This window comes from Cynocephalus volans, chromosome 15, assembly GCF_027409185.1.
Source record: "Cynocephalus volans isolate mCynVol1 chromosome 15, mCynVol1.pri, whole genome shotgun sequence".
Classification (NCBI taxonomy): Eukaryota; Metazoa; Chordata; class Mammalia; order Dermoptera; family Cynocephalidae; genus Cynocephalus; species Cynocephalus volans.
Window position 1 is genome coordinate 69,186,700 of NC_084474.1, and position 72,089 is coordinate 69,258,788.

Here is a 72,089-nt window from a genome sequence, read left to right on the forward strand (position 1 = left end):
AAGAGTAATAATCTATACTTCTAAATCACTCAGAAGCTTCCTAATAATTTTAATCTCCTTAAGAGGTTTCAAAGTACTATTTTTAAACATTTTGGATTTCCAGTTACCTATAACACTACACAATACATACATTGTGTAACAAAACATAATCATCTTAAAACTTTCAAATCACACATGCTGGTCAAGTATTTAGAACACTAATGGAGTTTCTAGTCAATAAACAGTTAATGTAACTGTAGAGCTAGGGCTAGGGTCTGGTGCTCACGGACCCCTCGAGCCCATTCACGAACCCTTCAGACGCAGGTCTATGAGCTAGGTAACCAGACAAAATGGTCCTTGGAGCCTTGGTTGAAGAAGGAATAGTCTTTATTCAGCACACACAACACTATGAGCTAGGCAGTACCAAGAGAAACTCAGAAACTCCACTGCTACTGGCAAAGTCCAAAGAAAAACTGAAACCGAGCAGCTGACAGCAGCGTAAACATTCTCTATTGTTAGACTTAAGCTCCTTGCCACCAGCCTGCTTCACAAACTGCAGAACACACAAAAGCAGTAACTAGAAAGATACATGGATGCACATGCACATTAACTCCACCCACACACAACTTGTTTACAAGAAATGTCCAGGGAGCCTGACTAAATTATCCTATTTTCCCCACAGTAACTTTTCCATAATTTAAATTTTCTTTTTTATTTACTTTTGTTGATTATATATATTTGTGGGGTGCAGAATCAAATATCAATACATGTGTACAATATGTGGTGATCAAATAAGGATAATTATATATTCATGTTTTCAAAACATAATCAATCTTTGTGACTCTTAACTAGTTTCTCACCAACCCTCTCCCCCTCACCCTTTCACACCTCTAATAACCACAGTTCTTTTTTTTTTTTTTTTTGAAAGTTTAATGTACTATTGTGATTGTTTCTTTCTTTTCTTTCTCTCTTTATTTTGCTCCCACTTATGAGTGAGAACATGCAGTATTTCTCTTTCAGTGCCTGGCTTATTTCACTGACTGACTAGTAGTATCTGGACATTATTTGTAATCTCTTCATTTCTACTCTAAGGTCTATACTCAATCTTCTATACTACACTTTCCTGTCTCTTTCTCCACTTTCTTTCTCTTGGATTTCTCATCCACTATTAATTTTAATTATTACATATGAGGGTACTGCAAAGTTTGTAGAAAAATAAAATTAAAAGATAATACGAATCGTTACATGAATTATTTGAAGACCCCCTTGTCTATGTTGGTGGGTTCCAGAGCTACATCTCCTATCCTTATCAGCAGCCCCAAGTTTAAGTCATATTTTTCTGCTGAAAATATGCATGACATACTTAAATGTCTAAGTTAAACTCATATTCTCACTTCTCTTCATTGAGGCCACACTCCTCTTTTCCACTTTTCCCTTTTCCTGCTTTTTCTTCCCTTATCCTCCAGGTCAAGTGTATAAGCCCTCGGTGCTGTCTTCCCATTTACTCCTCCTACATGCTTCTCAACACTACAGCACTGAAACTGCTCTTTTCAACATCACCAACAGGTGCACTTCTTGGTACATAGTAGATATTAAACAATACCTGTTGCATGATTGTGAGGAGAGTGGAGTTAATTTAGTCAGGCCATCTTGCCTCATGGGTATGATTCAGCACATCTGTTGTAAACAAGTCACATAAGAAGTGTCAATGCGCATGTGCGCCCATGTATGCCTTGGCTCGTTGCCACTAGTGTTGACTTTCATAAATAAGACAGAGGCTCTGAACAGCTGGTGGCAGAGCTCACATCTGGAATAAAGCCTGTTCACTTTGCCGGTGGCTACTCGTTTTTTTTCAGCTACCTGGCTCATGACCTGCACAGGACAGGGCAGAGGGGTCTGTGAGCCCTAGCCCAACAATGATCAATTATTTGACCTATTTATATATTAGAAAACCACAGAGCAAGTACCTCTTTTATTTTAGATTATTGAAAAACCACTTCACTGAGGTATAATTGGCATGTAAAATGCTGTACATATTTAATGTACACAGTTCGATGGATTTATTGATAAATATATACCCATAAACCATCAATAACATGAAGGCCATAGATGTAGTCATCTTCTCTCAACCTTCCAAAGTTTTCTTCCACCTTCTTTATTATTGCTATTATCATATTTTTGTTTTGTGATAAGAACACTTTTTATAAGATCTACCCTCTTAGAATATTTTGGATATACAACACAGTGTTGTTAATTATAGACATTGTGCTGGTATAGTAGAAAAAAACTCATTTACCTTGCAAAACTGAAACTTTGCACCCTTTGACCATCAGCTCCTCATTTCGCTCTACCGAAGACCCTGGCAACCATCATTCTACCCTCTGATCCTATGAGTTTGACTACTGAAGATTCCACATATAAGGGAGATCATGCAGTATTTTGTCCTTCTGTGCCTGGTTTATTTAACTTACTGTAACATCCTCCAGGTTCATCCACGTTGTCACAAATGGTAGGATTTCATTATTTTTAAAGCCTGAATAATACTCCATTGTGTATGTATATACCACATATATACTGCATTGAATTTCTTTGATTATACCCTTCAGTGAGATTGCTGAATCTTATGGCAGCTCTGTATTTTAATATTTGAAGAACCTCCAAATTGTTTTCCATAATAGCGATATTAGTTTATATTGCCACCAACAATTTTCAAATGTTCCCTTTACTCCACATCCTTGCTGACACATTTTTTTTTTTTTTTAGGTTTTGATTTGGATTTCTCTGATGATTACTGATGTTGAGTATCTTTTTGTATGCTTGATGGCCATTTCTATGTCTTCTTTGGAGAAAGTACTTCTTAAATATGAATGACTTCTTAGGCTTTTGTAACTCTTTATTATTTTTCTGTATTTTGCTCACAAATTTTCCTCCCCCTCCCTTTATTTGTTTTTTGTTTTATTTATCAATATACTGTGTAGTTGATTTTCATGTACCTTTACCAATTCTTTTCTTTCCCCCTCCCACCACTATTAACATCTTATCTGTCCACTTATTTTAAAATTTCAAGGAATTATTGTGATTGTTGTGTCTTTTTTTCCCATTCATTTGTGTGTTTATTTATTTATTTTTATTAGTTCCCACATATAAGTGAGAACAAACTGGTATTTCTCTTTCTGTGCCTGGCTTATTTCACTTAACATAATTTTCTCTAAATTCATCCATGTTGCTTCAAATGGCAGAATATCATTCTTTTTATGAAAGAGCAGTATTCCATTGAGTATGTATACCACATTTTCCTTATCCAGTTATCTGTCAATGGACATTCAGGTTGATTCCACCTCTTGGCTATTGTAAATCATGCTGCAGTAAACATAGGACTGCAGGTATCCCTTCAACATGATGATTTCCGTTCCTTGGGGTGTACACCCAGCAATGGGATTGAAATATTTACGTGAAATCGAATCAAGAACATCTTACCCTGATTCCTAATAAAAGTATATGTAAAATAATAGCAAAAAAAAGTAAAAATATATAGTAAAAATAATAATAAAAATATATATAGAAAATAATTCACCTAATATATCTAGAATTTAATCTTCTAGCTAATCTTTCCATATATTTTTACTTTTGCATAAATTAATTTACAAATATTTCAACCTTGGCAGACAGATTTTAGAATTTTCCTTTAAAATTCTCTAGAATAAATACTTTTCAAAGCTTGAGGGAAAGCTAGGGAATACGTTTAATAATTTTAGATTTTTTTTCTTACTTTCAACAAATTTTTGTGCAGCATGTCAAAGATGCATCATGTAGGTGATTCTTATGCCCTCTTAATTCACTAGTGATTTTCTTCAAACCTCAAGTATTGATCAAAGGTAAATAACATCACTGTGATTTTTCCCTTCATTTAGAAAATAATGTTTTTGCAAATAAATCATCAATTTTGAAACAAAAGCTGCTATTAACTTCAATTAGTATTTGACAAGCTGTCTTTCAGACTGAAAATTCTTGATATTTTACAGTTCATATTCCAAGATACAATTGCTAGCAGTAGTAAGTTAATGTTTTTCTCCTAAGTATACCCATGAAAAACAGAACCTAAGATGAAAGAGGATAGAAAGTATCATGTTTTGGTATAATTGTCATACAAATGTGCTTTATTTAAAATAAAAGATGGTAGAATTTACGGTCAGAGAGATCTTAATTCTCCAGAAAATTTTCATATTATAAATAAGGCAAATGAAACCCTGAGAAAAGAAACTCTTCTAGTAATCAAAGGCTAGAAAGCAATGAATTGAGATCCTCTGATCTCCTAATAACATGTATTTCATGAGAGGGCAAAAGGAAACCTTCCCTTCTCTTCTCAAATTCAACCAATTAAGAAATCAGACATGGGTGATGACAAGTAGCAGTCAAACTATGGCACAATAGATGTAACCCACTTACCCAATGACCAGCTCTTCTTCCATGAGGAAGTGAGAATAAGGGGCAGGAAGAGTTACTAGCATTGTCACTCTAAGGCACTGGTTCTCAAACATCTGGTCTCAGGACTCCTTTAGATACTTAAAATTATCAGGTATCCAAAGAGCTTTTATTTATGTTGATTAAATCCATTTATACCATACTTGAAATTTGAAACAAATATTTAAAATTGTTATTAATTCATTTAAGATAATAAACTCATAACATGTTAAAATAGAGAATATATTTTTATGAAAATAGCTACATTTTACAAAACAAAACAAAATAATGTTAGGAGTGGAACTGTTTTAGATTTCCCCAAGTCTCTTTAATGTCTTAATAATAACAGACAGCTAGATTCGTATGTCTGCTTCAGCATTCAATCTGTTGCAATACCATATGTCCGATACTCCCTGGAAATCTCTACTGTATTTTTATTAGAGAATGGGAGTTTAGAAAAAGGCAAATAACAGCTTAACATTTTGAAAATAATTGTGATCTTACTGACCCTGTGGAAGAGGCTCAGGTATCTGCAGGGGTGTCTGGGCTGAACTTTGAGAGCCAATACCTTTGTGGAAATTTATCCCTATAGAAACTGGAGTCTAGAGAAACGCAAAGCTCCATAAACACAACAGTACTACTGCAGGAAAAGCTTGCGCTTTGGACTAAAAGAAATAAAACCCATAAGCTGATATTTGTGCATTAATTCCATAAACTTTTGAGTGTTAGCTTCCTCAAAAGGCTGATAATATGAATATACAAAAGGCTTATTTTAGGAGGGGTTAGTGAGAAATTGGTAAAAGGACACAAAAAATGATTATGTTGTGTAATGAAAAATATAGTAATAATTCTGAAATTTTTTAATTAAATATAAATAAATAAGTAAAATTCAAATGATATAAAATAAAACTCTTGATAAACTACAAATTTCTTATAAACATATTTTTAGTCATTACTCACTTTTTCAACCTATCATTGGCCTTGTAGATTTACTGCAACAAATATTTTATACATTTATCTTTAGAAACCTGTTTCCTGTTATTTCTACACCTGCGTTATATGCTTAACAAATTATAAGTAAATGTTTCTTTCTATGTTCATGTTATATTTTCAATAAATATTTATTAACTAGACGAGAAGATTATATTAAAGATTATATGGTTTACATTGGCATATTATTTATATGCATATTATATTTGCATGCTATTTACATATAAAGATTATATTTTTTACATTTGCTTTAAAGTAAGGTTGTTAGCCCAGATTTCTTTTCCCTTGAAATCTTCAAGTGTATTTCATAATCAAGAAATATACCCTGAAAACTCCTCCTGCTTTGAAAGCCAAAGAATTTGAAGTAAGAGTGAATCTGGCCACATAGAACTCATCTAATTCCTATCTACTTCAGTAATCACAAAAGAAATTTCCCAAACAGAATGGTCCCCATCTCAAAATATTATCCAAAGATAAATAATCTATGTACTGAAAACAAACCATTGGATTGATGATGATGAAAATAGGCTAAAAATGACAGCCATTTAAGTAATGTCAGGAGAGTTAGAAAACAAAGAACAAAGTGTAAATGGGAAGAGCTATGGTAAAAGTGCTGAATATAAACTACTGTACAAGCAGGTGAAGAGCTGGAACAAATCTGAATATTTCATGAGATAAGCGATGGTAAAGACTTGAAGGGAAAGGGTATGTGAAATTAATGGGCATATGTTGCAAAGAATCTATAGCACAGACAAAAGGGTTAGTCTTGGAAAGGCATTATTTCACTATCCAATAGTGAAAGAAGAAAATGGTTAATTCATTTCTTTAATCAAAATTTATTTAGAATCTTCCTATAGCTGTAGCTTTGTCTAGATTTGGAAAACAGCAGTTATCACAACCACCAAAGCTCCTTGCCCTTGGATTTACATTCTAGTTGGCAAAATCAATCATTTTATCATTCAAAGTAATCATTGATAGCAACTGGATGATTAAAAAAAGAGAGACACAGTGACAGAGAATGCAAGAGAAGGAGGGAGAAAAAAAGAGAAGATATTGTAAGAAAGCAAGGACAAGCTGGGAGACCAGTTAGGAGGTTATTACAATAATGCAGGTGAGAGAAAGTTGTGGCTTGGACCCCAATGGTAGCCATGGGAATGGCCAGAAGTGGTAAGACTCTGGATATATTTTTATTGAAAGCTCACAAAATTTGCTGGAAGTTTTGATGTGGGGTGTGAAAGAAATAAAGGAATCAGAAATGAATAAGGAGTCTGAGGAAACATGCAACGGAGAGGAAGAAAAAAATAGAGTGAGTTCAAGCAAAATGGACTTATATTTAACAGTAAAATATCTTTGAGGTCATATTCCAAAACAGAAGGTGTCAGGCAATTTTAAGACAGTAGAATGTTTTGAGACAGCTGCTGTACAGAACTCAAAATGGAAATGTGATAAGAAATTTTTCCCACTACTTTCTGAACTCTCTCAACCTCCTCACCACTATAGGGAGCATGAGTTCATTGATTAGTCCCCTGACCGAAACCTCAAAATTACTTCTCACACCACAATTCTGTGTTAACTGCATCCAATGCATCTAATCCTTCAACAGTTCCTGCCATCCACTACTTCATGAAACTCATGGGGGACTCCTATTCATGGACACAAACTGAACTCAATCCCTGTATTTCTCACTTCTGCCTTCTGCTCCAAAGCAGAAACCAGTTTCTCATGGAGATGATGAGGAGGATATTGATGATGATTTTAGTGACATCAGTCCTCTTCCAGAAATTCCTTAAGGAGTCTAGGGAATAAAAATGCTTGAGAAAGCACATTGGCTTGCATAAAATAATTAAAATGGTCAACCATTTTTGGTCAAATAAATCATTAGTGTTAATTTATCTGAGTGATCTTTAATAAAAATTCATAGTTTGACTATGTCATACAAGATTTTCAGCATCCCAGAGTGTAAGATTGATGTATGGTCATAATGTGTGAATTTTATTGGAAATTTGGCTATAGTTACTACTGTTCATGTAGCTGTGTTATGTTACTTCTATCATGGGATATAAGGCACAACATGTCAAATTGTGTGAAAGGAACAAAGTAGACCTATTAAGAGGAAAGAACAAGTTTTTCTCTTAGAGAGCCACCAGCAGTTTTATTCATTGCTCAGCATATGTGACACCTTTTTGTTTTCTAATTTGTAGACTGGGAGAAGAACAGACAGAAAATAACATTATACATTTGAATTGAAACACAATGTGAAGAGACAAAGAAATTAGATCTTCCAGTTTGGGGCTAATTTGATATTTCTCAACAGAGCTATTTTGTGTTTACCTTTTCTGGGAGACTAATGGGTTTCACTGGTCTTGTATCTGTTTTCATGTCAGTGTCTTAGTATGTATTCTATTCCCATGCCCATGAATGACTAATTTCATGAAAAATTTGACATTGCAAAATTTTTATAAGTGATGCTTTTTCTACCGCAGATATCAATAAGCATCAGGTCTGTTTGTAGTATACAGGGTCATATTTTTTAATTCTTATTTTATGAATAGAACATTAGTTTGAACTGTTATCTACAGTAATGAAGCCCAGTTGTAGTTCCCTGCCGCACACAAATTTGAGGCCTCACTTTCTATCTCTAAAAGAATCTTAAATACCTAAATACTGTGCCTATATTAATTTTCCTAATCTTGTTATCCACTCAACTTCAGCAATCTTTCAAAATTATCTTTGAGCTCACTTTTTATTTATGGTATTTAGTAATTTATCATTTCTGCTTTTGAACTTAGGTATGCATTCTAAATTATTTTATTACATTGCATTTGAATATAGAATTTCTAAGTTTTTTGATTCTGGTGTGAATTAGAGACTCTGCCAATCAGCACAGTCTTCAATACCAACATGACCAAGTGGGAAGACAGAAACCCTGTTTGGAATGTTGCTCAAATCTTTTACATATGTGTGTGTGTGTGTGTGTGTGTGTGTGTGTGTGTGTGTATACTCATATATATGGTATTGGCAACAAATTAGGAGAGAAATTATCAGCTGGTTGACTGGATTTTTGAGAAAGAAGAAGAGAGGATGTCTATGATTATGTTAATATTTTTGTAAGTAGGATAACTGAGGTGTCATTAACTGAAAAGAGAAAAATGTGAGATAACTTAGGTTGAGGAGATTAGACTATAACTTTCATTTGGATGTATTTATCTTGATACCTCTGGGGACATCTATTTAGAAGCACAGATTGACATATGTTCTTATGCCTAGGAAAAAATGTGAACTGTGTATTTTTAAAACTGGGAATAATACGTATCTTTTGTTTTAATTAAAACAAGTTAAGGAGGTTAAATGACCCAGCATCAATGAGGGGTATTGTATAAGTTCATGGAAAACAAGTATTATGAAAAAGTTAAGCATGAATTGCAAACATTTTTTGCACTAATATGAACTCATACAGCTTGTTTTAAAATGTCTGAACAGAATCTAGTTTGAAGCACTTAAGGAGTATAAGACATCAGTTTGAAAAGAGCCCCCATTAGAGCAACATGAATTCTGCTAAAATTGAAACAAGAACAAACATCAAATTTATGGTGAAGCTTGGACCAAAGAATGGTGAAATCACTGATGCTTTACAAAAAGTTTATGGTGGCAATCCCCCAAAGAAATCAGCAATTTACAAGGGGATAACTCCTTTTAAGAAGGGACAAGATGATGTTAAAGATCAAGCCCATACCAGCAGACTATCCACATCAGTTTGGGAGGAAACATCAATCTTGTTCATGCACTAATTGAAGAGGACCTATGATTAACAGCAGAAAAAAATAGCCAACACCATAGACATCTCACTTAGCTCAGGTTACACAATTCTGATTAAAACATTAAAGCTGAGCTAACTTTCTACTTGATGAGTGCCAAAACGTTGTGCCCACATTAGCTGCAGACAAAAGCAGAGCTTTCCATGGAAGTTTTGAACAAGTGGAATCAAGATCATGCAGCATTTCTTTAAGAATTATAACAAGAGATGAAACATGGCTTTCCCAGTGTTATCCTGAAGACAAAGCCCAATCACAACCATACTTGCCAAGAGGTGGAAGTGGTCCAGTCAAAGCAAAAGCAGACCTATCAAAAACAAAGGTCACAGCAATAGTTTTTTGGGATGCTCAAAGCATTTTGCTTGTTGACTTTCTGGAGGGCTAAAGAATGTTGACATTTGATTATTGTGAGAGTGTTTTGAGCAAGTTAGCCAAAGCTTTAGTGGAAAGGCACCTGGGAAAGCTTCACCAGAGAGTTCTCCACCATGAAAATATTCCTGCTCATTCCTCTCATCAAATAAGGGCAATTTTGCAAGAGTTTCTATAGGAAATAATTAAGCATCCACCTTTCAGTCCTGACTTGGCTCCTTCTCACTTCTTTTTGTTTTATAATCTTAAAAAACCTTTAAAGGGTACCCATTTTCTTCAGTTAATAATGTAATAAGAACTGTATTGACATTAAATTCCCAGAATCCTCAGTTCTTTAGGGAGGGACTAAATGACTGATATCACTTACAAAAGTGTCTTAAACTTGATGGAACTTAAGTGGAGAAATGTTTATATTTTTATTTTTATCTTTTAATTCCATTTTACCACAAAGATGTTGAAATCTCCTCATCTATCTATCTATCTATCTATCTATCTATCTATCTATCTATCTATTTATCTATCTATCTATCTATAGAGCTATATATTCAATACAATCAGAACAAAAAGAAATTCCATTAGGTTTTGTTTTCTGGGTAGAAATTAGGCAATTCAATGTACAATTTATACATAAATGCAAAGGACCCAAAAGAAAAAGATGAACTTGAAGAAACTGATGAACTTATGCTATTACATATTTAGACTTAATAAGCTATAAGAATTAAGACAGAGTAATAATTCAGCCATCAAATAATGGAGAAAAATAGGATCTCAACACATATTCAGATTTTTTATTTATACTAAAAGTGGTGTAGAGAATAAGAAACTTTTCAGTAAATGATGCTGGGTCAATTGAATATCCATGTGAAATAAGAAAAACAAAATTACCCCTACTTTATACTATTCACAGGAAATCAATTCCAGATATGTTTTAGATCTAAATACAAAATGTAAAACAATAGAGCTTTTAGTAAATATGTAAGAGAATATCTTTTTGATCTTGGAATACACAGGATTTCTTAACTAGTACTCAAAGTATGCAAATTATAATGTAAGAAACTGATAAACTAAATCATGCTAAAATTAAAATTTTCTGATCTTCCAAAACCACAATAAAAGAGTAACAGAGAGCCACAATATGGGAGAAAATATTTTCAAAATATGTATTTGATAAAGGTTTTATATCCTACACATAAATAAATCCCTAAAATTAATTTTTTTTAAAAAAGATAGCTAGTTTTTAAAAAGGGAAGAAGGCTTATACAAGAATTTTACAAATGGTAATATCTAAATTGTTGATTAGCATATTCAAATGTACTTCACTTCCTTAGTCATAAGAAAAATGAAATTAAAACACCACTACCATATTATCACTTACTCACCAAAACATATGAAATAAAATAGATAAAGCTGAACAGTAAATTCTTTTATGAAGAAAGATCTGAGCAGCACATCTTTTTGTTTATTGAAGTTCATGCCTGGCTGTTCTCAAAGAATTCTTGTAGAACTCCATTGCCTATAGATTTAGAATAAGGAGGCTAGTAAAACAAATCATAATCCCTGCTTCTGCAGTTATTCTTCAGAAGGCAATTGATATTGATAGTTAACCTTCTCCATTGTAAATTCTGTATTTATTTTACCCTAAACTACCAAATCAGCCATCATCAATGCCTAGTATAATCTCCAAATGACCTGATAACCATACCCTGGCCACCACCATATCCTTTTTTGCTGTATCTCATCATTTAAATTCATAATTCAGCAAACGGGTAGCAAAAGACACCCAAGTGGATCACCTGTGGTCTGCATTTATTATTCCCCTCTACGTGCTACTAATGATCAAATGCATTACCTTGCAAAGATTGTTGCAACTCTTTTGCCGAGCTCAAAGTTGTGAGGTGGGAATATTCAAAAGTACCAACAGATCATCAAAAGTTATGGTAGGGGGAGCAATTTGTGCATTTATTTCTTGGCTCCTGGATCATTGTATTCTTCCTTTTGGTTATAGAAGAAGTGTCTGATTCTACTATTTTATAAATTTTTTAAAACGTATTTATTTTGTATGTGAAGATAGTGATCCTGGATTTGGTATTCTGTTATTGCTGAGTAATGCCTTTCAACTGGTGGTTCAGCTGTGTGTGTTCAGTAGATCTTTCTAACACTGCATCAGGTCAGCAACTTCTGGGCAGTGTAGTATGTGATATAAACAGTGGATCCCACAATCAGGGAACCTGTTCCTGTGCCTCTTTTGCTATAAAGTGTCTTATTGACTACAGAAATATTTGAGATATCCCATGCATGTGGATCAACAACTTCGAATGTGCTTGAACAGTAGAGCTGACTATTTCTGTGACAATGAATTGCTGACCCTTATAAGATGGAAGGACCAAAATAGTAAACTTGCAGGGCCAAGCCCGTGGTGCACTGGGGAGAGTGTGGTGCTGGGAGCGCGGTGATGCTCCCGCTGCGGGTTCGGATCCTATATAGGAATGGCCGGTGCACTCACTGGCTGAGTGCCGGTCACGAAAAAGACAAAAAAAAAAACAACAACAAAAAATAGTAAACTCGCAGCCATCTAGTCAGTTAGCCCCTTCATGGAATAATGACGTATTTGTAACTTAGTGCTGGTTTCTATTTCTGTCAGATTGGGTATCTGATGGTAACGGTGACCAGATCAGCTTTGGAAAGTAGAAGCCCAAGTTACAGAATGTAGGCAGGGTTCCATTTCTGCCTTTGTGGACACTTCCATCATGTGCCCATTATATTAGCACTGAAGTGGTAAATGCAAAGGCTGGCTGATGGTCAACTGGCTGGTTTTCTCAGTCTACATAGTTTCTAGTTCTTGTTGTTTGGTTTATTTTAGAAGGCATTTATATGCTACACAAGTCCTTCACACTTTGTAATCACTCTCCTATGTCCATATGAGTGTCTTTACCTCACTTCCTCATCTTTAATTCTCATCTTTAATTTTTTTTTTTTTTTTTTTTTTTGCTTTCTTTCAGGTTTCTTATAAGTCCAGAAGTTTATCTGTCACTTCCCATGAACCTACACGTATTATAACCTTGGGACACTGCTTACTCTACACAAAATGAATGGTAAGGTACATTACCAGACTACCAAGTGCGAGGATTATTCCTCACTAATCTTTTTTATGGCCACCCTTGAGTAAGGCTGTACTGCAGTTACCAAAATTCAGAACACTTACTACACCAAATCCTGCTGAGGATGTGGAGCTACAGAAACACTTGTTCATTGTTGTTGGGACTGCAAAATGGTACAGCTACTTTGAGAGACAGTTTGGCAGTTTCAGAAAAAAACATAACTTTACTCCTACCATGTGATCCAGGAGTCATACTCCTTGATTTAGCCATGTCCACACAAAAACCTGCACATAGATGTTTATAGTAACTTTATTCATTTATTCAGTAGGTGAATGCATAAATGTACAGTGCTACACCCAGACAATGGGATGTTATTATTCAGCACTGTAAGGAAATGAGCTGCCAAGCCATGATAAGACATAGAGGAAGCTTAAATGCATGTTACTAAGTGCAAGAAGGCAGTCTGAAAAGGCTAATACTGTATGGTCCCAGCTGTATGACATTCTGGAAAAGGCAAAACTATGAAGACAGTAAATTGATCAGTGGTTTCCAAGGATTAGGGAGAAGGGAGAGGTCAACAGGCAAGGACAGAACAGCTATTGGGTTCAGCCATCAATCTCTATCACCCAGGGGAAATGGGAACAATTTCTATGTACCAGCTTTGAAAATAACAATATTAAGCTTTAAAGTATCACATTTACCATAAGGAACTTTAGGGAAGAGTTAGTATGAATTATTCTCACATCACTTAGAAAAAAACCACCGAAGTGAAAATGAGGTTAGACAACATATAACTAACACAAAGCAGTATATCACTAATGGGTTTTTATTAATTTTTCTAAAAATAGTCTGTCACCAGAGTATTGTAAACACTTTTGAGGAGAGTCAAAATTTCAGGAAACACAAAGTAATAGGTCCAGGAAAGTAGATGTTCTCACAGATATTGCATTTCATTATCTTAATCATATTGGATGCTATCCAAGAAAGTACATTTCCTTTATAATCTGTTAAGGTGAAAAAGTCCTGTTCACTGAAAATTGCTCCTTATTTAATTCATCCTGAGATAAATATTCTAAAAAGCAGGGAAATTTTTACATTCCTCAGTGTTAAATTATAGCCATATGCTTTGTACACATATAAGAAATATAAATATGATGTCATGAAACGTATTTCAAAAATTTAAGAAATTATTTTTCATTTCTATAAAATTATGGTTAAATATCCTCACCAATGCTATGCCCTCCTCTAGCTACAACTTAATCTTTATTTCTTCAGACCTAAGCGTTTTGCAAAAGGTGGTTTTCATTACTATTTTCATATTCTCATCTATCATTCATTATTCTCAACTTTGCCGTCTTGTATCTTTCCTACCAATGCACTGAATCTGCTCTCACAAAGTGACCGTTAGTAACCAAAATCTGATACTATTTTAGTTTTTATTATACAGGAAAACTATCTAGCATTTGATAATATTGACCATTCCATATGATCATTTGTTCTTGAAATCCTGATCTTCCCCCTAAGAATGGCTTGTTATAATCTGCATTTCATTTGATGGCAACTTCATAAATTCGGTTGCTCAGAATGAAATCATTGGGTCACCCCAGATTGCTTTCTCTGACAGCCTACTTATAAGCCATCAGGCAGAAAATCCCATTGGGATTTCATATTTCACTACCTTCATATTTCACTACCTCCACTGTCATTACCCTGGTCCGTGTCACACCTCTCACCTGATTTATTGAAAGGATCTACAATCTGGTTTCTTTTCTTCTTTCCTTTGATTCTGATATTCAACTTAGCAGTCTAAGTGATTCTTCAAAACAGGAGTCAGATCATGCCACTCCTCTTCTTGAAATCCTGGAATAGCTCCCAAATTTACTCTGAGTATAAGCCAGAATCTGTACAATGGGCTACAAGGCCTTGAAACACCTGCCTCCTGCTGCCATTACCTCTCTAACCTTACCTGCAGCACCTTTATCCCTCTTTCAGAAGGCCAACAAGCTTACTTATATTGCTTTAGATGAGTGTATTAGCAAACCTATTTTGATGCCTTAAGGAGAAGAAAAACTTACTTCCAGCCAAACCACAAGATATATAGGTGGTTTCAGGGATGACCAGAATAAATTTTCAACGCTACCAGTATTCTTTCTTCAACTAGTCTTTCTTTTCCCATGTTGGCTTCATTTTCTCACCCTGTTTTTCTCCATCAGGTAGAAAATGTAATCTTCCAGCAGGTCCTTTACTGGGACATTCGCAAGATGAGCTCTCATTTGAAAAATTCAAGCTGAACTCAAGAAACAGACTTTCGTTCAAATCCCAACTCTGACACTTGTTACCCATGCGACTTTGCAAAGTTACTTAATTCTTCTGAGTTTTATTATTCACAGCAGTAAAGTAGGGATAATAATAGTGCCTATTCAATATGATTGTCATGGGGATAAATGAGCTAATATGTGTAAAATGCTTAGAAACCCCATCAATCAGTTGTGCTCAGGACAAGTATGATTTTCTTGCACCTACCTGAACTATGTTTGGAGGGAGAGAGGGGTAGCTCTCCTAAATTAAGAGGGTTTTTATGCCACCAAATTGGAAGGCGTACAACTTAGAGGAAACATATTGACCACTATTACAAGAAAAGTATTAGTTATGATGTGTTTATACTATATCAGCATCGATGTCTTATATAACTATGGTCTAACGTGAATCATGTATTGGTGACTTTTTTTCAATTTTTTTAATGCTTAACAGTACATAGTACTGGTTTAATTGTTATATTGTTAATAAAAACAATTGTTGCAGAATCTTGACTTTATATGGGAACCATCTGAAAACACTAAAGGCTAAGTAAGTGTCTGTTCAAAGGAAAACATTACTCAAGTAAGCACATTTTGGGATATCACTCCAGTGTCATGGAAGTCTGGATCCATGGAGTGAGATTAGTTAACAAATGTCAGTTCAAATGCTTAAATATGTCAGCATAGCACAAAGAAAGAAGGGGATTAATGATTCTTTCCTTGTCAGAATTTACAGTTAGCTTATTGAAATGATTCACAAGCTTTTGTTTTCCCAGCAGTACAAGAATATTTATACTATGCCAAAGTAAGGTGCAATGCTAAGAATAATGTTTGGGCTTATGAAGCTCTGTCAACTGCCAAAAATATATCATTCTAGTTTTAGAATTCAAATATTTATTGCTATTATGTAGTGTCTGTTATGTAATAGTGTATTTAAATATGTAATAGCATGTTTAAATGTGGGATTGGTTGAATTTGATTCTTTTTGTGGTTCCAAGATAAAAGGCTTATCACCAAGGGACTATACATGGTTAGAATTTGAGGTAGCCAGATACCACCAAGAGATTTAATCCAAATATTTTACATGGAATTGTGGTTTCACAGCATACACCAAGACATGTGATTTAATATTGTTTGAAAAGAACATATAGATTTTAGATTGCTATAAAGTTCATAAAGAAGTTTATTATTGTTTTACTAGACTCCCTTAAGTTGAATACAAAAAATAAACACAGGAAAAGTAGAGTTATGAGTTAACTAGAAATATGTACTAGCTAAAAACTAAGCTATTTTCTGACATGACAAAAAAGTGTTTTGCATATTGTCAGTAACAGTATTGTGCATGTGTGTGTGGTGTACATGTGTGAAAGTGTTTTTATGCCTCTTGAATATATGTTTAAAACCTCAGAGGTGCTGATGGTTTCCACTGAGTTAGCCATAAATGTCAGTGTGTCAAGTCCTTTGGTCTCACTGCCCACATTTTCAAGATGGTTGCAATTACATATTCATTGTGTGTAGAATAGATTTCAGTGTAAAATTTAAAAGTTTAATAATTATAGCAGAAACCTTGTATTGATTATTTCACTGGATATTTTACATACGTCTAATGCAAATAATCGTGCCAAGTATTAAACAGGTCATTATTATATTTTTATTTCTGTAGAAGCTTGACTCATATCTATTTCCTCTGCTGGACTGTAAGCTCCACAAAGATGAAGGATAAAAAAGTTGATATTATAGAGGTAGACAACAGAACAGTGGTTACCAGACGCTGGGGAGGTATGGGATGAGAGGTCGGAGGAGGCCAAACAGGAAAAGGATGCCCATCAGTACAAAATTACAATTAGATAGGAGGAATAAGTTCTGGTGTTCTACTGCACAGTAGGGTGACTATGGTTAACACTTAAGTTTTGTATGTTACATAATAAGGGAGAGGATTTTGAATGTTTTTACCAGAATGAAATGATAAATGTATGAGGTAATTGATACATTAAGTACTCTGACCCAATTATTATACAACATATATATGTATCAAAACATCGGATTATACTCCATAAGTGTATAATTACTACGTGTAAGCTAAAATTTAAAAATAATAAAATTAAATATATATATATATTAGTTTTGTTTCCTATTTTGCCCTAGATCCCAGAGCAAAATTTGACTCAATAAATATCTGGTTTTTGAATTATTCTCCATAATATAGTTCATTAATGTATGATTCAAAGAAAAATTAACTTTCTCATGGACCCATGGTTAGTAAGTGATGGATCTGGGATTGAAATTCAGATAAAACTGAATCTATAATTAATGCCCCTTCTTACTCTACATAAAAATTTTTAAAAGATTTATTGCAGTAAATATGTATAAGCATATTTGTGTGTGTGTACATATATATAGAGAGAGATACGATTTCACCTTTTTAAAGTGTATAATTCAGTGTGGTTTAGTACAATTGCGATGTTGTCTAAGTATCACCATTATCTAATTTCAGAAAATTTTCATCACATAAAGAGAAAACCCTGTCCCAATTAAGCAGTTACTCCCAATTTCTCCCTCCTCCAAGCCTCTGACAACCACTACCCCGGACTGGGTATCCCCTCAAAACTTGACTGTCACTGCGACAGTGTTAAGTGGTTGGGAAATCCTAGTAAGATGGATCCTTGAAGAGGTGATTAGATTGTAGGACCATGCCATAGTGAATTGATTAATAATGGTGGTCAGGGGCTTGGTTCTGAGGGTTTTTAAAGGTGAGCACCCTATTCACCATGTGATACCCTGAGTTGTTGTAGTTGTTACCAAGACCCCCAAAGTTCCATTTGCTGGCCACTCAATAGCCAATAATTGAGGGATAATTTGGTGTAAGGAAAGGTAACCTCTTATTAGGAAGCTGACAGTTTAGGGAAATGTGGACTTACGTCTCAAAGACCATCTCTGCCTTTCCTAGGTTTGCCAAGGGGTTTTATAGGGGTCTGTGGTGGAAAGCTGACACATGGTGACCAAGCAGGGGGCATACAGACATGCTCGAGTGTTTCAGATAATTATCAAGGAACTTCCCCAGTGGGAGTTGACCAGCGTCATGCTTCATTCTCTGAGGGTTCAGTTCCTGTTATTCTCAAATAACATCAAGTTAGTAAGCTAGTAAAGAATGGCCATCTGGGTTAATAATTTTTCCTCTAATTATTTATATACAATGTGAGAGCAAGAGTCATTGTGTTCTGGCAATTAGCTGCAGGCTATGTGGTTCGGGTTACAGGAGAGAACAAGTTTTTAAATTCAAAGGCTTAACAAAATGGAGTCACTTTTTCACCACCAGGACAAGACCCTCACTAGATGTATTCCCTGAACTTTGGACTTCCCAGCCTCTGAAACTATAAGCAGTAAATTTTATTTCTTATAATACACCCAGCTCCAGGTATTTTTCATTATAAGCAACAGAAACATACTAATACAACCACTAATCTGCTTTTTGTTTCCATGAATTTTTCTATTCTGGCTTTTGCCACTCAGCATAATACATATAAAGTTCATCCATTTTGCAGGATTTATCTGTATTTCCCTCATTTTAAAAGTTAAATAATACATATCTCATTGTGAAGAGACACCACATTTTATTTGTCCACTTTTTAGTTGATGGATGTTTGGTTTGTTTCCACCTTTAAGTTATTGTAGTGCTGTTACAGACATTCATGTGTACTCATTGGAGCACTTTGTTTTTCAGTTCTTTTGGGTATATGCCCATAAGTAGAATTACTGGGTCATATGATAATTCTACATTTAATGTATTGAGGAACCACCAATCTGTTTTCAACAGTGGCTGCACAAGTTTTTATTCCCCTCAGTAATGTGCAAGTGTTTCAATTTCTCCACATCTTCATCAACATTTATTCCCCTTTTTAAATTATTATACCTACATAATGGTTATAAAGTGATATCTCATTGTGGGTTTGGTTTGCATTTTCCTAATAACTGATAACATTGAGCATCATTTTATGTGTTTGCTGGACATTTGTATATCTTTTTTGGAGAAATGTCTATCTAAGTCTTTTGACCATTGTTGAATTGGCTGCCTTTATTTTTTAGGTGTAAGAGTTCTCTATGTAATCCAGATATGAGTCTCTTATTAGATTTATGATTTGCAAATATATTTTCCTATTCTGTGTGTTGGCTTTTCACTCTCTTGATAATGTCCTTTGAGGCACAAACATTTTTAATTTTGATAAGTCCAATTTGTCTGTTTTTTTTTTTTTTTTGTTACTTCTGCTTTTGTGTCATATCTAACAACCTATTGTTAAAGTCATGAAGATTTACCATATGTTTTATTCTAAGTTTTTAAAAATCAATTGCATTTGGATTGTTTATCCATTCTGAGTTATTTTGTATATGATAAGAGACAAGGACTAACTTCATTCTTTTGCATGTGTAACTATTCAGTTGTCTCAGCACCATTTGTTTAAGACTTCTTTCTCCCATTGACTGGTCTTGGCACCCTGGTCAAAATCAATTGGCAATAGAAGTATGGGCTTATGTTTGGATTCTCAGTACTCTTCCATGTCTATTCTTATGTCAGTAACAGACTCTTGATTACTGAAGACAGTAAGTTTTGGAATCAGGAAGTATGAGTCATCCACCCTTGTTTTTCCTTTTCAAGATGACTTTTGATTCTTAGGACCTCCTTAAAATTCCACAAGAATGTTAGGATCAGCTTTTCCTTTTCTCTCCCTGACCCGAAAGGCCATTGAAACATTAATATGGAATGCACTGAATCTGTAGATCACTTTGGAGAGCATCTTCATCTTAACTGTACTAAGTTTTCCATTCTACAAGTGTGGGATGTCTTTTTATTTATTTAAAGTCTTTACTATCTTTCAGCAGTGTTTTGTTGTTTTCAGTGTGAAAGTCTTGCCCCTTCTGGGATAAAATCATTCCAAGGTTTTTTGGGGTTTTTTGAATGCTACATAAAAGGAACAATTTTCTTAGTTTCCTTTGTATTGTTCATTGCTAGTATATTGAAATATGATTGATTTTGTTTGCTGATCTTGTATCCTGCAGGTCTGAAGAAATTATTGGGTTCTGATGGTTCTTTTCCTTTTTTTTTTTTTTTTTTGGTGGATTCTTGAGGACATAACATTATGTCACAGATAGTGTTAATTCTTCCTTTCCCATTTGGATGTTTTTAGTTTACTTTCTTGACAAATTGCTCTTGCTAAAACTTCTAATATAATATCGAATATAAATGGTGAAAGTCAGCACTCTTGTCTTGTTCCTGACCTTTGGTGGAGGTTTTCATTTTTAAAAAAAATTTTGATTACATCCCGTCCATCAGCTTTTAATCCTGTCTTTCCAACTGGAAATTCAACTCATCCATACCTTACACCTCTTTAGCCTTTAATACTTACTTATATACTGGCCTAACTATGTTAGCAATTAAACTCAGATTTGCAGTAGCCATTGATATATAATGACTTATTGAGTACTCTGCTGAGCTCCAAAGATTAATATATATATGTATAAAACAAAACAAAAGGAAAAAAACTATTAAACCATTGAATGGCCATGTCCCATGACTGGAGGAGCTTATCACTATATTTTTATAAAATATGATAAGGGTAGTAATGGAAGACTGTACAGGGTACTATGCACAATCTTCAGTGAAAGAAATCCTAATGATGCAGGATAGCTTAATGAAGGCCATTTTCTATATATTCAAAAATCACAAGTAAGGCTAAGGAACTATGATCATTCTTCTTGTCTATATCTTATTAGATATAGCTCTTCAAAGGTAGGGATTAAACACTGGCAATCTCTATAGCTGCTGCTCTCCCAACATGGAGCCCTGTATTCAACAGTTTTCAGGAAATAATTGCCAAGCTGAAAGCATGAGAGTAAGTTAAAGGAATGACAAGAAATCACAAAAAAATTAAGTTCTGGCCTGAAACTGAAACACTGGTTTCATGAGCAACTGCAATTTATTTAGTTATTGTTTTGACAAATAGTCTTCAATATGTGCTATGTGACATGTGCCGTGTCAGACCTCAAATTTGCAATAATGAGCATAAGCAGATCAAGGTCCTGCTTTCATGGATTAAAAGCTAGTGAGGATGTGATAGTTGCAGGCATGAAAATTAACACACATATGATAAAACGTATACTTACAAACTGAAGTAAATAGGAGAAAAGGAACATAATTTTTAGAAAGAACATAAAAAGGAAACCCAACCAAATTTGGGAGTTAGGAAGAGTTTATAAAAAGAAGTGAGGCTCAAGCTAAAATAGATGAAGGGAAGAGTTTGAGAAAAGAAGTTTGTGGGCAGAGTCTACAACTCATGTAAAACACTGGGCAGGGATCTGAGAACTTAAAGGAAACCAGTCAGACTGAACTTCAGAGAAAGTTGGAGTTTTCTTCAGAGAAAAAGTTGGAGGATGGAGAAATACACAGAGTGCAAGCAATGAATAGAGAATATGCTCCAGACACAAGCTCACTTAAGATGTTTATTCTTTAAGCAAAGATTAATGATAATCTCTGACAAGTTTTAAGTGCGTAATAGTAGATCAAAAATCAATCCTGAGTTTTACAGAGAATATTCTGGAGACAACCTGGAACACAGAATCTAAGGAGATGAGAACGGATTCAATGAAATCTATTAGGAATCCATTACAATATTCCAAATACCAGATTGTGTGAGCCTGTGCTTGTGTCATGATGGTAGTGATGGGGAGAAGTAATATCTTAAAGATATTGAAGAGATATAATAGGCAGTACTTGGTGATGATTCGTAAATGGAGAGTGAAGAGATATAAGGGAAGTACCAAGCAAAAAAATGTGGAATAAAGAGTTAGATCTATTAGAGCTCAGAGCAGATGACTGGACTGTTGTAATTCATTGGAATATAGATGGTGACTGGAACAATGAGTTTGAGCAAATCTGACCAAGGAGAGAATGTGGACTAAGAAAAGCCTTGAAAACTTTTGTTTTAATATTTCATTACCAGTCAGAGGAAAATGAATTACCATGTGTGGATGGCCAGACAAGTAGGAAAAAAGCTACCAGAAAAGGGTAGTATAATGAAAATCCATGAAAGACTGGAGTACTAAATACTGTTTACCAATTAATTTAGGCAAATTCTGAAAACTTTTCTTTGGATTTAGCAACATAGAGAGAATTGCTAACCCTTGGCAATGCTACTTTAGGAAAGAAATAGTGGTGGAAGACCAACCCTCAATGGATTGAGAAGCAAGTGAAATAAGAAGAAAATGCAAATAATATTTTTTAAAGTTTGGCTAAGAGGAAATTAGCTATTATGTGTGAGCAAGAAAAGAATACGGAATCAAGGAGAATTTGACAGCCTGGAAAAATTTGAGCATAGTGTTTATATATTTATGAAGTGGATTCAGCTGAGAGTGCATTGAAATCTGGCAGTAAAAATTTCCCCATGAGCAGAAATATATCCTAAAGCACAATCCAGAAATCATCTTTAGACAGAAGAAAAAAACTTTATGTGTGTGTTTGTCTATACATGTGTGTGTATATGTATATCTATGCACACATATATGTGGGGAAAAAGTAAAGGTAGGTAATATTTTAATAACTATAGTGTTGTAATGGTAAGTAGAGAATGATAACTTTGATTTTCTCTGGGCAATAGAATGAAAGATTATTTGCTGGGTGTTAAAAGAGTTAAAGAATTGAGAAGAAGGAGAGATGCTGAAAAGTGTCCCAGTCTCTGGGCAATCTCTGGAAGTAGATAAGGCAAGGTTGATGTCATGCAATCAGACACAATAGAATTACACTGATACGGGATTTTCCCACTTAGAAATTTTCCCACTTATTTTCACGGACTTCATATAAATAATCCCAACCAATTTGTTAGTTTAGAGCTCTCCTATCTGGAATGATGCTTTGTCCATGGCTTCAATCCTTAGATGAATTCTTATTTTCATGGAAAACAAATTGCCAAAATATTAAGACTATTAAAAAAAATGAGTGTTTTCCCCTGAATATCCTTCCTTTTCTTCTTCTGTTTGGAGTGTATTCTCTCAGGTTCTTCACCTTTGACAATTTCTGAAAGTATCCTGCCACGTCAATCTTTAGTAATCTACTTTTAAGAGAGAGGGTATGTTTTCCTTATCTTCTTTAGGTATTTAATGGACTAATAATACTTTCTATGAAAAATATAATGTTTCTTTTTCAAGGATTTTGTTTGTTTTTTGCTTTTGTTTTTTCCTTTTCCTGTTTTGTTTTGCTTTTTGTAATAGAAGCCCACATGTACATTTTCAAGCTTGGAGAGATCCCAGGTAAAGCAGGAATTGGTATAATCTCTGGGATGAGTGTACCCCAAAAAGGAAATTTAGCTAGTTTTAAAGCAAATAAAATTTATCTGTCTATCCATATCTACCTCCATTTTTCACATAATCTAGGTAGTTCAAATAAATTGGGTCTATTTTTGCAGATTAACTATACAACTAAGCTTCTTTAGAAATAAACCAGTATTAAGTTTATATTATATTATTCTTAAAATCCAGGCAGGAGAAATTTTAAAACTTCTTGGAGGACTTAACATTTAAGAAATCTTGAAATTTCAACGGTAGAAAGCCACTTTCAGTTCTTATTAATTGAAAAACAATATAACTAAAATGGTTCTTTTCTCCAGGAAATAAATTCCTTTATTAAAAATATGCCAATACTATGGCACTTTGCTAATATATCAAACATTTTTAAGTTGATAATATAAAAATCACCTGAAACCCAATTTTAAATAACAAATATGTTTATGAAGAGGCCATACAAATAAACAGCAACAAATTTTACAAATTATGCATTATAATGTCACCTTTTCCAAGTACCTTTTTCAAATGTCAACTTAAAGTTGAATATAATATTTTTTATAGGAAGAATAATGTCTTTTATATATGTAGAAAAATATAAGCATTTATCAATAGAACTTTTTAGTGTTTAAAAGATATTTTAATAAGTTCTAAATTATATCTGTGGCAGGGCTTCCTTAATATTAGGATTATCTAGTATCTATTTATAATGAGGGGTTTATTCCTAAAATTATCTAAGATGATGTATCAATTATGTTTCTAGTCTAAAAGAATGGCAAGAAAGTAACTTCTGCACATGAAATTAATATTTTGTTCAATAAACTAATATTTTGAATCTATGATGATGAGAAAAATCTGGAACCACTAATTCCAATCTCATTTACTCCATTCAACAGCACACAGCTAGGTAAAATAGTATCCTACCAGGTTTTCCTTTCTCCTCCAGAAAGGGATCTACTCCATCACCGATAAATTAATTTAATGTCTATCATAACTATTTCCTCTGTACTACATACTGTGTTGAATGCTGTTACACAAAGTGAATTTAGACATAGTCCTGGTTCTTAAAATCTCAAATAAATTAAATCTATTTCTGGAGAACATAGAGGAAAATGGCTTCAAAACTCAACTAGAATGTCTTGCTAACAAACTAGTTGCTCTAAAGTTACTTAGTACTTATATTCACCATCAAAGTAATCATGTTAAGAGTTACTGTTTGCCATTATAAGAGAGAAAAGTGAGTATTAAATGGTTAAGAAAATTACTGAAGGGCAAAATGCCTGTAAGAAAAGATCCAGGATTAGAAAACAAGTCATGGTAAGAATAATATCATCAAATGCCACTTAATGGCAGCTGCCTATAAACATTAGGAATATGTGTTACAAAACCTTCTATCAATATCTCTCTTCCCCATTTCTTTCTAAAATGATTCCTTATCAGAGATCTCAGCCTAAAACTACTACTACTAATTCCAAATCCCAGCCAGGGCTCCTATTATCACACACATACTTGATCCAGGCAGGGAGCAGAGTCAGCTGCACATAATTATTCATGAAATAAATTCAATTTAGTCTTGCATTTCAGAAACCTAAAGACCTGAGGGCCAACTTTTGTCTAGAGTCTGTTTTCATTGCAACAGCAAATACCTGTGATCACAAAAGACCAGCAAATTGTATAAAACATTTAAAAATATCAATAGACTGTCCCCCAAAATATACATAACCTTAAAATGCCCTATCTCCACTTGTAGCCAAGGAAATTACAAACCACAGAGATGGGACTGAATTTGCCTTGCACAGTCTGTTTACACAAGAAAAATTTATTCAAGACCTGGAACTGCTCTTGGCACCTGACTGAGATTCAAAAATATTTCCCTCTTGCTCTGATCATGTACGACATTTCACACACGGATGCTCATCCAATCCCACAATGTGCCAGATCTTTCATAATCCCTTGGAATTCCTAAAACCCTATGTGTGTATACATGATAAGTCCAGAGAGTTGGAATAGAGAAGGTCTCTTAATGCAGACTAGTCAATCTGCACAGGGCTGAGTGAAATGTTTTATCAGCTGGGACTTTCCTACACAATCTCTCTCACCTTTTGTATAGCAATACAGACTCAGAAAGCTCAGGAATATTAATATATGGGTAAAGCATCTCCAATGCATGTGTAAAATTAATATTGAGTGAGGCAAAAATAAACATGGGGAACATATGCTAAGCTTAAACATCATTTGCTTTTCAAAACCATGTTTTCAATATGATGACTCCTTGTGCAGTTTGAAAAGTAACTCAGCAAACTTTTTAATATCCATAAGATAAAAGCTCTAATTGAGATAAAAGATAATATTTAGTTAAATCCATTATAGCATTGTTTTGACAGTGCATTTGTTTAAACATTCTTTGTCTGTGGCCAAACATTTTAGGGATTAGATGTTCTCTCAGGTTTTCTGAGAGCTAGACTAATAAAAAGCATATATTAATTCAAGCCATATCACATATAAAATGTACTAATCATGTCTCTCACCTCTGAAGGAGCATGATAAATTTGATCCTGTCTGCATCTGTGGGTGTGTGTTCTGCAGTTATTCTGCAAATCTAAGAGGCAGTCTGCTGCTCATCTGTACCAGCGAAAGCCTTCTCCATGGGGTTCTGCATTATACATAGTTTGTCCCCTGAAGGGATTCTACACAAACAGAAGCCATCTCCCATGTATAAAAATCTTCACAAACTGCCAGCAGTTACAACTTCACTGACACACTTATTTCCTTACTTTCCGGGTTAACACAACCACTTAGACAAAAACACTGTACAGTAGCTGATAGATGGCACTTTCTGTTAAAGATGTTACAGGAAATAGGAACTACTTAGGTGCTATCCCATTCGCCACAGCCGTTGATATGAAATATAAGTACAAGATGACTAAGAACTGTTCACGCCGAAGAACTCACATAATTATAAAGGGTACATTTCTTTGGGGCATGAATTTTTGTTTCTTAAAAGTATCAGTGCACTTCACCATATCAAAGAAGGCTACAACTGATCTAATATAAATGAAATTAGAAGAACAAATATTACTCTTAATGACTGAGATTAAAGAGTATGCATTACTAGATATCTGAAATACATACAATCAGTCTTCATAACAGGGGATAAGTTTATGGGTCTTTTTTTTGTCCAAGCGATACTGCATGACATCTTAGATTTTTCTTGAATTTCAAATGTTGGGTTTTGTGACTGTGGACATCAATTCCTAGTCTTAATATTACACCTTCCCCGAACCCCTTATAGATTTCACTTCTGGAATTTTGCTCAATTTTCATGAAATTTGATCTAATTGACTTCATTGACTGATTTTCAAAATGTTTCCCATCTTGGCTTCTAATCTGGAAAATGATCCTGTTTTATTTCTCCATGCCCTGCCCAAGCTCTCTACTTTGTCATGTCTGGTTTAACTAGATCTGTTAGTCTCAACGAAGGGCAATTTTGCTCTCCAAGGGACATTTGTCAATGTCTGGATATATTTTGGTTGGTACAGCTAGAATGGTATTACTGGCAACTAGTGAATAAATATCCTACAATGCATGGGACAACTCCCCACAACAAAGAATTATTCAGCAAAAAAACATGTCAATAGTGCCAAGGTTGAGAAACCTGGATCTAGACTTAAATTTCCCCATTTTCCTCCCCAAAGATTGGTAATTAGGTTCATGTACATAATAAAAAGCTAAGAGAAGATAGAGATAATGCACACTGTATTCAGATTATTAAAATCCAGCATGCTCATCTGTACCAGTGAAAGCTTCCTTCATGGGGTTCTGCATTACACATGCATCCAGCATGCTGTGTAAAGATGATCTTTATAAGAAGGCACGCCTCTCATTAATCTCCACAATTATGCAGCTCAAGAAAATCTCAAAATAACACACTTAGGTAACTAAAACCCAAGTCAAGAAACAGAATGTTATAAGGACCACAGTAATGTCCTAACTTTGAATATTCAACCCTGGACTCATTCTTAGTTCTAGACTTATAAATTCAACTGCCTCAGACATGATGTTTTTCTATCAATTTTAATAGAAAGTTGGAGAGGATGTATATGTTTCTTTAGTAGTAGCATTTTTTCATAAGGCAAAGGATTAGTTAGAAAGAAAAAGGATAGCAACAAGAAAAAATCGAGTTAAAAGAAATCCTGTCATTTGTAGCACCATGAATGAGCTGGAAGACATTATGTTAAGTGAAATAACTCAGGCACAGAAAGATAAATACCATATATTCTCAATAATGTGTGGGGAAAAAAAAGAAGTTTAGTTTTTAGAAGCAGAAATTTGTGGTTACTAGAGGCTGGGAAGGGGAGGGGAAAAGGCAATATTGGGTGAGGTTGGTTAATGGACACAAACTTACAGCTAAATAAGACAAATAAGTTCTAATGGTGTACGGTAGCACATCTATAGTTAAGAATTTATTTATGTTCTCAAATGGCTAGAAGACAAGAGCTTAAATGTTCTTATCACAAAGAAAAGATACATTTTTGTGATAATAGATTGTAACATATTGCAAACATGTATTGAAATACAACTCTGTACCCCATAAAATGTACAATCAATATGTGTCAATTAAAAATAAATTTTTTAAGAAGACTATTGCACCACCATTTGTTTCAAATATAATCAAACTGATATGTATTTAATCTATTTACAGTTTTTGTATAACAATATATTTTACTGTAGTATACAGCCTTGCATATACAAAGATACAATGTACTGATTTAAGGTTTTATGGCAAAGCATTTGTGCATTTATCATTTTAATAGATATTAACAAATATCTCTCCAAAAAAGCTGTATTGATTCCCATTTTCTTCTACAATATACACGCATATGTTTTCCTGTATTCCCACTGTGTTATCATTACATAATATTCTGTGATACTACTGCATACAAATCATGCCCAATTATATGTATCGAATGTCAATGATACAAGGTTAAATAAGAAATATTCAAACCATATACAGTACATAATTCATTTTTTCAAAACAAATACAAACCACATAAAGGTATAGGCAAACATATGACTGCTTAGTAGAGAGAAAGTGATGAGATAATACGTAACAATTTACTGAAATCAGTTCATGAAGTACTGAGGGAAGAAAACGAAAGTAAGCAGCATGGGAGCAGGTGGTCTTAGCACTTTCAGAAGTAAATGAAAATAATGTGAATAAAATGCTAAAAAATTCGGCAAAAGTTGATCTGTTAAAAGAAAAGCAAATCTCTTCAGAAACTAAGTGAAGCATATGGAGGAAGATCTGGAATTATTTTGGAACTCTCTCCTTTGCCCCACTGGTTAAAGGTTGTTAGAGGTTCCCTAGGGAAGAGAAACAGCAGACTGATATTTCCTGTATATTTAGTTTTATATTAGTAGGTGTATTATGGTATACTTTGCTGTAGTGCATTCTCATGAAAAATATGCTCCATAAAGAGTATCCAACTGCAACTTTGTGGGTTTAGCCCACCAAGATCACAGAAATGGCATCTCAGCTTTAATCCATTATGCTAAAAAGATTCATGTAGACATACAAATCTAGGAAGAGATCATCATAGGTCAGTAGTTCCTTCAGGGTATTTGTACCAAACATTATCTGGAAGCTAGAAAAGGAGTCCTCTGGCCAGATCTGTTTGGGAATATTGGGATCAGCAAAATTAAACACATTGTTTACTGTAGAACTCTAGCAGGCAATATGTAATGAAAGCCTCTGCAGAAATATAAATGGAACTCTCCTAATCCTGTTTTAAAGAAGTAGATAAGAGAAAATGCCCCTTGTGCTGACATGGCAAGAATTTCAAGTACTGAGAAGTGGCTTGCTGAAAAATAGTAGGCAGTGGCCTTTTCTGCGGGTGGGGGACATCAGATGTTTCTGTGTACTGATGAGGCTATGGGAACTATCAGGCAGTTAGTTTGCTCTTCTGGCTCTTTGGACCTGTCAAATACTTCAGTCCATGTGAGCTGCCAAGAACAATGACCTAGAAGTGCCGACGGGAGGAACCAAGGGAGTCAACAGAGATCGACTTCTTCCTACAACCTTCTTCTTATATTGCCCTTTTTCTTGCTTACTAGTTGCTTCTAGAGTAAACCAAAATAAAAACAACAGACTTAGGGACCTCCAAGGATTTTGTGGATCAAAAATCTTTAAGAGACAATGTATGTAGCATTTTACACACTTTTTAACCATTGAATTTATCAGCTATGCATCTCAAGGGTAAGCAGTCAGTAGAGCACATTTTGTTGAATGATGGCAAAATATAGTCAAAGAATATATAAAATAGTACTGCAGTAGCATAGGAATCTAATATTGAATCAGTATTAAAGTGGTAGGAAAAAAATATGTGGAAACAAATCTTCACAGGACATGTCAACTATTAATAGGAAGGGAGGCATAGGAATAAAGTTTATGTGTTTGGTTTGGCACATGCTAGGTCAGCAAAATAGTTCCTTCTGCTTCATTATATATAAAATTTATGTAAGACTACATAATATTTCTGTTCTCTTTTCTTCTTATTTTGAATGAATTCACTTACACATTACTATTCTGCTTTTCAACTTACCCCTGATGTGGTCAAATTAAACTGATAATTTTTACTTGCAATGTAGTTAAATATCAATTAAAGTATCATACAGCACTATCATACTTCCTTATTATTGTCAATGATTTTGTGTTATTTGAGATTACTCTATTAATTAAAAAGTTAAACCTGCCATTCAAATTTGAACATCAGTTTTAAGTCTCTAGCTCATATGCTAGAATCATGCTTTTGCTTTTTATAAAAACACCTATTGAAAGAATGGTCATTTTAATAGATTTAAGCATTAGTAAAGTATGTTTATAAGTGGGGGAATGGAGGTTTGCTGAGATATGATGTTGGTGACAAGTTAAAGTTATTGATTATACAAGCAGTCTGCATGGTTATTAAAACCTATAGAGAGCAAATACCAGCTCATGCTTTTACTCCTAGGAATGAAAGCACATATACAATGGAACTTGAGGGCTTTAGCTAATGAACACAAATTAGTCCTTGAAAACCAATATAATGAGTTCCTCCTACAATGGTTTAACTTAAAGTAGAAACTGAATCCCATGAAGAAAATCATGTTGGCTGTTAGAGTGTCTAATTGGATCAGAGTCCCTGGGATAAAGCTTTCTTACTAAGGTCTTCTTGAAGCAGAAGGCACACATGAGAGATCATTGTCTGGTTGCCTATTAAAGAGGAGTGTTTTGGACTTCAAGAAGACTCAAACTCTTATGGGAGAAATATACATATTTCTACAGTAGCTACATATGAAGATCAAGCTCAAATCCATATCTACATGAATACTTTTCAACATTTGCATAGCATTCATGTCACCATTTCCATTAGTTAATTCATTTATTTAAAAAGTACATACTGAATGCTAATTGTTTGCCTGGTCTCCTGCTGGCCTTGAGCTCACTTTGTGAAGCTTAGTTGATTAGACAAATATTACAAAACTTGTAAAATATATAAATAATGTCAAAGTGTGGTAAGTGACAATAAAAAATGTATAAGGAGTATAAGGTAAATAATTAAATAAAAGAAGGGGGATCTTTTCTATTTTGTGTGATTATAGTCAGCTTCTTAGAAGTGGTGATTATTAACCTGAAATATAAAATATGAAGAAACAGTGGATTTTTCAGGGGGATAAGTATATTCCAAATCTTTTAATTAAGAAAGACCCTCCACATTTAAAAAATTCAAAGCAAGTGTGTTTGGAGTATGTGAGGTAGAAGAATTATGGCATGAGATGTTGAAGAAGAATGTAGAAGTTAAATCATGCAGGCCATGTTCAAAATTTCGCCTTTTATACTTAGTGGAAGGGAAATAATGTGAGTGGGTTTTAAGAATGGGAGTCACGTTGTCCAGCTGAAATTTCTACAAGATTTTTTCTGACTATTCTGGGTATATTGGAATATTGGAAGGCAAAATGAAAAAACAAAAACAAAAACATAGAAACAAACCCCAATAAAAAAGGGTAAAAGATCTTAAAAGAGATGTCACTGAAGAATATATGTGATGGCAGATGCTCAAAAAAATGCTCAACAAAATTTTTAAAAGACAAATGAAAATTAAAAACACAATGAGCACAATGAGATACAACTATACACCTATCAGAAAGGCTAAATTCCCTCCAAAACCTGACAATCCAAATGCAAACAAGGATGCAAAGGAAAAGGAATTTCCATTCACTGGTGATGGAACACAAAATCATATGCCACTTTGGATGACAGGTAGGTAGGTTTACTTTTCATTATTTTTTTTCAAGTTACGCACCTATGTATTTATCTAAGGAAATTGAAATTTTATGTTCACACAAACACCCATACATAAAAGTTTATAGTAATATTGCAATAATCACTAAAACTGAAAGGAACCAAGATGTCCTTCAAGAGAGAAATAAATAAACCGATTGTGGTGTATTCACAGAATACAATGCCATTCATCAATAGAAAGGAATGAGCTGTTGATTCACTTAACAACATGGATTTATCTTAAATGCCTCTTGTTAAGTGAAATAAACCATAACCAAAAGATTTTATGTTCATCTGACTTATTTTATATGACATTCTATAAAAGGTTAGAAAACAGAGCAGTGGTGGTCAGAGATTAGTGGCGATAGGTTGTCTGCAAAGGAAACTTTTAGATACATGGGAAATTTTAGAGTGGTGGCACTGTTCTGTATGGTACTGGAGTGGTGGATACATAACCGTATACATTTATCAAACCCAAAGAACTATACACCTCACAAAATGAATTTTAATATATGCAAACTAACACACACACACAGGATGCAGTGCAGAATGTGACAACTGTATTAAATTATATGACGTACCTTCACTTAAAGGGTAGGGTGGAGAGGAGCTGACCTAAGTAACCTTGGAAAATGATGTTTTGCCTGGGAACTGTAAGGATAAAGACAAAAAGAACTGCTTGTGAGTAATGTGAAGATTAGTTCTAGACATTCCACGAACAGGGTATTTGGAAAGTTTTTACACACTCTATATAGTCAAAATACATCCTGTTTCTAAGGACTAAGTTTTCCATTTCAATATCATTGGATTGGCTAGGAAAAAGCAGACTTATCATTGTAACAGAGAAAAACTACCTTAATATGTCCTAGGCACTTAAAATTTGTTCAGTGGTATGCTTCAATTTATAATCCAGATTGAGATCTGAAAGGATGATGCTGTTTAAATCCAAGTAGACTTTGAGGGAATGGAAGAAAAAACAATCTACCAAAACCATCTCAGACACAAATATCAGAACTCGATAAACTTTGTTAACTTCAGAATTAATAAACAGAATAAGCCAGCATTTTGATTCTAGAGATGTTCTGCGACTTAAAGAAAAAATTATCCTGAAACTGCATATTAGAAGCAAATGTTAAATATTTACAATGGAAAACCAGAGAACATTCTAAACTACATCTGCATTATATAAGGAAAAAAAAAAGGAAGGAGGGAGGGAAGGAGGGAGGAAGAGAAAAATAAATTGGTGATTAAACAAGTTATTCAGATAAAATAAATGGCATGAAATGAAAGATGAGATGAAAAGTGTTCAAGAAAATATTAAGAGGAAAATTATAACACGTGTTAAAACAATAATGGGAACATTTTAAATATAGAAATTGAATTGGAAGACTAAAACCAGACTTGAAAAGGTCTCCAGAAATAAAAAAAAGAGAAACAGAACAAATATTTTAAAACAATAAAGGAAATGAGAGATACTGGGGGCAAGAAGACAGTCAAACCAAATAAAAGTCTCTCTAAGAAGGAACCAGACTATATTTTTTATATGCCTTAAATGTCATGTCACTGGGAGAAAGGACGTTGATGTTTTTCAAGTTATTGATTAAACTGTGTATGAGAAACTTGTATCAATTTTATATTCTCATCAACAACAGAACGTATTTCTTTCTCTTCCTTTTTTACTCTTTTTTCCAGGTTTATTGAGGTATAATTGACAAACAGGAATTGTATATATTTAAGGTGTACAACTTGATGTTTTAATGTATGTAAATATTGTGAAATGATCAACACAGCTAATTAACATATCCATCACCTCACATTGTTATTATTTTCTCTTTTTTTATTTCTATACATGAACTACTTTGAAAAGGAGCACAGCATATTATATATACATACATATGCCTTTATTAATATGATGAACATTTATATTGATTCATAATAATAATGATAGCAACGGTGATATTATCAACAATAGCTGAATTCTTAAAATGTGCCAGACACTGCAATACCTCATTTGATCTTTCTAATAAACCTAAGAAGTTGATACTATTATTACCCCTACATTATACATGAGCCACTAATATTTAAAGAGATCAAGTAACTTGCCCATGGTTAAGTGGCTAATGTTCCATGAAGCTGCTGCTATTCAAACTTGTCTCCTCTTAAATTGGACCTCTGAAATTCTACCCTATATTGCTTCTTGCATAAATTCTTTAAATATTAAGGACATTATCATCTCTCATTAATTAATATAAAAAGCTATTCTTCAGGCTATTGTTTGAAATTTTTGTTTGTGTGATGCATCCATGGTGTCTTATGTAAATATTTATATCTCTTATCTATGGATCTTATCTAGGTTATTGATATTAGGCATGTTTTGTTTTGTATCTGTCTTCTTTCCTCAACATTGTGTTTGTGGGACTTGTAAATGTTGCTCTTTGTGGGTGCAGTTGATTTATTGTTACATACTATTTCATTTTATGAAAAGGCCACATCTTTTTAAAATCTATTTTATTCCTAATGTATACTTGCTTGTTTTACATTTTTTTTTTTTTTTTGCCATTCAGAATAGTACAGCTATGTACATTTCAGTACATGACTCTTGACATGCATGTGTAAGTTTTTTGTTGAGTTTATACCTAAGATTGGAATTACTGGGCCATAGATTATGTGATCAACCTTAAGAGATAAGCCAAACAGTTTATCAGAGTGGTTGTAACAATTTCTATTCCCTCTAGCAGTGTATGAGAGTTCCTGATATTCCATATATTTATGAACACATAGTATTATCATTTTTTCATTTAATTTAGCCAGTGAATCAATGGTGAGCAATGTGATAGCTCATTGATTAAACTGATATTTTCCCCAGCTAGTCATGAGTTGGATATCTTCTTTTATGGAGTTTCTATACATCATTATACTGGAAGTCTTTCTTTTCTCTTTTTATTAACCCATAGAAGTCCTTTTCCATTTTGTATATTAATTCTTTATCAGATAAATGATTTATAATTTCATCATCTATTCTGTACCTTGTCCTTTGACTTTTCTATTGGTATATTCTGATTAATGGAGTTTTACAATTAAATTTAGTTTAATTTATCACCTTTCCACCCTTATCATTCATGTTTTTGTAAGCTGCTTAAAATATTCTTCCTAAACCAAGGTTATGAGGATATTTTTCTATATCATCTTCAGCTGCTTTATTTTTTGACTTTCATGTTTATCTGTAATCTATGTGTAATTCATTGACTCAGTACTATTCACTGGAAAGATTGTTCTGTCACGACTGTTCTTCAGTGCCTTTTTTGTCATAAGGTAAATGCTCATATAGCTACCAAGCCACAGAAAGACAGGATGAATTTTAAATGCATATGACAACTAAAAGAATCCAGACTAAAAAAAGCTACACATTGTACAATTCCAATTATACCTTCCTGAAAAGGCAACTATATAGAGATAGTAAAAAAATGATCAGTGGTTGCCAGCGGTTCAGGGGATGGAGTTACATGGTTGAAGCATAGGAGATATTTTAGGGCAGTACAATTGCTCTGTAGAATACTATAATTGTAAATATAATAAATTAAGCATTGCTAGAACCATAGGACTTTACAGCACAAAGGATGAGCATTAATGTATGAAAATTAAATATATAAATGTGTATATATGTATATATAAGAATATGTATATTACATCAAGGATCACAAGATGAAATTCAGAGTAAGACCAAAGAATTTAAATGTGTTACAAATGTATGAAACAGCCCTCCTGAAGGGTGTGAGGGAGTAAGATGCTGACCTAAATAACTCTGAAAATGAGCGGAGTCTATAAGACTAAAGCTCAGAGTATTGTTTAACAATTCTGAAAACACTATAAATGCGTGTTTATATTGAGCAATTAAGTAAATGGACAGTGGGTGAGAAACAGTTTCTCACTTTGCAGTGGGAGGTTACAGATAAGCAAGGGGAAGTGTCTAGAATGATCCTTGGGGTAATAATTTAGAGTCTGATGCATCAGTATAAAGCCATGTGTAGCTTAACATAGATAAAGATGGTTTCATATGGGAATATTTATAGATGTGAACATAAACACAGGTCAGTATACACTCATATACCTTCTTGCTCTCACAGCTGAGAGAGCTTAGAAACAACACCTTAGTAGCAACAAGTACACCCAGTGCTCAGATATTAATCTCTAATACTGCTATAAATAAAAGGAGCTAGAGCTCTTGGAGAAATGGATGATTCAAGGACTGGGGCAGTACATATGCAAGTAAATATATGAGATGATCCTTGAGCTTCTTGTAGTGACAGAAAATTAAAAATGTTAAAAATATACAAACACACAAGAAATAATGATGTCAAAGGGCCACTGAAGTCAACTGAAGGAGCTCTCAATGGCCAAAGCTGGAACGATTTGAACATCAAAATAATAATAATGATAATAATAATAAAGTAGTATTGCATTAGAACCCAAAGTATAAAATAAATATCCATGAGTCCACATTGATGTAAATAAATGAATGATTACATTAGTAAACAGAGAAGAGACAAATCTCCCATTCAGAAGAATTACAATTATTGATGGAGATAATTCATCCTTAATAGGGTAGAGAAGAAAACACTCCACATTCTTTTAGTGTGAGCTGTACCTAATTATTTTCTTCCAAATAACAGAGTATGGGAAGGTGGGGAGAAAGAGGAAATTTACAGTGAAGACACGTGATAATTCCCTCAAGCTAGGTGATCAAGGTTAATATCAACATAGGTTATATTTATAGTACATACCCTTGATGTAATGCGATGAGAACGACAATTTACCTTCTGGTCTTCCTCCCCAAAACCTATAGCCTCAGTCTAATCATGAGAAAAACATCAGACAAGTGTGGTGGTGAGGGTGGGGGGTGGGGGAGGGAAGGAAAATTCGAGTAACTGTCACATCAAGAGGAGTCTAAGAAGAGATGATGACTAAATGAAATCTGGTATTCTGAATATAATCCTGAAGCAGAAAAGGACATTAGGAAAAAACTGAGAAAATTTGCATAAAGTACGAAATTTAGTTTATAATAATACATCAATATTGGTCAATCAATTGTGACAAATGTACCATAATATTTAAGAAATTAACAACAGAGTAAACTGGGTGTTGGGTGTATGAGAACTCTACTATTATCTTTAGAATAATTCTTTAAATCTCAATCAATTAGAAAAAAATTTTTTAAATGTATTTTAAAGAACAAATTGACACAAAGACCTCAGTAAAGGGTGAAAAAATATTTAGTGTTATTTTGTTTTGTTTTCAAACTTGATTTCTAGCTTAATTCTACTATGATTAAAGGACAGATGTTAAATAATTTTAAGTGTAATTTACACTATGTTCAGAGATTATACTCCATGATTTAAATCATTAGAATTTTGTTGAAACTTTTTTATTGCCTAATGTCTAATTTTTAGCAAATATTATATGTGGACTCAAAAACCATATATATAATATGTAAATATATATTCTCAGTTATTCATTCAGTGCAATGTTTCATATATTTTCTTTAGAAAAAGATAAAGAATGGTTATTCTAAAATATTCTATATCTTTAGTGATGCTTCTTCCAATAATTTTAGGAGTTATGAAGATAGATGTGTTAAAATCTCCCCAATGATTGTGAATTTTTGCTTGTTGCTAAATCCATCCTGTATTTGTTATGAAGTTTCATTTGGAGTCTGTTTTCTTTGTCTGATATCAATACAACCATAGAAGTTTTCTATGGTTAGTATTTGCATGGGCCATCATTTTCTTTTTTTTTTTTTTTCTTAAACTTTTGACCTACCTGTACCTTGTATTTTAAATGTTATTTTTTAAGAGTATACAGTATAGTTATTTACTTTTAATCTAGTTCAACAACTTTTGTACTTCAGAGTAACTAAACTATTCAGAATAATTGTCAATTTAGATATAAATCGAGTTAAAATCTCCATTTTTACCACTGCTCTTTATTTGAACCAAGTATTTTTCTTGTCTTCTTTTTCATTGATTAGATTTTGTTATAACATTCTGTTTTCTATTGTTATGGCATTTGTAAACTTTTTCCTGTCGCTTTATTGATTAAATTAGAGGACATAACACGTACCCATGCTTTATTGGTAAATGCAAGGATTTTAGAATATTTCAACTCTACTTTCCCTCTTTCTGACTTTTATGCTATTTTAAGTCTTCATTCTCTATCCATTTTAATATTTAGAATACCTTATAACTATTACATTATTAGTCAAGATTAATTTATATTTACCCACAGATTTACATTTTCTAATATTCTTTATTCCTTCTTGCTTCTCCAAGCTTTTATATGGGCTCTTTTCCAGACTACTTCCATAATGCAGACCTTAACCCTACCATAGTTATGCCTATGTAATGGAGATAAAGAATCTTAAATAAGTCTTGATTCCTTTTATTCTTTCCATGTAGCAGATATAAGAATATACATTATGTATCATAAACTCCAGCCTCTATTAAATATGGCCCTGTATGAATCAGATTCTCACCAACCAAGGTACTCCACCAACAAATAAAGAGAGAATTTGAAGGATTCTCTGCCAGTATTTCTTCCAAGGGTATAAAAATATTGACAGATATTTTTGTAGATGTATTGAGTCTAGAAAATAGAGACGAGAAAATAGAGACAACCTCTTTCCCTGATAGTGTAAACTAATTTTTTATTACTGTATGTGTGCCCTTTGGGAAAAGAAATTTACTTTATTTGTTTGTGTAAATCATTGATGCCAAGCCCAAAATAAGATATGAAAATAACAGTATATATTGTATACTCTTATTGAATTATGCATTTAGAAACAAACAAACAAAAAAGCTTCCATGGAAAAAGCAATTTTTTGTGGATGTTGTTTTTGGTTATTTTAAATAGTCAGTATACCTGTGACTGTATCATTTTTTTTGTTTTTTAATCCCGTTAGGCATAATTCTTTCTGCTTAGCCCAGCATTCCCAATCCATTTAATCATAGCTATTCACCGCATCAGGGAAAAAGTTTGTTGCAGACTATAATAAAGACATCTGTTGAGTTGAATGGGTTTTCAACTCACATCAAACATAATAGTCTGAAGGCAAAGAACTTTTTATTTGCAATAACTAAGCACTTGAGAAAAAGAAAAGTTTGCTTTGAATTTCAAGACGGGCTTGGCTTGGCTTGACTCCAGGAAGTTCACGAGACTGAACCTTGATTTTCTAGTGATGAGTTTATTCACAAACAGAGAAGAATACAAGATAGGGCATGGGATCGGTTTTCCTGATTCTAAGAGGGAAAAAAAAAGTATACAGTTCAAAAAGTGACCGTGGATAGAGAGAATTTAAGAAGGAAGAAGGGGAATTTATACCTAAGTTGCCTTAATCTTGCCAAGTCTTGTTCCTGACTCCAATTAAATATTTAATTTTTTAGGGTTTGGTTCTGGAACATGGAAACGGACATGGTAGGTTTAGGAACTTGCAGGGAAATGGGACTAGGCTCCACTTTTGCCTGGATCCCTGGAAGTATGTATACTCTCAATGGACTTTTTCCATGTTGATATGGGTGAAGCAAAATGGAGCAGAAATTGTGTCAAGGTATCATGAAAGAGAGTGTCTGACACTGCATTCAACCCCCTTCATCCTGAAGCTTCCCCGGGTTCTATATTGTGTGAAGGGGTCCAAGAGTTCCCACATTTCCATATTCAGAACATAGCTGAGTGCTGGACAATAAATGCCCTTGGGTGGGTGGATGGAGTGGGGTGAAGGGGACATCATTTAGCTAAAAACCCAGGCCTGACAGAGCAAGAAATAGGTTGGGAGTTAAGTCACGTATCAGGGGATTTGTGTCACTGCTGTATATTATGGCATAGGCTGAGCCAAGTGAAAGACATGCAGGCAGAAATGGCCAACCTCCCAGGGACAGGCACCATGAATAGCCCTTGTTGAGACGTATAATACTGAGTCACAACAGCAGTGGATGCAGTGAGAATAGAGGGAAAGCCAGAAAGAGTTCCCATAGCACTGGCCGCAAAATGACCAAACAAGAAAATGTGGAACCAGATGGCATTGCCCAGTTACCATGATGCCATATAAGCTTCCACTGAAAACAGATTCCACCAGGGACAGGAATAAGGTAAGAATTCAAGAACACAACCTTAAAGTAATTTACTTCAAAGAAACTGGAAGTAGCCAAGTTACTTATAATAAGAAAGTTTAATTTTATTTTGATGTGGAGCAGAAATTGGAGCTCAAGAGCTAAGTGAATAATACTAACAGAGGAATAAATAAAGTTATGTCTTTTCATATTTGAGTGTTGAGATTATGAATTGCAAATCTACCCTAAACCTAAAAGGAGGAACCAACAGTAACTAACTCATCCTGTCTGCACTAAACACATCATATATGAAAGAGTTCTTCAGATTCTACACTGAAACATATAGCGGAACATGACTATTTCTGACCCAGTTTACTTTCGAATTGAGGATGGTTTCACGTGACTTTAATAAGGAAAAAAATCCGTACTTTGTTTTGTTCTTTTTTTCTATAATATTGAGTAATACAGTATAGTCATTAAATTATACATATAGAAACTGTCTGAAAAATACGTTCTAGTTTATTTTAACTTGCATTTTGTATCCTCTACTGCAATTTTACTAAACTTTTTAAATTTTCTATCCCTTGATTTAAAAAAAAAATCTGTTATTCTTATTATATTTATCAAATTTAATTAAAATCTTAAAGAATAAACACACACAGCCGATGTACCAATCAATTCAAATTTCTCTTTCCACTTGCACAACTAGATAGTGAACATTGAATCAGCAGTAAGTTTAGGTCTCTCAGATCATTCCTCATCTTTGATTATTTGTCATATTCTCTTTTCTGGTTCCTGCAACTAGTATTTTATCACTCTCCTGTTTCACTTCATTCGCCATTCTGATTTTTATTTTTGCTGCTACTGATTTTCATTGAAATTTTCCTCGCAAAAAATGACATGTAATGCTTGAAACAGAAAGTGATCCTACAAAACATGTTTTATTTAATTTACTTTAAGATAATTCCTATTCTAATGCCTCAAAATAAATTTACAATAAAAATCAAAATTAACACTTAAGAAGTGCTGTGGATTGATTGAAATGTGCTCCCCAAAGTTCATATATTAGAAGCTTAATCCCCACTGTAACTGTTGAGGGTGGGAATTTCTGTTTTGGTAATTGAAATGGCGGGGCCTTGATGAGGTGATTAAATTGTACAACCATGCCATAGAGAATGGATTAATAACAGTAGTCAAGGGCATATTTCTGAGGGCTTCAAAAGGAGAGCATATGACAATCTCTCTCTCTCTGCTCCACCATTTTCTGCCATGTGATACCCCTGCACTGCGGTAAAGCTACCACCAAAGAAGACCCTCACAAGGTGTGTTCCCTGGACTTTGGACTTCCCAGCCTCTGAAACCGTAAGCAAATACATTTTGTTTACTTACAAATTGCCAAATTCCTGATATTTGTTATAGGCAACAGAAATGGACTAATATAAGGTCTGTATCCAAATGCACTTACAGCTAAAACATTTTTAAATAATTTTTGAATATAAGAGAATAAATAAAAAATTAATTCTCATACTTTCACTGACTGTAGACAGTTGGCATTTTGTTCTGTTTCATTTATTTCCTTTTCTATATAGTGTTGTACTAAATGCTTTTCCACAATGTTTTCTCTTAGTTTATCTTCTTGATTTTGTGTTTTGTAAATTCAGATAGGTTTATAATATGGCTGTTTCTTGTGTAAACTCTAATAATAAAAATTCTGTGGCAGCTGCGTCAACATCATCTAGTTATGAAGCATTGTGCTAATCTAAAGTGAGACAAATGTATACCTTGTATATGTGAAACTGGCAAACACCCTTTCATCTGACTACCTTCTTTAAATACATATTTCCCCAGCCACATTTATATAGAAATAGAATCTTTGTCAGAAGCCTGTGGTTTTAAGGATTGAAGTTCCTGACTTGGGGAGAATTCATGTTCTTTGAATGCTTTTTGCTAGGGTTTAAATTTTGTTTTCATAATTGAGATTGTTGGAGGAAAATCTACTCAACCTGTACACTGAGATAGGCTTCGAAATAACAACAACAACAAAACCAGACCCATAAAGTTGCTCAAGAGGAAATTTTGAAGTTTCTTCAGTGTCTACATAGCAGTTGATTAAGACCTCAATGTCCACTCTTTATGGAACAGCATCTCCAGGATTTGGCAACAGAAATTGGTGAGTGGTTTTAAGAATAATGTAGTGAAGAATATTAGATAGTACCAAACTGAGAAGTGAATGAGAGTGGAGGGAAAAGGTCTGTTCTATTTTTCAATCAGTTTGAAAGACAAAAACAAAGAATATGGAGTAGTAGCATGAAGGGAAAAGAGGCAGGAGGAAAGGTTGCTTGTTTCAGAACTTTACTAGGAAAGAACAGGCTGTGCTACAATAATGCAACCCCAGGTTCTCAGAGGCTTATCCACAGGATATTTTCTTGTTCATGCTACACATCTCACGTTCGTCCTCTAGGAGACTTAGAACATCGGTAGCGACTGCTTTCTCAAATATTTCTAGATGATGGGCAAAGGGAAAGATAGAGCTTTGGCAATAAAATGCTCATCAGGTAATGACCGATTTCACTTCTGCTTGTAACCCATTGTCTGTACTTAATCACCCGGCCTCACCCAACCACCAGCAACCACAGGTGCAATCCTATCACTTGACCTGAGGGTGAAAAGCTGAAAATATTTAGAAATGTCCCTAGTTATTTCCACAAGGAAGTTAGAGGGACAGGAAACAATGGAGAGAAAACAAGAAATACAGAAGATGAGAACTATCATTGCTAGAAAAAAGGACAAGAGAGAGGGAGAAGAGATGGAATTTAGTTCCAAGGTATAGGGGCCACCTTGCTCTGAGAGGAGAAAAAGTAATGAGGTAAAAGTAAGTTTAAACTTAAAATGGTCAGAGAGTGAGAACTTTTTTTTAACATTCTCAATGTTTCCTATGAAGGAGGAAAAAGATTTTGGCTTACAATGAGGTCGATAGGAAGTAACAGCTAAAAAAAACTGGTAAAAGTTTGGAAAAGTGATCTGGCAGGTAAGAATGGCAGTTAAAAATTGATGGGCGAGGGACAAGGAAGGAATGCTAAACAATACTCATTATTGAGAACCCAAATCAGATTTGAGACCATATATTTTATAGGTTGCAATCTGAATAGTTATAGGATGATAAGTAGCCCAGAAGCAGAAGGAAATAAAGCCAGTTACATTTATCCAAGGCTTAAGACGGAAGTGGTGAAAGCTGATAAAGAATCCAGATGTGAAAATTTGTGAGTATGGGAAGAACACTTTGAAGTTACAGACCACATAAGCCAGGTTTTTTGGCAAAGAAAAAGAAATGTGGTAGATGCTTAGAGATTGGAACAGTCAGTCTCTAAGACTTAGAACAGCCCTTCCTGGGACTGAAGGTTTCAATCAGACCAGAGAAAAAAGAGGTATACTGGAAGTAAGGAGGCCAAGAGTAACATGATGGGAACTCGTGAATCTTTTTTATTATATATTAAATCAGTCAGGATATTAAAGTTTGCTGCTATAATAAACAGCTCTCAAATTTTATGGCTTAACACAATATACATTTATTTCTCTCAACACAAATGGCTGATGGTGTTCATAGGAAGGCCGCTCTCCTGAACACTTCTCTCTGAGCAATGAGCTAAGGGCATCTGGGGTCCTTCCTTTCTGTGGCTCTACCAACTCAGAATTCTTTGCTTTGAAACATGAAGGCCGAGAGGAGAGATGATTAAGGCCCATGTAACTTCTGCCTATAATTCTTGAGCCAGAAGTATTTATCCTCACCTTAAAGCAAGTACACTTGGAAATGGATTCTTTCTTATGTTCTAAGAAGAAAAGTGAGTTGGTATTGTGAATGTATCACATTTTCTATCCCATGTCCTCTCCTCTGGTCCTAAACCATGTAACTGCACTTCCAATATGCAGAATACATCCACAATCTTCCCAAAAGAGACACCCAAAGTCTCAAGTAGCCACCACATCTAACTCAAAGTTGAAGAGTTCTGGGGTTTGTACAACCTTCTACATCAAGTCTACATATAGCTCTTTTTTGTCTAGCAACTTAAAAATTTGAAAGACAAGTTATCTTCTCATACCCTTCCCACATATGCATACACTCACATAGAAGCAATTCACAATGTGGAGGGGAAAAAACAGGTTTAGTATATTAAAACTTGCTTTTGGAAAATTAAGATGGGAAGACACATTACAAATATTCATCCATAGTAGTTATGAAATCCCACTGAAAATACATCAAGAATTTTATGTGGGCTGGGGATGCTCTTTAATAGTGCTTTGATTTTGCTAACTGGAAGGAACATCTTGGTCCACTGTTCCCAGTGGCTCCGGACCTTGCCCTCAAGTAAGTTGACACTTAACTGTCATTTTCCTTGATCATATCTGATACATGCATGTGCTCTGGTGGGCATTTTGACCCACAGCCAAGGAATCTTCAAAGTCTACCACTGCCCATAGAAAGATACAGGCCTAATGAATTTTTAAACTTGAACATTTAAATGCTTTATTCATCTAGGCACACATTTATTTTTTTTAATATGATTCACTCAAAGTCACTTCTGGCCTATTTCCTTTTAGTCTCTGCCATGTTCTGGTAACCACACCCAAAGTTCTTTCTTAGACCTTCCCACACTCCCAGTCCTGATTTCTTTTTCTTTCTACTTTCATTCCCTCTCTTTGAAGTGAATAGCAGCTACCTGAGACTTTTTGGAACAATAATTGAGAAAAGCACACCCTGAACCTGCTCTTTTCCCGTTACTTTATTATTCAGCTGAGTTGGTTTACCTAGCTTTTGTTTCACACAGCCTTCTGAAATTGCAATTCTTAGTATTTAGGATCTAGAAAATGTTGGTTTCTCCAACCCTACCGAACTCAAAATGTCTGAGATCTTTCATGTCTGCTTATAAACTGGCTAATTCTTTTCCAAGTAAACTCTTGCTTTTATTAATTTGCCAACTGTAGCCAGTAACAATCAACATACAGTATTAAGATTCAGTTTTTTGGTTTTTATTAATCTAGAGCTAACAGATCAAATGATCTGCCTCCCAAGTTACTACAGGCAACAGTTTGATCATTTTTTTCTATCTCCTATTAAATGGATTGTAATTTTTCATGAATCTGATATCAATATTCTAGCTGTTGTGGGAGAACACTACTTCAAAGTAACAATATCTATATCTGTCACCAAAATTAATGCCACTCTAAAATCTCAGTGACTTGTCATAAACAAAGGTATGTATATATGTATGTGTGAAAGTGTATATGTATATATATATATATATATACACACATATGCACACACACATAGAAATGTATGCATACACACATATAAAACTAACACACACACACACACACACACACATTTTTCTAAACCAATACAAATTCCAGTACATGTTTCTGATTGGATGACTCTCTTGTATGGCTCTCCTCCAAAATGTAATTTCAGGGCTCTGTGCTCTTTCATCTTTTCCTGAAACCATTCACTAGGTTAGTCAGGCTCCTCAGCTGGATCCTTTGCAACTGGCCAGCCCCTGGGCAAAGAAACATAGAAAACTGTGTTGAGGTTTTAGCAACAGCATTGGTGGCAATATATATCACTACTAACCACATTATATTGACTGGAACTTTTACAAAATTTAACTGGGTGGCAGGAGTTCAAGAAATGTGATCTTTATGTGGGCTTAGAAGGAAAATAAAATAATGCATTCAATACATTGTACTGTGTCTGGTATACGTATAGATATATATGTTTATATTTACATGCTTATTTATATGTTTATATGTATGTAAATACATATAGTTATAAATCATTTAGACACTCCATAGATCTTACCTCAAAATGGCACAAAAATCTACCCTTTTATTTTTGTCTGGCTAATTCTACTCCAAAGCTAACCTCTAATTACTACTTTGAATTAGTGTGAATTGCTTTCTTTATAGAAAAATTAAAACATAATCTTGATTTTATTGATTTATATAATTTTTACTAGAAAATGCAAAGAGCAATTAAAGTGGAAAATAACTAAAACATAAGATAAAATGATAGCTTGAAAATCAAAAATACAGAATATCAAAGATTGTCCACTTTGAATTTATTTTTTCTTTACCTTTTGCTCTGACTTAATACTGTATCAATAATTTGTCCTATTTCCTTTCACAAATTCCTACTGCCAATGATCATCTCAGAAAAACTAATTAATATATCTTCATATCAACGGGAACATTTTTTCTGAGAAATTTGATATAAATAGCTTTCCATTTATTTTGGGAGTGACAATGTTTTTATTCATGTACATACTAAAGATAATAGAGAAGTTTCAAGAATGGTGAATCATTTTGCTGGTTATATGTATCAAATGAGACTGACTATACTATCTAAATACCTTTGGTTTATAGAAGTGGGTGGGGGAGAGAATAGCATATACATTTCTAAAGTATTTTAACCATAAACTTTTGCAGATATAAGGGAGTCCTCAAAAAGTTCGTGGAAAATTTTGTATTACCTCTTAATTCCATTTTCCACAAATTTTTTGAAATACCCTAGTACTTAAAAACATAATAGAATGCACTGGCATGCCCCAAAGAAATTAGTAAAATAGAAAATGATATAAAATCAGAGCATGTTTAATTATTCCAACATTTTGATCTCTTCCATTCTGTCATAGAATGATAACTCTATCACACTTGAGTCTCTTCTTTCATGGAATACCAGAAGCTTCTTTTAAAAGACTCACCTGATTTGGTCATGTCCACCCAGGATAATCTTCCTTTTGATTAACTCGAAGTTCATCTAATTAAGACCCTAGGAGAGTTAAGACTAGATTGTTGGATTATAAAGTTAACACTGGTTATAAAATGAAGTAAGAACAAAAGAAGATGGATAGATATGAAAAACATGGATAGCAAGGGGTCAGAAGTGTAATAGATAAAGGGGAAGTGTAGAGAGTGCTGTCATTTTGAGAAAACTTATTTTTAGTTAGGAGAAAAGGAGAAAGTAGTCTAAAAACGTTATTCAGTAATAAACTTGTAAAACAAACAACTGTTGACTATGACTATGTGCCATACACAGTTCTTGACACTGGAGCTATGACAATGAACCAAATAGACTAAAACCCCTACCTTCATGGAGCTTACATTACAAATATAAGCAAAACATGGGATTTAGAAGGCAGAAGTGCTATGGGAAAACAATTAAAAAGGCGGAGGATAGAAAAATCTGGAATTTTTCTGGTTGTATTAGTTTTCTTGGGGTGGGGAGTTGCAATTTTAAATAGGGTAGTCAAGGGATGCCTCATTGAAAAGATAATTGGACAGCAAAAGACTTGAAGATAACAAGACTTGAGGTAAGAAGAAGGTAATAAGCCTCAAGGAGAGAACCTGTAAGACTCTGCAGTTTACTGTCAAGGTTTTGTCTTTTATTCTAAATAAGATGGAAACCTCTTGGAGGTTCTAAGCAAGGAAGTGATATGGTTTCAATTTATTATGAAAGAATCAATTAGGACACTTGCTGGGAAACAGGGTATTAAAGATGTAATCAGTTAGACCAGCTGTAAGGCTTTCTCACAAATCCAGGCAACAGATGGTGGCTTGAATAAGACATAATAGGGGAGATGAGCAGTGATCAAATTTGGGATATATTTTGAAAGTGAATCTAACAGAATTTGTCACTCTTTTATACCAAATCACAATGACAGACTGGATGTGAGAGTTGTTCCAAGGTCTTTGTTTAAACAAGTAGAAAGATAGACATGGATTTACTTAGATGCAGAAACCTGTAGGAGGAGCATATTTAGGGAAGATGGGGGAACAACGTGAGGCACTCATTTTTAAACATGTTAACTTTAGATTTCTAGTGGACATCAACGTGGAACTACCATGTAGGAAGATCAATGTGGAAACATATATTCTTACACATGTAATATATACTAATATCTATTAACATATTTATACATACAAGGGTACTTCAAAAGGTTTGTGGAATAATAGAAGTACAAGATAATACAAATATGTCCATGAACTTTTTGAAGACCCCCTCATATGTGTGTGCGTGTGTGCATACACACACACACACACACACACACACACACACAGATTCATCGTTTAATGACGGAATAGGTTCAATTTTGTCATTGTGTGACTATCACAGAGTGCAGCTGCACAAACTTCGAGGGTGTAGCCAACTACACACCTAGGCTATGTGACATTGCCTATTGCTTCTAGGCTACAAACCTGTACAGCATGTTACTGTACTTAACACAATGGTAAGTATTTGTGGGTCTAAATAAACCTAAACAGGAAAATTAAGGTAAAAATATGACATAAAAGATTTTTTAAAATAGGTTCACCTGTATAGGGCACTTATCATGAATGGAGCTTGTAGGGCTGGAGGTTGCTCTGGGTGAGTCAGTGAGAGAGTGGTGAGTGAATATGAAGGCCTAGGACATTACTGTAGACTACTATAGGGTATACGTAGGCTACATTAAATTTATTTTAAAATATTTTTCTTTCTTTAAAAATAAATTAACCTTAGCTTACCGTATCTTTTTACTTAATATACTTTTTAATTTTTTTTAACTTTGACTCTTTTGTAATAACACTCAGCTTAAACACAAATACATTGCACAGCTGTACAAACATATTTTCTTTCTTTATATCTTTATTCTATAAGCCTTTTTCTATTTTTAACTTTTTTGTTAAAAACCAAAACACAACACACACGTTTCTTGGCGTACACAGGGTCAGAATCATCATCACTGTCTTCCACCTCCACATCTTGTCCACTGTAAAGTCTTCAGAGGCAGTAACAAACATGGAGTTGTCATCTCCTATGATATCAGTGCCTTCTTCTGGAATACCGCCTGAAGGACCTGCCTGAGGCTGTTACACAGTTGATTTTTTTTATAAGTAGAGGAAGTACATGCTAAAATAATGATTATAGTATAGTATAATAAATACGTAAATCAGTAAGTCGTTTATTATCATCAAGTATTGTATACGATACATCACTGTACATGCTACACCTTTAGACAACTAGCAGTGCGATAAGTGTGTTCACACCAGCATCACCACAAACACGTGAGTTATGCACTACAACATTACAATGTCTACAACATCACTAGGCAATAGAAAATTTTCAGCTCCATTATAATGTTATAAAACCACTATCATATATACAATCTGTCATGGACTAAAACATCATTGCATGGTGCATGACTATACATACATCTGGAATAAGTGTCAGATACAGAGTGAGGGTCCTCAGCATACAGATTATAATTAAATTTAAGAAGCTGATGAAACCACCTAATTAAGGAATGTCGATAGAATAGACAAAAGCCTGGGCTCTGGCCACTCTAATATTTATAGGTAAAGGATTAAGGGGATAGGAAGTAACACTCTCAAGGAAATTTACTATGAAGGAGAGAAGAAAAATGAACTCCAGCAATAGCTAGAAAGCTTTGTGGGGTCAATTGAAGTGTTTTATTTAGGTGAAAAAATTAGCATCATATTTATAAACTGATGGGAATGATCTAATAATGAGAGGATAAAGAATGGAGATGATAGAGGTAAAAGCTGAAGTGATGCTTTTAGTAGGTAACCAAAGGCAGGATGGGATTTAGAAGATAAATTAAGGCTTTGTCCTTAGGCAGAAGTATAAATAATTCATCATAAGACTGCATATTATGGAAGCATAATATGGATGAAATATTACTGGAGCACATGGATGAAATAATAATAATAGCTGAGCATATGGGCATCATTGTAGGTAAGTGGGTAAATGCAGTGTGGGGGACTGTGGAAGTGTTCATTAGCAAGGTCATTTTTTAGACAAGGTTTTCCAGAAGCAGCCCCAAGGTGGCAAGGATCTCATCAAGGAATTGCTCCCAAGAGAAAGCTATTGGCCATTGGGAAAAAATCACTGAGAAGGAGAAGAAGCCAAGCCAAGAGTCCAGCGCTGGCAAATTTCCCAAGAGCAGCTTCAGGAAGGTCTCACAGGGGAATGCTAGAGGGTAAATTTTATTTCAGAATTTCTGATGGGAGAAGCATAATATGTCTGATGTTTATGCTGCTTTTTAATTTTCTTTCTTTCATTTCTATTGGCAAGCAAGGTTTTGTTTTCTTTTTAGCAGCATTAGCAAAATCCAAGAGTCTAGTTCTTAGTAGCTTGGGGATGTCCAGAGGCAGAGCACAAGGCGTCCAGTTAGCTGGTGAGGACTGTCACAGAAGCAACATGGGACTATCTGGCAGTGTGGTGGCAACTTCCACCATGAAGAAGCAGCAGCTCCCCCGTGCTCCTGAAAGCTAAACTTAGACTCTGCTTCTCCAGCCCAACCAATGGTTCTATGACTCTTAATAACGTCTATGTAAAAAAAAAAAAATCCCTTCCTGCTTATCTTAGCTAAAGTAGATTCAATTCTTTATTAGATATAATAGTTTGTATTAGGATCTTCTCTGTTGATATTATTAATTGTACCTTCTTCCTTGACTCTTAAAAAATAGTTTAGGTGGGAAATTATATTACCGACAAAAACTATATTCCTCAGATTCAGTACATACTTGTTGATTGGTTATCTACACTGAACAGGTTTGGAGGATTAGAACAGGGAAAGATCGAGATTCAGAATATGCTGGGGCCTCAAAATATGGGGATAGAAGGGAGGGCAACTTGTTAAATGCTGGGGCTTGAGTAAGTGACCAAGATTCAAGATTAAATTTTAGAAAGTGGCTGTTCCATTAGAATAAAATGGGAAGAGCAGGGGCAAAGGTAGATGCTATAGGACCAAACCTAACCTCATCAGTAAGGGGAGAAAATTACAAAGAGGTCCCTTGATGTGATAGATAAAGTTACAATATCATTAATGGAGTATTCCTGCCTAAAGGTTCAACTTAAATGGAATTACAGTGAAAAAATGAGACAAATCCAAACTGAGGGACATTTAGCAAAACACTTATCCTGGCCTCCTTAAAAATGTCAAATTTATGAAATATTTAAAACCACAAATAGCCTAAGGAAATCTTCTAGATGAAAGAGATTAATGAGATACAACTAAACAAAGACATGATGCTCATTAGATTTTTGAATCATTAAAAACATAGTAAAATAACACAGGTATAAAAGACATTATTGAGACAAATGTGGAAGTTTGAATCTAGATTTTATCAGATAATAGGATTGTATCAGTGTTAAATTTCCCAAATGTAATATGTAATAAATACATCTTGGTTGTGTTTTCTTTTTAGGAAATATATGCCAAACTGTTTAAAGACAAAAAAATCTTGATATTTGCAACTAACTCTCAAATGGTTCAGACACACACACACACACACACACACACACACAACACACACACACACAGTGAAAGTGCAAATGCGAGAAAAGTTGTTAAAAAATGAGGAATATAGGTGAAGAATATATGTGGCTCATTATGCCATTTTTATAGCTTTTCTGAAGTGTTAAAATGTTTCAAAATAAAATGCTGAAGAAAAAGACAATAAAAGGGAAGCAACTCTGAAAAATTAAAACTACTTTAACTATATCGCCATTTGTAAATCAGTACAAATATAGAAAAGTCACTAGTAACTAGATTATATGTCCACCAGAAAACACAATCTATATTCTTGTGTTTTATGCAAAGTACTACCTAAAGAGTACTGGGTCTATTTTTTAATTACCAACCCAACTGACAAAAGTTTTTGTAAAACAAAGTCATAATTTAAAATTTCTTATTTATATCAATGTGAGCTGGACAAGAAACAAAATATGATAATAATTTGCCTGATATAACTTTACTAACCAGGCACAACTTTACTAACCAGGCACAATTTCTGTTCACTTATGAGTGCTGAGAGATAATTACCTTGTGCTTTCAGAATTCATATTGTTGAAAAATTATATTGAAAACATATCTATGTAATCTGGGTTTAACTGCACAAGTTTTCATGTAACTTTTATGGTTAACATATTATGTATATTATAAATTTACATAATAGCAAATTATTAATATTGTTTTTCATAAAATAGCGAATTATTAATATTGTTATTTATACATTTACATTCATGGAGAAATGATTATTTAAATAAATATTATTGCTATATCATTATGTGTATCATCCATGTTAAATTAATATTCTTTCCATTTTTTCATAGACAGAAAAAGAATACTAGGAAATTGATTAGTTCTCATTTTAGTTACTCTGAAATTAGGTTATAAGTTTTACTATATTTGAAGTTCTTGGTTTTTAACAATTGCATCATTTATAAATGAATCTAAGTAGAATGTTAGACTTTATGAAAAGCTCTATAATAGGAGGCACAGTGTGCTTATACATGATATTTTCATTAATTCTCTTAAAAGTCAACAATGATATTGACTCATTGCATCAAAAAGTTTCTTGTATTTTTTCCTAAACTAGGAACACAATAGGTTTGAAGTCCTTAAGGGAATCTTACTCTTTTGAAGAAACTAGAGATATTTCTATGGAAACAAGCGTTAGCTTCAGGGAAAGTTGTAAATCAGAATCTTTTGTGCAAAAAGTAGATTTGGATTTTTGCAATAGATAACTGTCAGGTGACCTAACTAGCTGATTATCTGAAGTTTATAATTTCAAAAGTACCGATTACTTTACACTTTCTATTTTTCTCAGACCTGCTTTTATATTTCTATCCTTTTTAAAATAATTATTTCTTTTAACAGTGAGCAATTCTATGGAGGGTTTTTTTTCTTTCCTTAAATTGGTACCTATTGTGTAAAATTCACATTTTCTTCTTACATTTTTACTTCAACCTACCACTGTTATTGATTCTGAATTGTTTTAAGAAATAACAGAACTCTCTCTTCATTTGAAATGGGTAAATTTTTGATAAGCTTCAGAATATTGGATGTTGCAGCTGTTCAAATAGAAGCAGAAAAAAAATGTAATCTCAACTCTACTTTATCAGTTTGCTTTGTGAAAGAAATTAACCAGTATATATCAAGTTCACACTTTTGTTTTGGATAGAGCTATCTGTGGAAATGACTATATTGTTTCTTGGAGTAATAATACAGAAAGCCTCATGATTAATTGAATTTAATTCTGCTTTTGATAGTACTGAAATCCTTTTTCATTGACCAATGACTAAAAAGATTAGCACATATCTAAAAATCTGTTAAAAAGATTTCAGGAAAAGTACAATATCAAAGCTATAATAAAACAGGTACTAATATCTATATTACATATCAACAAGGAAAATGGCACAGAATATGAATAAAACATCTAAAACACTAAATAATTGTTGTGTCCATCCCCAGTGATAATTTATGTTCCAAAATATTCAAGCATTTATTCAACTCCAGGTCTACTTTTTTATTATCTTTGAAAACCTTCCCCATTCACTGATCTACAGAACACAAAAGTATTCATATTCATATTCATTATTGTAGCTAACACAATAATAAGAATGAAACAAGTTAGAAATACCATTAAGAACAAAGCTATAAAATGTAAATAAATTTAAACAATGAAAAGTGTAAGCGATCAGATGAGTAGATATAAAACAAATATTTGATTCCAAAATGAGTATTCAAGTTAATGATAACGAGGTGAAGCTAGTAATAGGAAAGTAGTGAACGTATATTAAAACAACAACAACAACAACAAAAAATAACTAAAAGAAAATAGTGGTTAAGGCAGAGGCTGAGCAGGTAAAGATAAAAAGTAAAAGAAGAACCTATTTCTCATTTAGCCCCAAGTGTGATAAAAATAAAAATGCTCCCTGTAGTCTCTTTCCAATAATCGGTAACCATGTAAACCAGCTCTTTAAATTGCTACTATTCCCCCCATTATATTATAAAACACAGAAACAAGGGAATGACTTTCTTATTTTTTCTATCTTCCATTGTTCTTAGAATAAGAACAATTATTAACAAGATGAAGATGGAGGAGCCAAGGGCAACCCACATTAACAGCCAGCAGGAGCACAGTGTGCCATTGTGCAGGTAGCCTGCCACTGTAGCAGACACTGCTGTCACACAGGTGGTCTGCCACAGCCACTGCCACTGCTGCAGCTACTGCCACCATGCAGGAAATCCATTGACCGCTCAACTACATTGACATAAATAGGGTGACCAGTGGAGCCTGAGGAAAGACTTGAGTGCAGACTCATGTTCCAGTAGCCCAACCCACACTGGGAATTATGTTGCTCCCCACAGTAGTGCAACTGGGGATGGGGGATACATGCACAATCCATGCAACAGCCTTACTCTGGCGAGAGACACATACAGAACACCCAGAGAGTACAGAAACCCAGGATAGCCAAATAGAGTAAGGAAGAAAAATCCTAACTACCACCAACTGGGAAGCAAGGACCCAGGAAGCATTTCTGCCTGGAGGAAGTAGGAAAGAGAAACCCTGCTCAGGGTCACCCATTCAAGCTGAGGAGCATTAATATATCCCAGTGCACCCATGAGGGTCATTGGATACTGGCTGGCATACCAACAAACCCACTCAGGGTCACCCACTTCAGCTAAAGAGTGAAAACACACCCAGGCACTTATCCCAAGTACTGGAGAGCTCACCCATGAAGCAAAGAACCAACAAAGTGTCACTAACCTCAGCAAGGAATCACTAAGTGTCCCAGTGTCCAGACCATGGAGGAACTCATATACCACTCACATGACATTAAATATAGCCAAAGTACCCAATAGAAATGACACTTCTGTGTCTACCCAGAACCAATACTAAAACCCCCAACTCAATGGTCAGTGTAAAAAACATCTATGGGAGGAAGTCTCTATCTTCAAGGCCCATTCCAGAATAATAGAAGAAGCAATTGCTCTACCAGATGACCAAAGATCAATGGAGAGATACTACAAATACAAAAGAAAAAAAAACAAAGAAAATACAGCACCACAAAAGGAATACAATACTTCTCTAGTACCAGAAAACACAGAGCAAGAAACTCATGAGATGACTGAAAAGGAATTCTGAGCAACAATCTTAAAGAAACTCAATGACATACAAGAAGTCTCAGATGACACAATGAAATGAGAAAAATTATCCAGGATATGAAGGAGGAAATTTACAAGGAGATCAATACCTTAAATAAGAATGTAGCAGAACTCCTGAAACTGAAGGACTCATTAAATGAAATAAAAAATACAACTTAAGAGCTTAAGCAGCAGGCTAGAGCAAGCAGAAGAGAGCATTATGACCCCGAGGACAGTCTTTTTGAAACTTCCAAGGTGGACAAAATTTTTTTAAAAAGAAAGAGAATCCAAAGAAATGAGGAAAATCTAAGAGACATAGCAGACAACCTTAAGAACACAAACATCAGATTCATGGGTGTCCCAGAAGGGGAAGAGAAAGGAAAAAGCATTGAAAACATCTCCAAAGAAATAATAGTGGAAAACTTCCCAGGTATAGGGAGAGATGTAGACCTTCAGATCCAGGCGTATCAAAGATTCCTAAACAGATTCAATTCAAAATGTTCTCTCCAAGGCACATCATAATCAAACTGGCCAAACTCAAAGTCAAAGAGAGAATCCTGAAAACAGCAAGAGGAAAGTGTCAAGTCAACTATAATGGAGTCTCCATCAGACTAACAGAAGATTTTCCAACAGAAATTCTACAGGCCAGAAGAGAATTGTACTGTTTATTCAAAATACTGCCAAAAAAAAAAAAAAAAAATCTGCCAGCAAAGAATACTATACCAGCAAGTCTATCCTTCAGAAATGAAGGAGAAATAGCATATTTGTCAGAAAAACAAAAACCCTAAGAGTTCACCATCACATGACCAGCCCGACAAGAAATCCTCAAGGGAATCTAAAGAAAGATAATCACTACCTTGAATACACAAGAAAGAACAAATCCCACTGGTAGAACAAAAATGTAAACAAGAAAGAGAAATAAACCATATCATACCACCTCAAAAAACAACTATCACAGAAGACAAACAATAAAAGGGAAAGAAAAAAAGATACTTTAAACATTCAAATGAAAATCAATAAAATGCTAGCAGTAAGACAATACTTTTCAGTAACAGCCATAAATATAAATGGATTAAATTCCACACTCAAAAGGCAAAGGGTGGCTGATTGGATTAAAAAGTGAGACCTAACAACACACTGTCTATAAGAAATTCACCTCACTGGTAAAGAAACACACAGACTAAGAGTGAAGGGATGGAAAAAAGATATCCCATACAAATAGAAACCAAAAAACAGCTAGATAAGCTCATCTTACATCAGATAAAATAGATTTTAAACAACAAAAAAAAACTCATATATAAACAAAGAAGGCCATTACATAATGATAAAGAGATCTACACAGGAAGAAGACATAACAATTATAAATATACATGCACACAACATTGGAATACCAGATGTATAAAGCAAATGCTGCTAGACTAAAAAAAAGATAGATGCCAATACCATAATAATTGGGACCTGAACAGCCCTTTCTCAACATTGGACCAATCACCGAGGCAACAAATCAACAGAGAAACATAGAATGTAATCTATACTTCAGACCAATTGTCCTTGGCAGACATATACGGAACATTTAGTCCAACAGCTATAGAATATATGTTCTTCTCATCAGCACATGGAACATTCTCTAGGTTAGACTATATGTTAGGTCAAAAATCAAGTCTCAATAAATTTTTAAAAATTGAAACCATTTCAAGTATCTTTTCAGACCACAAGGGATTAAAACTAGAAATAAATAATAAGCAAACCTCTGGAAACTATACAAACACTTGAAAATTAACCAACATGCTCCTGAATGACATATGGGTCCAAGCAAAATTAAACAGGAAATCAAAAAATTTCTTGAAACCAACAAAAATAAAGTCACATCATACCAAAACCTATGGGGTACTGCAAAAGGAATACTAAGAAGGAAGTTTGTTGGGCCTTAAAAACTAACGCCACCTTAAGTGACATTACAAGCGGCGCCATTATGGGCCCATAAGGGCGTATTAATGTGGCAGCCTAAGATGGCGCTGGGAGGAAGTAGAGTGGGAGTATCCGCGAGAACCTTGCCTTAGCCCTTATTGGCCAAATACACGCTTCCACGCTTGTGAACACTGTGTGATTGCAATAGCTAGGCATTGAGACAGGATGCATGCTCTTGTAACCTTTAAGCTGATTGGAGGATGTAAAAACCTCCCTTCCCCATTTGCCTTTAAAAGCAAGTGCTTGTGTGATAATAAACAGAACTGCTTGACAGAACCCCCGCAGCGTCTGAGTGTTCTTTAACGGGCTGGTTGGGGCCGGCGGCTGTACTCATCTCTCTTCATGGCTCTCTTCCTCCATCTCCTCTCAACAGGGATGGGGAAAAGAGGATTCTGGGCAATCCGCCCACCCACCAGAAGGGAGAGACTGATAGCAAGGCAATGGCTGTTCGGGTCAGCTGGTGGCGGATCCGACAGAAGTTTATTGCAAAAAACACTTATATCAAAAGAATAGAAAGATTTAAATATACAACATAATGCAACACCTCAAAGAACTAGAAAAAAAAAGAATAATCCAATCCCAAAATTAGGAGATGGAAAGAAATAATTAAGATGCGAGCAAAACTAAATGAAATAGAGACCTCAAAATGATACAAGAAATTAATGAAACAAAAAGTTGTTTTATGAGAAGATCACCAAAATGGACAAATCATTAGCTAGGCTAATTTTAAAAAAGAAAAGAGAAGACCCAAATAACAAAAATCAGAAATGAAAAAGGAGACATTTCATCTGGAGGAAACTGATAAATTTCTGGAAACCTACCAACTACCAAAACTGAACCAAGAAGTAATAGAAAACTTTAACAAACCAATAACAAGCAATGAGATTGAAACCTTAATCAACAGTTTCCCAACAAAGAAAATCCCAGGACCAGAAGTCTTTACTGCTGAATTCTACCAAACCTTTAAAGAGGAATTAACACCAATTCTCTTCAAACTATTCCAAAGAATGGAAACAAAGACCATTATCCCAAATTCATTCTAAGGTGCCAGTATCACCCTAACACCAAAACCAGACAAAGACACAACAAGAAAAGAAAAACATAGGCCAATATCTTTGATGTGAAAGATGTGAAAATCTATTAAGATTATCTTATTATCTTATCTATTAAGATGTGAAAATCTTCTACAAAATATTACCAAACAAAATACAGCAATGTGTCAAAAAGACTATATACCATGATAAAGTGGGAATCATCCCAGAGATTTAAGGATGGTTCAACATACACAAAGTCAATAGATGTGATACACCACATCAACACAATCAAGAACAAAAGCCATATGATTATCTCAATAGATACAGAAAAAGCATTTGACAAAATTTAAAATCCATTATGATAAAGACTCTCAGCAAATTAGTTATAGAAGGAAAATATCTCAACATAATAAAACTCATATATGACGAACTCACCATCAATATCATCCTGAATAGGGAAAATGTCTATACTACCCAAAGAAATCCACAGATTCAATGCAATACCCATTGAAATGCCAATGGCATTCTTCACAGAAATAGAAAAGACCATCCTAACATTAATATGGAACAAGAAAACACCCCAAGTAAGCAAAGGAGTCCTGAACCAAAAAAAAAAAAAAAAACCATAGGCATTACACTTCCTGATTTTAAATTATACTATACACTATAGTAATCAAAACAGCGTAGTACTGGCATAAAAACAGACACATGGAACAAGAGAACAGAATAGAGAACCCAGAAATCAATCCAGGTACTTACAGCTAACTGATCTTTGACAAAGGCACCAAAAACATACATTGGGGAAAAGACAGACTCGTCAATAAATGGTGCTAGGAAAACTGGACAGTCTTATATAGGAAAATGAAACAAGACCTGTACCTCTCACCATACATCAAAATCAACTCAAATGTATTAAAGACTTGTATAGAAAACCTAAAACTATAATATTGCTAAAAGAAAACATAGGGGAAACACTTCAGGAAGCAGGACTAGGCAAAGACTTCATGAGTAATACCCCAAAAGCATAGGCAACAAAAGAAAAATAAACAAATAGGATTATGGGATTATAGCAAATTAAAAAGCTTCTGCACAGAAAAAAGAAAAAAAGAAAACAATTAACAGAGTGAAAAGAAAATCTACAGAATGGGAGAAAATATTTGCAAACTATGTATCTGACAAGGCATTAATATCCAGAATATTCAAGGAACTCAAACAATTTAACAGTAAAAAAACAAGTAACCCAAATAAAAATCGGCAAAGGAGCTGAATAGGCATTTCTCAAAGGAAGGTATGCAAATGGCCAACAGACGCATGAGAAAATGCTCAACATCACTAAGCATCAGGGAAATGCAAATTAAAAACCACATTGAGAGAAATCATCTCACTCCAGCTAGACTGGCCATTATCAAAAAGACAGAAAATAAGAAATGGCAGCAAGAATGCAGAGAAAGAGGACCCATCCTACACTGTTGATAGGACTGTAAATTGGTGCAGCCATTATGGAAAATGGTGTAGAGGTTCCTCAAACAATTACAGATAGAACTGCCATATAATCCAGCAATCCCACTGCTGGGTATATACCAAAAGGAATGAAAATCATTATGACCAAGGGATACCTGCACTACCATGAGTATCACAGCTCTATTTCCAGTAGCCAAAAGTTGGAACAAACCTGTATGTCCATTGATGGATGACTGGATAAGGAAAATGGGGTATATATACAACATGGAATACTACTCTGCCATAAAAAAGAATGAAATTCTGCCATTTGCAGCAACATTGATAAACTTAGAAAATATTATGTTAAATAAAATAAACCAGGTATAGAAAGAGAAATACCACATGTGCTCACTCGTGAGAGCTAAAAAAAAAAAAAAAAGCAGAAAAAGAAAGAAAAAATGATACAACAATCAGAATAATATGCTGAACTTTCAAAATGAAAGAACAGAACCGAGGTTACCAGAGGTGCAAAAGGAGGAGAGGGGAGAGAGATTTAGTCAGAAACTGGTAAAGGGCCACAAAAAATGGTTATATTGTGTAATGCTGAATATACTAATTCTTCTGATTTGAGCATCACATATTGCACACAGGTATTGATATTTAATGCTGTCCCCCACATGTACAATCTATAACGTTTCAATAAAAAAAAAGATGAGCATGGCCAGGCACCAACTGAACTTTACCTAGCCTTATCTCTCTAGTCTCAGCTTCATCCAGTTCCACATATTTACTTTGCTCTAAAGACAATGGTTTAATTTCACCTCCTGAGTCATACCACGGATTGATGACTCAGCTGCTTTGCATATATTACCTTTGCCTGGCATTCCCTCTGTCTATCCCCTCTCATACTATAGTTAAATCCAAATTGTCCTTGTGTATCAGATTGATAACTGATGGAGTTTGAATGTGTTGTCCCCTCCAAAAATCATGTGGAAATTTGATCTGCAATGTGGCAGTGTTGGAAACTGATTGAGCCATGGGGGCGGATCCCTCATGAATGGATTAGTGCTCTCCCTGGGGAAGGGGGATTAATGAGTGAGTTCTTCCTCTATTAGTTCCTGCAAGAGCTCGTTGCTTAAAAAGACCCTGGCACCTCCTCTCTCGCTCTCTCTTGCATCCTCTCTCCATGTGATCTGCTTGTACCCACCAGCTGCCTGCCATTTTCCACCATGAGTAGAAGCAGCCTATGGCTGGCACCAGATGCAACTGCCCCAGAATCGTAAGCCAAATAAACCTCTTTTCCTTATAAGTTACCCAGTCTCAGGTATTCTGTTATAGCAACACAAAACGGACTAAAACAATAACCTGATATTAAATGCTCTTCTTTAAGTGATAGCATTTCAAGAACAGGGACCATTCTGATTTTTGCTTACCATTATTTCCCTAATGTATAGCCCAGATAATGTCCAGCTCTCAAATCTGTGTTGAATGAACGTTTCCTTCACCAGTACCTCTTACATTTTACTAAAACAAAACAAAATACAAATTGACAAAAAAAAAAAAATACAACTTGAATCCTATGTTTAGATTTTCTTCCAAACACACCTTCATTTTCTTTCTATTGAATGTGTACATACATTTTAATTTACTTTTATTTTGATAATGGGATAATAATGCAAATTCATCCTGTACAGACAGGGTTCAGCTCTGGATAACAGAAAATACTCTAGCTATTTCAAGTACAAATGGATTTAGTTCAGTAAATATAATGTAAAAACTGTTGGCAGTACTAGAGCAGCAAGTTCTAGGTTCAGTCCTCAGACCTATTAAATATAATAAACAAGAGACCATTATGCTGAGGTTGTCTCCTTACTTTGAGTTCCTAAATAATAAGCTGCACCCTAATTGAGTGCTTGAACAAACTGCAACCTAGCTTAGGAGTGTATGTTGTTTAATAATTATCTGGGTTTCAGCCAATCTCAAACAGCCAGGCTTCAGCCAATTACAGGCAGCCAACTTATCAAACCATGCCCAAGTAAATGCAAACACCTGGCAGTAGCAATTCAGTTGATTTCTCTACTTTGTTTCCATGTTCAGCTTGTAACATCTCACTGCTAAAACTGCTGGGTGAAGCTCTCTGAACCTCTTCTGGTTTTTAGTGCTGCCCGAATCATGAGTCATTGTTCTTTTTTCAAATAAACTGTTCAACTTAGTTTGTCTGAAGTTTTTCTTTTAACAGAACTTTTCCCTGTACAGGCTCAGTTAGGAAACTTACCTCTGCCATAGTCAGGAAGTTACAGATTCTTGTGCTGGTCCCAGGGTTAGATCAACTTAACCATGGCCTGTTGATGATCAGGTATCACCCCAGTAACCTTGGCTCACAGGCGCTTTGCACCTGCGAGATGTGTTAGATCTGGCACCTCTCTTCCCCCTGAACTTAATAACTGAATTCCTAATTCAGATTTCATACAAGTCCGTGGAAGCCTACATCAAAGGTTTCTGGGAAATATAGATGGAGCTGAAAGTTTCCCAAACTCTACGGTACAGGAACAGTGTCTAAGAAGCAGATCACAGCAGATGCTGAACAATCCAAAACATATGTTGCTTTCAGTTTCCTTTAACAGCAAAAAATAAAAATAAAAAACAAAATTGCCAATTGTAGAACTTCTTTTCTAAATAAAGATAAAGTTTTGAAATCAGGCTAATTATTTTGTACATATCCCAAGAAAAAATATATTTTATATTACTTGATTAATGCAGATAGAAACATATTTCTCACTCTGCCTCTTCAATCACAACCTAAGGCTTATCAAACACAGGAAAGATCAATCTTTTTCCCTGTCACTCTCACACATAAACTTAATCTCAGTTATGTGATTGTTTAAGGGAAAAGTGCTTTGTTCTGAATTAGACAGACTCAAATCTTTTATTTTATAAATATGAAAATAAAAGTTTCTTTTTTCCCCTCCCTTTTTAAAATTATTTCTTCTTTCCTTCCTTTCTTCAACAAATATTAACTGATTTCTATGGGCCAATATCCATGCTAGGGAATGGAAATAATAAAAAGGAAAACACCAACACAATTCTCTTTTTCTGCAATTTAGTATAACTGGGAGGACAAATCTGGAAAAGCATATAAAAGTGAGATTGGGGGCCGAGCCCGTGGTGCACTTGGGAGAGTGTGGCGCTGGCGACGCTCCCGCCGCAGGTTCGGATCCTATATAGGAATGGCCGGTGCACTCACTGGCTGAGTGCCGGTCACGAAAAAGACAAAAATAAATAAATAAATAAATAAATAAATAAATAAATAAAAGTGAGATTGGTGTTACAGGTAAGGAAAGTACAATATAAGTATTAGTTGGATTCCTGTCGGCAAAAAAAATTTTATGCCAATTAATTTCATGGAGGGAATTTAATATGGGGAATTGGTCACAAACATATTACAAGAGCTGAGAAGACAAAAATGGGACTGCGAGTCCACCAAAGGTGAGCCACAGCAGGAAGGTATTACCCTGAGAGTTGGAGGAGAGGAATTATGAGAGCCCATGGATGGATACACCTGCTAGGAACTGTAATCTCATAGGACACATGTTCACTGGCAGAAATATTTCCCAGAACAGAGAAAAAGAGGAAGACAAATATCCCGTTTCTCCCCTCCAATCTTCCAAATTTCCACTAGATCCGTTATTGGCCAAAACCAACTGGAAATTTTTTGAAAAAAAATTATGGAAAATATAATTTCAAGAGTGAGATCTTTGAAATATACAACAGAACAAGGGAAGGTCAGGAAGTGGTTCTGAGAAGAAAGATGCAACTAACCAACACAAGAGATTGTAAGAACATGTAACTGATCTAGGAGTATCTAAGGAAGTCCTTGGGAAAGAATGTCTCGGGCAGATAGAACAGTATGTCCAAATGCTTGAGAGCAGAGAGAGAAGGGTACTGTTCTCTCTCTCTCTATTTTTTACATCATATTTCAGAGATCCAAAATACATCTTAAATTAAAAACAATAAAGTGAAATTTGTTAACTTTCCTGTTTATGCACACATATTTCCATTTTTTTAGTAATGGTAAGTAATGCTGAGATTATTTTCTTATCAGCTTCTAAAAAAAGGAGAGAGGAAGACGAAGGAGAGGCAGAAGAAAAGGAACATTCACCTCTTCTCAAATTTAAGATATATATTTAACTTGTATATGTGTATAGAATGTACATACGAGGGTACATCAAAAAGTTCATGGAAAAATGGAATTAAAAGATAATACAAAATATTCCATGAAATCTTTGGAGACCGCTCATATTTCTTTGACCTCTTTTGTGGTTTACTGATGCATGATAATTATTTTTTTAAGTAGTCTCTGATGTTTTCTTTATGGCATCTCATCACTCTGAATCTTTGTCAATAAATTTTTATCATTCCCCTCAGTAATTTTTTTTAACTACAGTCCCTTTTTATGTGCTATGGCAAACATAGCCAGTGAAAAATGTGGCTTTCATAATAAACAGCAAATCTGATAAAAGTGGACAATTTAGAACAACAACTATTCTCTGCTGAAGAAACACAAATCTTTGCATATACTTCCCAATAGAGTGATAGTTAAATACATTGTTTTAGCACCATTTTCCACAGTCTTTCCAGCTATTATTCATGGTCATCAGGTTCATAACATGGAACTAGGAAAAATAAGTGTACACTAATATGTGGTTAGCAAATGAAAATTATTTTCTTATTACAACATGGGCTTTTACTGCATATGATTGGTACAAAATTATTTGTAAATCTCTTTTCTTTAACGAGCCTTGATGGCAAAGTTTGGGTGACTCACTCAACTAAAACAAAGGATTTAGTAGAGTCCACAAGCACTTGGCTGTGTTGGCAAGAACCATTCTTTTCGTGAGCAACATTCGTGTTTGATGCTAAGAGCACAATGCAATCAGCTCATCTCCCAACATCTCCATCAAAGTCATTCCATCGCTCTTTGTCCTCAAAGAGAGAAAGCCACAAAAAGGCACTTAGCCTCTCTCCCACAGTAAAAAGCATTCATCTAGATGTCACTTCTATCAGCTTTAAAAATATCAGTTAAAGAATATCAGAATGTGGATGAATTGAACATTATTCTCAGTAACATTAAAGAATTATTTTTTTCTTAGGAATTTTCCCAAGACTTGAAAATCCTGTATAACAATAAACATAAATCCTGCACCCCAAATTGATTCTATTTATTACAAGAAATAAAATATGTGACCTTTAGATTAGGGGAAAACCTTTTCATAATATTTGTGCTTAGTTTTGGCAAGGGTATATACAAATTGACATTTAGGCATTAGTAGTTGCAGTTTAAGGTAGAAAAAATCAATTTCTTCTAGTTTAAAAAAAAAAAACAAGCAAAGCAAACAAACAAAACCAAAAAATTCTGAGGAGAACTATAAACACAATTATGACATTTACCTCGGAAATTTGTGCTAAAGAAATTATTAAAAATTCAAAACAAAATTTATAAAAAATAAATAACTGAAGTAAGAAGAACTAGCTGCATAGGGTTTTTAGTTATATTGTTGTTACTTCTACAATGAAGTGTAACAAACCTACATAAAAATGCATAAATCTTAAATGTGCAGCATGATGAATTTTTGCATGTATGCACATTCATGTAACCACCAGCCATTAAGATTTCTAACATTTCTAACATGCTAAAGACTCTCTCAATTCCTTCACTAATAAGTCACCTGTCCTCAGAGTTAACCATTGTTATGATTTTCATTACCAAAGATTATTTTGTCTGTTTTTCAATTTTATATAAATATGCAGTTTAAATATTAATTCTTCCACTCAATATTATGTCTGTATGTTTCATTCATTTTTTGTTTGAATGCAATAGCTTTGTTATTTTTAACTGTATTGAGTATTCCATTTGCTGAATATACCTCAATTTATTTACACATTCTGCACTTTATTAAAATTTGGATTACTTCCAACTGGGGAATACAATTATTTTTAACAGATTACAAAATTAAAAACCTAAGTGTTCAAAGAGGCTAAGTTGAGTATGTGATATAATGCCTTCTTAAGAAATAGAAAAATAGATAATTTTGAAAACTATGTAGTGACATGAAAAGTTTGAAAAATTTTAAGAAAAAATAAGCCAAATTTTAAATAGAATGTAACTCATGATTGTAACTAAATAAAAATTATGTGCTCTAGTGGAAAAAAAAACCTGGAAGGTTGCATATAAAAAATGAAACTGATTAATAGGTTAGTATGGTTGGATAATATATTGTCTAATAATAGCCATTCTAATAATTTTATTCATTTTAAGATTAATTAACTTCATTGACAAAAATTTACATATAATAAAATTCATCTGTTTAAAGTGTAAAATTCAAGAGGTATGGCAAATGTACAAACTGTGTAACCACCACCACAACCAATATTTTAAAACATTTTAATCAATTCAAAAAATTTCTGCATTCCTGTAATCAATAAATCTCCGCATTCCCACTCCTTGATCAATACAAACAATAAACTGCTTTTTGCTACTACTGATCTGTTTGCCTGGTCTAGGTTTCATATAAGTGTCTGATTTCTTTTACTCAGTATGTTTCTGACATTCATACATGCTGTTGCATGCGCTGATGAACTTGTATCCCATTTCAGTGGATATACAAAAATTTGTCTATTATGTATTAAAGGATATATGGCTTATTTCCAGGATTTTTACTAGTATGAATGAAGATACTTTGGACAATTATGAAAAATGCTTTGGTTGAATGTATATTTTATTTCTCCAAATAAATTCCTAGAAGTGAAATTGCTGGGTTGTAAGGTAATTGAATATTTAACTTTATAAGTAACTTCCAAAATCTTTTTCAAAGTGGCTATACCATTTTAGAATCCCACCAACAATGTATGAAAGTTATGGTTGCTTTACACCATTGCAAAGACTTGGTATAGTGAGTTCTTTAATGTTAGCCATTCTCATGGATTCACCCCATGAGAAACATCTTATTGGGTTTTAATTTGTACTTCCCGTATTGACTAATGATTTTACACATTTTTCCATGTGCTTTTTGGCCATCTTAATCTGCTTTTGTGAAGTGTCTGTTAAGTCTATTGCTCATTTTTTAATTGAATCATTTTTATTACTGAGTTGTAAAATACCTTTATTTGTTCTAAGGAAAAGTGTTTGTTATACATGTGAATGGAGTATATTTTCTCCCTCTATAACTTGTCCATTTATTTTCCTAACGGTGGTTTTAGAAGTGCAGAAATTTTGAAATTGAATATAATCCAATTTATCATTATTTTTCTTTTTCGGTTTGCAGTTTTGTATACTAATATGGAAAGCTTTTCCTACCCCAAATTTGGAAAGATTTTCTTCTATGTGTTGTTACTTTTAGATTTAGGGTCAATTTTTAAGTTCTATTTTGTGAACCGTGTGAAGTAAGGGGAAAGTGTTTTAAAAAATACAGATATTTAGTTATTCAACCAGCATTTGTTAAAAAGAATTTTTCTTTTTTTAATTAAATCACAGTGACACCTTTGTTTAAAATAGGTTATATATGTGTGTGTGTGTGTGTGTGTGTGTGTGTGTGTGTGTGTGTGTGTGTACAAATACACACACATGTAGTCTATATCTGGACACTGTATTCTGCTTCACTGCTATATATGTTTACATAAATGATTTTCAACCCTACATAAGTGATTCTAAAAGTTGATAGTTACATTGGTGATGCAAAAGCAATGATGAGTAAAACTGAGCATGCTTTAGCTTAGCTCAAATTGAGGAAGTAGCACGAAACTGTACTAATATTCATTTCATCTTCACCGCAACACACTCCTAGGGAGGTGAGGGGGTGTGAGCTCAACTCTTTACTAAACATGTTTTATATATAGTGTATGTGGTGAAATGGGAAGTAGGCATAAAACAGTCCTGCTGCATGCTGCATACGAATATACCATGGTTGTCTCAAGGAAAATTACTTGTGTGATGGTTGAAGCTCACAGTCACTTTTTTCATAAACATCTGTTTTAACTTGAAAAGATAACAGATAACTTACAAACTACAATTATTTAGATTTGGGTGTTTGAAAACATTTTCTTCAAAGTGAATAAATAAGCCTGTTATTTAAAACAAACAAACAAACAAAAAAAAACTGATAGTATTTGTGGCCAACAATAAATTTTGAGCTTTCCCATGAAAATCCTAATTTAAGAAAACATATTGCCACCATTATTAATTTCACAGTATCACAATACAAAAGTTCTTCTAATAAAATAGAAATATAATGTAATAAAGGTCTGTCTCTACTAGGAGTTTACATATTTAGCTGGTGACTAGGAAATAAAATGTATAGGATATGGACATTTTGGGGCATCTTTTGGAATTGGCAGGAAACTTTAATATTTCAAACAGTAGAGTCATCATAAATGAATTTATCTATAGGTGTCTCAGAATATATGTGTTATGTTTCTACTTTTTAATATTAAAGAACATTTTGAAGTTAAGAAAATTATCCCATAATTCAATCATTCTTTTCTTTTCTTTTTTTTAATGAAAATATAACACAAGTTCCTGTTTGGCTGCATATAGTTACTCATACAAAGCAGGCAGTTCATGCACTGGGGGTTACCCTCAGACAATAGGGTCTGTAATTAGTCAACACACATTTCTTCTCCCCTCTGATACTATCCTCTTAAAGGATGATTCTGAGTTTTATATGGTTTCACAGAGGCTCTCCAGGAGCCTTGAGAACAAGCTGCTCATAATCATAACTTGGTAATAAACATAACTTGGTAATAAACAAGCTCTTTCTACTCAGGCATTTGCATGTTATTACTGCCTCTGCCTAGAATACTCTTTCTCCAATTTGTCTCATTTTGGCTGCTTCTGTTTATTCAGGTTTTAGTTCCAACATGCTTTCCTCAGAGAGTCCTTTTCAGATCACATCCTCTAAAGTAGGCTCCTGCTTCCCTATTTCCAAAATTATTTATTTGTGTATATATTCTTTGTCTCTTCCACTTCAGCCTAACCTCCTGAAGAAGCAAGGTTTTGTCTTCCTTATTTGCTGCAGTATGTTCATTGCCTAGAACATACTATAGGACACTCCTGAATAATCATGTATTGCTTGATTGCCAGCATAAGTGGAAACCCCAACAGCACCAGATAAACCTTCTTAATTCTGACTTAAGTATATAAAGCAAATGAGTTTACATTGCAGGATAAGGCAATTTTTGCGACATTCTTATCTTTTTGCGATAGTATTTATAAAAATTTATGAACATTTTATTATTTTATATTTAAAAAATAAAAGGCACATGGGAAACTAATACTATTGATAATGTGCATTTCATAAAGTGTATTTTATAAAGTTGCAATGTTAAATTAAAATAAATAAATTTAAATAAAATAAAATAAGGTTCATTTAATAAAGTTAACATGTTAATTTCATAAAGTTAATATGGGCATTTCATAAACTAAATATAACACTGGCTTATTATGCCTAAATTAAGCACTTCTCTTCAAACTATGTACTTGAATTTTTAAAAATACATATATATATATTTTAAAAGATGTAGAATAGTCATTGTGGCATAGCTCTAGAATCAGAATTCTGGGTTTGAATTCTGAATGAACCACTCACCAGATGAGTAAACCTGAACAAGGTATTTATTTTTCTAAGTCTAAGTTGCTCCTTCTGTAATAGAGATAATAATTATGTTTACTCTTCAGGGTTACTTCTAGGATTAAAATAACATAATCCAATTTAAAGAACAGTGCCTGACACAAAGTAAGTATAGAATGAACATTAGCTGATTATCACAATTGTTATTATTCACTTGGATGTATTATACTTTCTTTCTTTCTGAGTGTGTTGATACGTGCAGTGAGTGCTTTGAACACTCTGAATTCTCAAAATGGTATGCCGCAGTAATGGCCTTACCATTTCTAAAGGTTGTTGCCACTGGGAAGAAAGCAAATATTGCTGCTGTTATTTTTATGTCAACTAATAAACTTTATTCCTCAGAGGGTGTCTGGAACATATAACGTGGTGTTTCAGTTGGCAAAGGTTTCCAACAACTTTTCAGAAATTGTGCACAGGTCTACCTTTTATTAGGAAAATTGATCTTAGATCTTAAATGTCAACAAAGACTTGACTTTGGTCCTAAGAAACCGACGAAATAAGCTGCGTCTAAGACACTTTATCTACTGTATGAGTTAACCCCATCTGGATTTGCACCTGTGATTTCTGGGAGCCTGTGCACTTAAAGCAAGAAGCAATTCACTTTAACTATGAAGAATGGAGTTTTAAAATTGCAAAACATACTTTAAGAAAAGGCCTTTCTAAGCCAACTGCATTCAGCAATATAAGGGTAAAAGCGATTGCACTGCAAAGCAGGTGGCAGCATAGAATTTACTGGTGTAGATCCATAGTGCCATTGCCTTCAGCTAGAGAAGACTAAATGTGTCTCACATTCTGGTATCTGGCCAAAATCAAGAGAACTTTGCTGTCATATCCAACTTCCTTTTTCAGTTTAAGCACATTTCTCTAATGCTTTACAAAAATAAAAATTTAATACACAGAATTCTACGAAAGATGGCAGAATAAATTCACGCTTTCATAGCCTCCCTGCCTAAAACCTACTGAAATGAATAAAAATATTTAGAGATTAAAAACTGCCTCTATGCTCAGGAATTGTCATAACTTCATACAGTAAACTATGAAGAATATCAGCTAGTTACAAAAAAAAAAAAATTTGGACCAAACTGAAAGATTCTGAGTATCAGTAGATTTGTCCCCAGTTAGGAAGAGCTCATGGTATAAGAAATTAAAAAGGGAGTTGGGAAGAGGTTAACTAAGAACTCCAAGCTGAAGAGCTGAGACTGGGGAGCAAACAGGGTAGTCAGAATAAGTAGAAAACACATTCTGTGGAAATAATTCTACCACAGTGAAATGGTAGGTGGAGGCTAGAGATATTTAATACATAGACTTATTAGACAAGTCATATTTTTTTTTTCAGCTGATTTTCTCCCTACCAGGCAAACCCTAGATAGAAACTCAACTGTACAATGCAGCTTCTGACCAAAATAACATAAGCAAAGAGGCATGTTTACAAACCTACTCAGATCTGAACTTTCATCTGGGTGTTCAACTCTCTACCAACCAGAGGAGTGAGAAAAGTTAGAGAAGCCCCCTGGGTCAGGGTCGTCAATAGATTTAAAGAGAAATTGCTTGAGGACAAAAATTACTAGAATCCTCAGCTCCTTTTCTATACTTCTCAATTGAATAAATGGCTAAGCAAGGTACACTAACCAGCAGTTCCCATATTTAAAATGTAATTTCTAAAAAACGAAATAATATCTCTTGGGGAGGAGGATAAAGGAAAAGGGAATAAAAGAAATGTCAGGAATAATCATTTTTTAAAAGCCACGTAAATGACTATCATTTTTCTTGAACAAATAGTGAGTTCTAAGGGAATGCCCCTGCTTAAAAAAAATAAAATAAACCAGGAATGCATAAATGCAAACATGAAAAAAATGGGAAAGAAGAAGAAACTTATGTAAATGGTAAACAGTTATAGAGTAACTGTGAAAGAAGTTATATAATAGTTGACACAATATATTTCATTACATTTTCAAGTATTGAGTACTATCTGATAAAACAAAATGAAAAATAAAAAGAACAACCTGAAGTTGAAGTTCTGTTAATTAAAAAATAATTTTGGGTGACAAAGCAGTGTCACACCTTAACCTCTCTAAAATCAACATAAATATAAATTACCCAATAGAAAAGTGAAAGAGCATAGATGACATTTTAGGAAATTATACACAATTGAAAGGAAAAGCACCTTATCCCACTGCTGGGAATATACCCAGAGGAATGGAAATCATCAAGTCGAAGGTATACCTGTTCCCCAATGTTCATCGCAGCACTCTTTACAATAGCCAAGAGTTGGAACCAGCCCAAACGTCCATCATCGGATGAGTGGATACGGAAAATGTGGTACATCTACACAATGGAATACTACTCAGCTATAAAAACGAATGAAATACTGCCATTTGCAACAACATGGATGGACCTTGAGAGAATTATATTAAGTGAAACGAGTCAGGCACAGAAAGAGAAATACCACATGTTCTCACTTATTGGTGGGAGCTAAAAATAAATAAATAAATTCACACACACACACACACACACACAAACCGGGGAGGTGAGGGGGGGAGAAGACATAACAACTACAATTACTTGAAGTTGATACAACAAGCAAACAGAAAGGACATTGTTGGGGGGGGAGGGAGGAGAGGGAGGAGGGAGGGAGGTTTCGGTAATGGGCCACAATAATCACCCACATTGTATATCGACAAAATAAAATTAAGAAAAAAATGGAAATAAATAAATAAATAAATAAATAAAAGGAAAAGCACAGGGAAGTTATGATTTTAATATTTTTCAATGTATTTAATTTATATAAACAGTATGTGAGTTTGATGGTGTTTGCTCCTTTTTTCCCCCTTCTCTCTCCGTTTCAGCACACATAAAGAGTAAATTGTGTCCTTCCTTTCTAGTTTCAGTGTCATAGGGAATGTTCTGGCACATGTTGGTACCTCCTTAATCAAGTATGGCTAATTTGCTTTGTGAGAAGATTGCACACAATAATCTCTATTTTATTAATTCGTTAGATTACCTTTTCCAAACACAGGCTTCTTGCTACTTTTTATTTTGCTTCTGAAGTCAGGCACAGCATGTTCCATATTGATCCTTGTTCTGCTTTCTGCATGTGGGAGGTACATGTAAGGCAGACCTGTTGTCTTTGCAGTAAGACCTTCTTTGTGTCAATTTGATTTTTCCCATTCAGAGAAAAGTACTAGAAAGACTCAGGCCACCCTCAATTGATTACATTGCAGTCACCAACA